Source organism: Arvicola amphibius, chromosome 10 (genome assembly GCF_903992535.2).
Source record: "Arvicola amphibius chromosome 10, mArvAmp1.2, whole genome shotgun sequence".
NCBI classification, from domain to species: domain Eukaryota; kingdom Metazoa; phylum Chordata; class Mammalia; order Rodentia; family Cricetidae; genus Arvicola; species Arvicola amphibius.
Genome location: NC_052056.1, coordinates 87,720,073 through 87,792,161, shown reverse-complemented (window position 1 = coordinate 87,792,161; position 72,089 = coordinate 87,720,073). Strand labels below are relative to the sequence as shown.

The window sequence follows — 72,089 nt, the reverse complement described above, 5'->3', positions numbered from 1 at the left end:
CGGCGGAGTTGTACACACACGTGTGACGGAGGCATTTTCTCCCGCTGAGGTTCTTCTTCCTAGATAACTATAGCCTGGGTTGACAGAAACCCAACCCGGACAGCTCCAGAGCAAGTGAAAAATCGCTTGAGGTGCCTTCTAGAGTCCAGCAAGACCAGGGCTTTAGGAAAAAAAAAAAAAAGCCCTTCTTTGTTTATTGTAGTTTCAGATGCCGGCTGTCAGTCATCTGTACCTCCGCCGTCACACAGCGCCCTCTGCTGATCTCTATGTGTTGGACAGTAGTCGCTGTCTGTGGACAGAGGGTCCCAGTCACCTTTATTCAAGTTTCGATCTTTCATTCTCTCTTGAGACTGGGTTTTGCTACATATCCCAGACTAGCTTTGAATTCACTAAGTATTCTAGGCTGACTACTCAGAGCAATCCTCCTGCCCCAGACTTCTGGTGTTAGGATTATAGGAAAGGTGTTACTATGACATGCTTCAAAATTTTGAAATTACAGCTACAACGCCCCTAAAATAAAGTCACATTCTTTAGGGATTAGGACTTGGATATTATACATTCTACCACTGAGCCACACCTCTACTTTGGAATTATATTTTATGACCAAGGAAATGCATATTTTTTTTGGGGGGGGGAAGGTTCAAGACAGGGTTTCTCTGTGTAGTCCTGTCTTGGAACTCTGTTTAGACCATGCTGACCTCCAACTCACAGAGATTCTCCTGCCTCTGGGATTAAAGGTGTATGCTAACCCTACCAAGCAAAATGCATTGATTTTATCAAGTGACAAACTGTTTATTGCACACACTGTTGATTAAATATAAGACATTAGATTCTGATTTTACTAATCTGTTGTGCTAAACGTTTAAATAATATTTTTTTCAGCTACCAGCCAGTAGTTGACTACTTGGATGCTCAGTTTGAGGCATATCTCCAAGAGGAGCTGAAGATCAAGCGTTCCTTGGTTGACTATAACGATTCCCGTATCCATGTGTGCCTTTACTTCATTGCACCTACAGGACACTCCCTCAAGTCCCTGGACCTGACGACAATGAAGAACATTGACCGAAGGGTGTGTTTCCTAAACCATCAGTCTTTCAAGGTCCAATGGATGTTTGAGATGACAGAAAATTGTGAAGCATTCATATGCAACTGTCTATTATTTTAGAATATGTGCATATATTTAAATATTTTTTCTGTTGCTCTTGAAAGCATTTGACCGAATTTTCCAGGGCATTCCTAAAAACATGTCAAAGAGTGGATGGTTTAAATAATTTAAAAAAAATCATTTTTCACGTAGTCCTGGGATCTAGAAAATCAAGGTGCAAGCATTTATCTTCTTGACCTGCAGGTGGCTACCTCTTTCTTTTTCTCACATGGCTGATCTACTGGTGTCTGTATGTACAACATTATTTTTTTCTTTTTTGAGACAGGGTCTTTTGTAGACCAGGCTGGCCTTGAATTTGATATGTATCTGAGGCTGACCTTAACCTCCTGATTTTCTTGCCTTAGTTTTTACAGAGTTGGGATTGGAGGTATACTAGGCCACGTTTCTCTCTCTTACAAGGTTGGTAACCAAACTGGATTAGATCCCACTATAACAGTCTAACTTTAATTTAAAATTTCCATCTGCAAGTACTGCTATGCTCTGAGATATTGAAGGCTATCAATATATAAAATATAGAGGGAAATTTTAACGTTTGATAGAATTTCATCTTTATAGCTATCATTCCAGGCAAATTTAATAAAAATAACAGCTTGGTGATTGGTGTGGTGATGCATGCCTGTGATCTCAGGACTTAAGGGGATGAGGCAGGAGGAGAGTTGTGAGGTTGAGGAAAACCTGGGCTACAAGTCTTCAGGCAGCCTGCATTGCAGGATGAGACAATCTTAAAAAATCAGCAATAACCAAAAATAACTGAAAAACTAACAACTTCCTAATTTTTTCCCATCTGGAGAGAGAAGAACAGGAAAAACACTAAAAAAAAAAAAACTCAAAAAATCTTTTTGCTTTTGTTTTTTTTTTTTTTGAGACAGCATTTCTCTGTGTAGCCCTGACTGTCCTGGAACTCATCAGGCTGGCCTTTGACTCAGAGATCCACCTGCTGCTACCTCCCGATTGTTGGAATTAAAGGCGTGCACCACCACTGTTGGGCTAAGCTTGAATTTTTTTTTCTGTGATTAAATTCTAATCAGATCAGCTAGGCAGTGATAGCACATGCCTATCTGTGATCCCAGCAGAGGCAGGTGGTCTCTATGAATTCGAGGCCAGCCTGGTTTACAAAGCCAATTCCAGGACAGCTAAGGCTACAGCTACACAGAGAACACAGAGAAACCCTGTCTCAAAAACAAAACAAAACAACAAAAAACAAAACAACAAAAAAAAAGAAAAGAAAAATTCTAATCAGATCACAGCCACTTCTATTAATTAAAAATCAAATTTACTGTATGGTACTATAAACAGGTCTATGAATCTTTGACTGTTATCACTGATACAATGAAGCATGAAACCTTTCTGGTCTTGAATTCTCTCAGAGAAGACTCAGAAAACAGAACAGGAAGGTAGCTGCAGCCCTCTGTATAAAAAGAGACCCCAAAGCAAAACACTGAGGGAGACTAAGAGACATGTGGACCTGCCTTCTTCACAAAGAAGCTTGCTATGTAGCTCGGGTTGCCTTAGAATTCATGATCCTCCTGCCTCAGCTTCCCAGGCGTTGGACTTACAGGTGTTACCATCACAAGTGGGGTTTCCTTTGTCAGAAGTCTTACCCCATGGTTTTAGAAAAATCTTCAAGTTTTGTGATTTCCTGGCATAAGGACGGATAAGAACCTTGCTCTAGATGTGAGAGCTGACAGCACAGTTCTTGCTAGGGGAAAGCAATCCTGTAGCTGAGGCATGGAGGGGCTCTAGGCTCACGCCCACAGCATGTATCTCCAGCCACAGTGATGTGTGTGGCTCTCCCTCTTATCTAGAATGTACCGCAGGAATGGACAGGCTCTTAAAGGTATAGTGACCCTATGCCTCAGCTCCAACATGCTCAGCCTGTTCTCCAGTTTGCACACAGGGACCACTGCTTTTGGAAGAATATGCTGAAGTCTGTCTAGATTCATCGTATTCATAAGGCTTGGACAGTAGATGCTGGCTATTATCTCAAGCTTTCTCAGTCTCTGTAACACTTTGAATTTAAAGTTTTCATCTGCCTCTTTGAGACCATTAAGTTTTTAATCTTAAAAAATAGACCCATTTTAAGCTCTTGTAGTTCCTCAGACAGATTCTCCCCGAGACCAAAACTCATGTTAGAATACTTTCATTTCTGACTGTGTACCTTTCTCCACTGCTTCAATTTATCATGAGCATGTTTTCTCATAGAGGGTCAACTAAATAGGTGTATATATATTATGTACATGTACACACATGTATATATGAATATATATACACATATATGCACATACACATGTGTATATATGTATATGTACATATATATCTTACAAGTTTAGATTAAATTTTGTTCATTTGATTAAATTTTCTAGTCCCTTATTAGATTTTTTCCTCTAGTTTAGCATAAATGTTTGAAAATATGGGATTTGTCCAAGAATTTGCAAAATGAACTTTGAGAATTCGAAATAAAAGCAACTGACACAAAGCTGATATTTATTCATCCATACCTTATTATAGGCTTAAACAGACACAGCTACCAGTCGGGCAGGGCAAGGGTGAATGACAGAGGGACCTTGGTTAGTATGCATTTATGGAGAAGCGGTTACATGAGTGACAGCTAGAAGAAAAACTCTCTCTCCCAACATTTTGATGAGAAGTCTTTTCGTCAGCCAGTTTGATAAGTTATCAGTCTACTGAATCTTACTGCTTAAAATACAGAGGTATCAGGGGAGATGTTTTAACTTTTTTTATTGTTTTCATTGAGCTATATATTTTTGAAATTGATTTATTGAGCTCAACATTTTTCTCTGTTCTCCTCTCTGCCTCTCCCGTCCCCTTCTACCTTCTCCTATGGTCCCCATGCTCCCATTTACTCAGGAGATCGTGTCTTTTTCTACTTCCCATGTAGATTAGATCCATGCATGTCTCTCTCAGGGTCCTCTTTGTTATCTAGGTTTTAGGGGAGATTTTTGAAAGAGAAACAAAGTCAAGGCTCCCAAGCATGAGTTCTGATAAAAGATGAGGGCTCAAGAAGTAGCTCAGAGGTAAAACATTTATCTATAGCATCCAAGGCTTGAGGTTTAAATCCTCAGCACTCCCCCAAACAAGAAATTCTCTGTAGCTGAGAACCCTGGGGCACACCTATGGGTAACCCCAGCCCTCTTCACCGCATGCCAGTCAAGATCCTGTCAAAAACAACAGCAGCAACCACAAACCACACACACAATGTTTTTCAGGAATAGGGTTTAAGCTGGAAAATTGTGACCTTTGACCTGCCTCCCCTCCTTCCCAACAGGTGAACATCATACCACTGATTGCCAAAGCTGACGCACTTTCCAAAAGCGACCTCCAGAGGTTCAAAAGTAACATCATGAGCGAGCTGGACAGCAACGGCATCCAGATATATCAGTTCTCGGAGGACGACGAAGATGCTGCTCAAGCAAACACCTCAGTGAATGTAAGCTTCTTCTGCTGGGTCTGAACTCCCTTCACATGTGAGACTGAAGTACAGTTTGCAATATCATCTGCAATTTATTATCACTTATTATCAGACAGGAGATAATAAACAATATATTTTTTCCTCAAAATACATTGTTAGGGGAAATGTTTCATCCCTCCCTTCCTCCCTCCTTCCCTCCCTCCTTCCCTCCCTCCTCCCCTCCTTTTTCCTCCCTCTCTTCTTCCCTCCCTTCCTTCTTCCCTCTCTACTTCCCTCCCTTCCTCCTTCTCTTTTTTCCATCTTTCCTTGGCAGGGTTTCATGTGGTCCAGGCTGCCTTGAATTTACTGTATATGTAACAATAAACGGGGCCTGTTTGTTGGGGTTTCTGTTCTTCCCGGTTCCCACAACTTTTTAGCTCCAAAGAAAATCACACATAGGTCTCTAAAGTTATAAATCTGATTGGCCCATTAGCTCTAGCCTCTCACTGGCTAACTCTCACATCTTGATTAACCCATTTTTCTGATCTATGTTAGCCATGTAGCTCAGTACCTTTTTTCAGTGAGGCAGATCACATCCTGCTGCTTTGGTGGTCTGGGCAGGAGTGGGAAGAATCAACTTCCTCCTTCCCAGAGTTCTCCTGTTCTCATTGTATCATTTCTATTTCCTGTCTGGTTTTCCCACCTTTACCTCCTACCTGGCCAATCAGTGTTTATTTAAAACATGATTGACAGAATACAGACAATTCTCCCACACCAGTATAGATGAGGCTGACCCAACCTAATTCTATCTCCTGAATAGTGGGATTACAGGTAGGAGCCACCAGGCCTGGTTTATACAGTACTGGGGTTCAAACTCTGGACGTTGTGCATGCCAGGAAAACACTCTCCCAACAGAGCTAAACCCCCAACTATTTAATTTCTTCATTTTTGAAACTTGTTTACTGTTGTGGGTCCAAAGTTCCAGAGCAATCCAAGCAGACACAAGAGGCCAGCCACACAAGCAGGATTTTATTGGCTTGGGCAGCATGGCAGAAACCGACTGGTCAGGGACAATAGTACTCCTGTGCCAGTTATGATTAGGGACTTCCCTAGGAGCCCTGTTCTGTGGTACGCTTATCTTATTCTCATTGGTTGGTTCACTCACGTAGGGCAGGGTGGTTTGCCCATCATTCATGTCTCAGCTTGCCAACCAGGATGCCATCTGCCAAGGGAGGTCTGGGACGGTTTTGGGAACTTAAACGTCACTTGACCCCTATTCAAGATGGAAGTTTATTCAAAATGTCTTCAGTTTGGTTCCTTCTTACATACTAAGGCTCAAATTCTTTTCATTAAATAGCTTTATTAAGATCTAATTTTTTAAAAAAAATTAAACTGGGCATGGTGGCACAGTTTTAATCCCAGCATTTGGGAGGCAGAGACAGGTGGCTCTTTGAGTTGGAGGCCAGCCAGGGCTGCATAGTGAGACTATGTCTCAACAAAACAAAACACACAGAAGCAAATAGGTTTAGATTTTAGTATTAATCTGTTAGACTAAGGTGTAAACAGCACACAATTAATCATTTAAATTCAGCGGTTTAAATGCATTCACAGATGTGTGCAATTACCTTGGGGACAGTTGTACCATGCTGCATCTCTTTGAAAACATATCTTATCCAGATGATGGTGGGACTCACCTGTAATCCCAGTATTTTTCAAGACGGCTCAGGAGGCTCAGGAGTTCAGGTCCATCCTCAGCTTCATAGTGAGATCAAGGACAGACCGTGTCTCAAGGGACAACTTAGTCTCACATCCTTCTTCACCTCTCTCTCTCTCTGCTTACCGCTCGGGTTCCAAAGAATTACTAGCTTATATCTATTTTTTAAAATATCTTTTGAGATTATAATATAGTTACATCATTTCCCCCTTTCCTTTCAAACCTTCCTTGCTCTTTTTCAAATTCATGGCCTCTTTCTCATTAGTTGTTTCTTCATACATACACGTCATATACAGGTACAGATATGTATATATACTTGACTATAGAAATACAACTTGTATATTTGTTTTTGGGCGTGGCCACTTAGTATTGGAGAAACAGTTGGTGTGCTCATCCCTGAGGAAGACTTTCTCCTGCCCTCAGGATGCATTAGTTGCCTGGAGTCCTTTGTGTAGGGTCGAGACCTCCTGGGGTCCCCACCCCACATCAGCCTGTCTACTGTGGTCCTTGATCAGCTACTGTTCAGGCAGTCATGTTGGTTCCTAAGAGACACAGTCTTACAGCAAACTCCTTGATTCTCTGGCTTTTGCAATCATCCTGATCTCTTTTCCTACAACGGTCCCTGAACCTTGGATTTGAGAGTTGTATTGTAGGTGTATCTATTGGGACCAGACTCTACAACTCTGCATTTTTTTGGGTTGTGTTTTCTGTAATATTTTCTGTTGCAAAGAGAATTTTCTTGATGAGGTGTGAGGTGATAAGGACAAATATCCAGACCGTAGTTAGGGATGTTGCTGGTTTAGGAAGCGGTGGTTGTAGGTTCTCCTCCAAGATCCACGACTTCACTATCCCTGGGTACTTGGCTGGGTTTCTGCTACCAGGCATGCTCTCCGTCTTCTTAATCAGATCTTATGCCTGATTAGAGAGCTGTTGGATACTCCCAAGGAATCTGTGCTACTACTGCACTCTTAGTTAGGGTCATTGCTCCATGCTGGCTATCATTGTGGTTCTTAGGCATCAAAGCTGGGCAGGGCTGTTGGTTGCCTCCCTCCTTTGCAAGTTTTCATGGCACTTTCTAGAACCATGAAAGCTAGCCCTCAGGGAGAGGCTTTTAGGTCAGTTCTAGCTCAGGGGATTCTGAACCCAGTTTCTGAAGTGCATGGTGTCTTTAGCAATAAGGACTTTCCTTCTACCTCTTAGGGGCAACCAAGGGCAACGGCAATCACCTGTAATATTTTGGGAGTTGCTTGGATCACCCTGACCAACAGCTCAAAAGAGGGCTTCTTATGCCTGGTGTTGAGTTTTTTTGTTAAATGGTCTTTGTGTCCTGGAGGAAGCATTGTTAGCCCAGATGGGAAAATACCATTTAAGGTGTGTTTGTAAATTTATGCACCAATTTATGTAAATTATAGATATTTTCCTGTGGTTTCCTCGTCTAGATGTTTTATGCAATGAATTACATGTAATCTTTTGTACCTGTTTTCTTCAGTTAGGATAATGTTTTCAAGATTTACAATATCATATGAGTATTTGTACTGTGTGTTTGTGCACGCGCGCATGCCTGGAGACCATTGTGTGAATATAATACATTTGGGCTTATTGCACATTTTGGCTGTTATAAAGAATGTTATTATAAGCATTTATGTACAAGTGTTTGTGATGGCACGTACTTTAATTTCTCCTGGGTATATATCTAGAAGTAGAATTCTTAGGTCCTGTGACAACTACATCTAGTCATTTGAATATCTGTTGTATTGATTGATTCCCTAAGCACCTGCCCTAGGAATTTTGATTTAATTTTTTGTCTTAATTCATACTATATAAATGTTAAGAAACTCTGGCTACATTACTTATTATGGGTGGATCCCATTGCATTTTTGATTTGCATTTTGGAAGACCACAGATGTGGAATGTCTTTTCACAGGTTTATGTGTATTTTTTATGTCTTCCTAGGGAGAAACGTATATTCAGATCCTTTGTTCATTTTACGTTGACATTTTGCCTTGTTTTGTAAGTTACAGGGGTCCCTTGGATTCTCTTTTCCATCTCATTCTGTTTCCCGTTATGCTGTGAAGCAGTCTAGCTGTTTATCCTGCCCATCTGTCTTTATATATTCATTATCCGGTCTCTTGTGATAGCCCCTAATTTATGCACTTCCCAGCCTCCACTCATCATTTATATTGAATTTTTCTTTCAGCAGTGTGGATTGAACCCTGAGCTTCACACATGCTAAGAAAGTAAGCTACTGATGGCTCAGCTTCATTCCCAGCCTGAGATTGATATTTTTTCTTTTTAAAGACAGGGTTTCTCTGGATAGCCCTGGTTGTTCTGAAACTAGCTTTGTGGAAGAGGCTAGCCTGGAACTCAGAGATCCATGTGCCTCTGCCTCCCAAGTGCTGGGATTAAAGGCGTTTGCTACCACCACCTGGTTCATGCCTGTTTTTTTTTTTTTTTTTTTTTTTTTTGTGGGATCAGACTCAGGTTCTCATGCTCACAGAGTGTGTACTTTATCAATGAAACTAGTGCCCTAGTCCCCCTGAGGACACGCATAATATTAATATTGTTCATTAGCAGATTTTATGCTGTTTATCCATTAACTAACCATAATTTAAATTTATTTATTATTATTTTCTGAGATAGGATCTCACATCTAGCCCTGGCATCCCTGGAACTCACTCTGTAGATTAGTCTGGTCTCAAACTCAGAGAGATCCACCTGCCTCTGCATCGTGAATGCTGGGATTAAAGACATGTGCACTACTATGCCCAGCTTATTCTTTATTTCTAATCGGTTTTTCTGTTAACTTATATACTATCAATAAAACAGTTTTCATATCATCTCACCAACATTGTCTACGTGTTCAGTGTAAAGATAATGTGAGAAGATTATGTGTATTAACAATCTTTTTTATCTTTCTACTACATGCACCATGATGCCTTTCTTTAGGAAAGGTAGCACTATTGGGTAGGTAGTTTTTTTTTAAATTATGTCAGCCTGAGATAAATGCTCATAAAAAATTAGCACATATTATCCAAGTATAAAAATCTGACACGATAGATTATTTGTGTGTTAAATGTGTTATACTAGCTTCACCTATCATAGAAAAAGTGCATCATTTGTAAGACATAGTGTTTGAAGGGAGTTTAACTTGTATCCACCCCGACCCCGAGACAGGGTTTCTTTGTGTAACAGTCCTAGCTATCCTGGAACTTGCTTTGTAGACCAGGCTGGCCTGGACCTCACTGCAATCTGCCTGCCTCTGCCTCCCAAGTGCTGGGATTAAAGGCCTCTGCTACCACCGTCTGGAAACTTGTATTATTTCTATTTGCTTAGGGCTGCTACCTTTTGCTGGGTAGGAAGTATGGAGGAGGTGAAAGTTGGAAAAAGGACGGTCAGAGGTCGTCATTACCCTTGGGGAGTTTTGCAAGGTAAATATGAGAGCGTGTTTAAATCTCATGATGATTAAATCCAGTATATACCAGGTCATCCATAGTCTCAAATAGCATTTTGATCTGGGCCAGTGTTGATAACTCTTAACTAGCTTGTAGATTAGTAGTTGCTAATGAGCAACACAGATTTCATTCTTATGGTACAGTTGTTCTCAACTTTCCTAACGCGGCGATCCCGTTAATTCCTCATGTTGTGGTGACCCCCAACAAATAAAATTATTTTGTTGTTATGTTAGAGCTGTAATTTTGCCACTGTTATGAATCATAAATATCTGATATGTAGGAAAATCAGCATGAGACTTCCAGGGGTGGTCGCAATCCACAGGTTGAGATCCATCGCTACAGGGTTTTGCCAGAAGCTGACTTAGACCCACACCTACAAAGTCTCCTCGTTTAACCAATGTGCCACACGCACACGGTCTCTGTCTTCCTGAAAGGTGCCATTCAAAATGCTCGGGCTCACTTTAACAAAACTGAAGAATAGATACTAGTGCCTACAAGAAAAGATTAGCGCCTATTACCTAGATCCACCTGCCCAGGATGGCACCGCCCACATTTGGCCGGACCCTTCTACACCAATTAGCAATAGAGAAAATGCCCTCCCGACACGCCCACAGACCAATCTGATGGGAGGCAATCACTCCATTCAGGTTCTGCCTTTCCCGGTCTGTGAGGTTGAAACCAAGATCAGTTATTACATAAACTAACTAAATGGATAGTAGAAATAATTGGTGAGCTCAAAGTTTTTGTTTTTTTAAATATGCAGATGGGAGAGAGCGCGCGCGCGCGAGAGAGCAAGAGAGAGCGAGAGCGAGAGAGCGAGAGAGGGGGGGAGGAATGGAATTGAATGAGGAAAAGTTAGAGAAGGCACTAAAAAAAAAAAAGCAAATATTTGGACTGAGAACACCCAAAGCGGTAGAAAGCTTATTCAGCACAATACTAACCGAAGTCCTCCATAACGGATTTATACCGATCTCCTTTTGACCAGTGGAGAATGAGAACCACTGCGACTTTGTGAGGCTCCGGGATCTGCTCCTGTGCACGCACATGGAAGATCTGAAGGATCAAACCCACACCCAGCATTATGAGTGTTACAGGAGCAGCAGACTGCAGCAACTGGGCTTCAACGACACGGGCCCCGACAGCCAGCCAGTGAGGTGAGGGAAGCCTGTGTTGGCTAGCGAGCCGGCTCAGCGGTTCCGTTAGTGCTTGCTGCTCTTGCAGAGGACCCGGGTTCAATCCCCAACACCCGCTTGCTGCCTCCCAGTCATCTGTAACTCCAGTTCTAGGGGACCCAGTGTTCTCTTCGTCCCTGTGGGCACCTGGCCTATATAAGCTATATTGACATACATACAGATAAACACACATACACATAAAATTAAGAGTAAACAAATCTTAAAAAAGAAATTGCTTTGCGTATAAACTGATCCTTTAGGATGCCCTGAAAACCACCAGGTATGCTCATCCAAGAAGGATGAGGTGGCTCATGATCTCTTAGGTTTTTAATAGTTCTTGGACTGGGATGGGGAGGCATCAGGAGCAGCATCACGACAGGGCTCGTTTATAGGTTAGAGTGTGTCTAGTATTGCATGTTTTGAGCTGTGAGCTCCAGGGAAGGCACTATGTTTTTTTTAAAAAAATTTGTATCTATGCAAAACAGAGGTTCAAGGAAGAATAATCAAGTATTGGCATTCATTAATAAAAATCGACAAAGGTTTTGGAGAAGAGGTTGCTGGAAAAGCATTAGAAAGTAGTTATACAAACGCTGGAAGTCAGGTGAAAAGCCAATGAACAGAACAGTTACGTCGCAGCGACAACATTTTGGCTACAGAAGTATGGACAGTCCTATCGGATTACGTTCATGTTGTAGTCGGATTACGTTCATGTTGTAGCCGCCATGGTTACATTTAAAATAACTTTAAAATTTTTACATTTATTTATTTATTTGTGTGTGTGTGTGTGTGTGTGTGTTCACGCATGCAGAGGTAGAGAACAACTTGTAAGAGTTCCCTTTCTCCTACCGCATGGGTCCCGGGGATCAACTTGGATCTTTTTGCACGACAGCAAGTACCCTCCCTTATCTGCCGAGCCATCCCACTGGCCCTTTATCAGTGTTTGAAATATAAGGATGATGAACTTTTGCTTTTAGTTTCCAAGAGATATGAAGCCAAAAGACAGGAGTTCCACAATCAGTGTCAGAGGGAGGAGGAAGAGCTGAAGCAGACGTTCATGCAGCGGGTCAAGGAGAAGGAACTGACCTTTAAGGATGCGGAAAAGGAGTACGTATTGCCCGCCCCACGTCCATTCTCTGCGTCCTGTTCTTTGGGGGATGAGCTCCATTGGATCCTTATTTTGGAAGAAACTTTCCATCTCTCTAAAAGTAGCTATTCATACGCAGGATCTTAATATAGCATTTATGAAATGATGTGCTGAAATGATACTTTTTTCCCCCTGAGCATTTTGAGAATTTGTCTTTTAAGTGCCCTGTGTCTCTGAGGACTTCCCTCTCAGCTCACCCAGCGCCTCTTCTGCTTACAGCTCTGCCAGAAAGAACCCTACAGGGAATCTTGGGGCCTGCCCCATCTCCATAGTTCCATCAGGCATCATCCTAAGTGGAGTTCCCTCTATAGCTATGATCTTGTGACAGGGCCGCTAGGCTCTCTATGATGTCTTTTGAAACCTATGAGGAGACTTCTTAGCTTCACAGCTCTTGCCTTGTGCATGCCCATAGAGTCATCATTACATGATAGAACCCAAGATTTATAGTTTGTACCTGCTATACGATGCTGACGATGCAGACATGCCGTTCCCAATTGATTTTGGCTGGAGTTTAAGGAGTACTGTGCGGTACACAGCAATGAATCCTTAAGTCACTGGGACACTTGTCCAGATAGCTTGCCTCAATGACACTCCCAAATGCTTCAGGGCCATTCTCCATTGCTTTCATGACTAAAACTGATCTCTAACTATAAAAGGGCTGCCTGGACATAGCCTCAGTAGTCTTTGGGAAACTTCCTTATATTGTAATTTCAGTTTTCAATAATTTTACTATTTCCATTTAGTTATGAATTCACTCTTTAGTTTTGTTTTTGATCTGCCTGCCTCTGACTCTCAAACGTTGAAAGCAATGGCTTTGTACCATTACCGCCTGGCTTCAATCTTTAGTTTCTGTCCCCCCCTCCCCTCGTCCCTCTTCTCCCTCTGAGACAGGGTTTCTCTGTGCGGTCCTGGCTGTCCTGGAACTACTATTGCTTCACTGTCTCTTTATCCTTCCTGGTCTGTTGTGTAAGTTATGTGACAGTATTCCTGTGGAAACACAAACACACATCTCCTTACCCTAGATAGGACACCGATGACTCTCTAAAGCGAGAAACCAGTCATCCCCTTTAGTGATAACTCATGTCACACACTCAGGAAAAATAAGGGAAAAACCTCATCATCAACATCATCATCATAATCATCATCACCATCATCATCATCATCATCATCATCATCATCATCATAATAATAATAATAATAAACATGTGTGCAGTGTTTGCTAGTGTCCAAAGAGAAACCGGCATCACCTCCCCTCTTCCGTCCCCATCGCCTTATGACCTCAAGTCACATTTTGAGTAATTAAACGTATTTCACAAAGACAGAAATCTCAAGGTTTGGCTGTTTGGACAAATAGGGGGATTTACAGTATAAAATATTGTCACAGTTATCCAGAGACAAGCCTGGATCGCTTTTACCAGGCAGCTGTTAACCAAGGTCATCCCGTCTGCCTGGCAGGCTTGTCCTACCCTGCTAAAAGTCCTGGGAGGGCTACCTAAGCTAAATTCTACTTTGTATTATTTAATATTCCCTAAAAAAACTTCGTAGGTCCTTTATAATATCAATTTGTTATTCTCAGTTTCTCCTATTCCAAGTCCAACTTGGGGAATCCATAAGCCCTATTGGGGGTGACTTCAGGAGGATGGGTGAGATGTTACTTACAGGAGCAGAAATGACGCAGAGACGGCAACACCACCAAAGCCACCCAGCATGGACAGCAGCTCACAAGAGCTGGGAATCTGGAGCCTACTGCGCAGCCTGCAGGTAGCTCAGCGGCTCCCCCTGCTTCTTCCAGGCAGCTTGTTTTGTCTGAGAGTGTCTCTCAGCATTCCCCACAGTTTATATAAGCCCAGGGAGAGGCGTGTCTAGTGAATCTGGTCAGTTTTAGGGACTTCCTGAAGCTATCAAGGATCCCCCACCTCAACTGAACTTGACTTTCCCTGCAGGATAGAATCTTTGACCTCACTAGGACCATCCTGGAGATTTACCTCCTTCTAAACATCCTGTGTTGTTACTAGCTTCCTTCCAAGATGGAAGGTTTGAATCTTGGAGGAAAGTGACACATAGCAGTATATTTTGCAAACATATCTGCTGAACAAATTGGCTTCTTTATATTATTCAGAGAGATTTTTTTCTTACTATAGATTTTGGCTGAAAGTTTCCTTTTTCCTAGATGAATAATTATCATTAATCTCTCTGTGTGTATATGCCCACGTGCATGCGTGTTTGGGTGTGTGTGTGTACAAGAACAACATAGGCAATGCTCTACTGAATACTGTCTTAAAACATTAAATACTTATGTTTTAATTAGATAGTCGAATCCACTTACAGTTAAAGTGATTATTGATTGGTGGGAACTTAATGTTGCCATTTTACTGTTGGCCGACTGTATCGCCAATTCCTTTGCTTCCTTTCTTGCTGTCTTTATCTGTTATTTGTTAATGTTTCTGTAGCCTCATGCTTTGCTTATTTTCTTTTTTTCTTTTGTGTACCTCTCATAAGGTTTAAAATTTTTTCAGTGCTTTAAACCAAAATTACTGGAAGTTGGGCCATTTAGATAGCTCGGCAGATTAAGGCACTTACTGCCAAGCCTCATGACCTGAATTCCATCCCTGAGACGCATGGTGGAAGGAGAGAGAACTCACTCTTGCAAGTGGTTCTCTGACTGACACACTTGCATTGCAGCTTGTGCTTACCCCACCCCACATGAAATAAATTAATAAATGTATTTTTATTTTTATTTTTCACAAATTAGGGGAGGTGAGTTTTTGCACTAACTTCCTGCATTAGATTCTAATGGACAAGACCAAACCAGAATGGAATCATCCATGCTAAATGATGTATCATCAAATTAAGCTTCAGAGTGGACCAGTTTGGGGCCAGCAGAATGGCTCAGGAAGTAAGGGTGCTTGCTGCTGAAGCTGAGTTAGATCTAACCTGAGTTAGATCCTGGAACCTCCATGGTGGAAGGAGAGAACCAACTACAGACAAAATCACAAGAGAATATAGTCAGCTTGAGTTAGCGGAGTAAAACTTTGATTAAAGCCATAACAAAAGCCAAGTGGTTGGTAGTGGTGCATGCCTTTAATCCCAGCACTTAGGAGACAGAGGCAGGATCTATAAATTCAAGGCCAGCCTAGTCTACAAGAGCTACTTCCAGGACAGCTAGAACTGTTACACAGAGAAACCCTGTCTCAAAAAACAAAACAAAAAAACAAAACTAAACAAAAAACCTATAAGAAACCAACTTTCAAATGCCCATTTGGATTTTGCTACCAGTTTCTGCTTTCTTCTTCTGCCTTTCACCCTAACCCCCATCTCCTTGACACCCTCACATTTCCTATAATCTAATAATATAAAATATACATATAATAGGTTTAGAATGGTCCACTGCTCAACTCTAGAAACAGAACTAGAACCCAATTATACTATGGCGTTTAGTTTTTGTAATTTTAGGGAGCACAGTAGTGGTACACTTGATCCTCCCTTTTTCAGAGATAGGGTTTCTATATATAACTGTCCTGGCTGTCCTGGAACTTGCTTTGTAGACTAGGCTGGCCTCGAACTCACAGAGTTCGCCTGCCTCTGCTTCCCAAGTGCTGGAATTAAAGGTGTGTGCCACCATCACCCAGCCCTGGACCCCCTTTAAGGGCTTCCATTTACCCTGTAGAAGTCCAAGGATTTCAAAGAAGTGTTTCTTGGGTCATACACTGCCTTTTGGATTTCACGAATCTTTGTGACTCCTCCTCTTCTTCTCTTCTTCTTCTTCTTCTTCTTCTTCTTCTTCTTCTTCTTCTTCTTCTTCTTCTTCTTCTTCTTCTTCTTCTTCTTCTTCTTCTTCTTCTTCTTCTTCTTCTTCTTCTCTTCTCTTCTTCTTCTTCTCTTCTTTCTTCTCTTCTTCTCCTCCTCTCCTCCTCCTCTCCTCCTTCTTCTCTCTCTCCTCCTCTCCTCCTCCTCCTCCTCCTCCTCCTCCTCCTCCTCCTCCCTCCTCCTCTCCTCTTTCTCCTTCTCTTTCTTCTTCTTTAAATAGCTGCAGGACAAATTTGAACACCTCAAGAGAATTCAACAAGAGGAGACCCTGAAACTGGAAGAAGAGAGAAGAAAATTAGAAGAGCAAATCATAGATTTTTATAAAATGAAGGCCGCCTCTGAGACGTCGCAGGCTCAGGCATACACCAATGTAAAGAAGGACAAAGATCGCAAGAAATGATCTCTTCTTACCATTCCAGCTGCTTGAGAGTTCACCATCTTGTCTTCATGGACCCGTGAACTTGTCTGCATAGAACTTAACTTTGACTAGAGGTCTAATCTTTTCAGCAATTATTTAGCATGTGTGATTTTGTACTGGAGTGCCAAATACTTGGGAGGAAGATGCCATGCGTATCTTGTGAGGTGTTGCAACATGGACCAGCACTCCGTTGTTGTGTTTATTAATCAACATTGCCAAGAAGTATCTAGCATAATATAGACATGTATGATCAGACAGAGGACCTTTCTTTGCCACTGATGTGCCTTTGACTCCAGCAGTGACTCTTCTTTTAATTTCTGTTTCCTTAGACTTTTTACTTTGCGTGTGTGTGTGTGTGTGTGTGTGTGTGTGTGTGTGTTTTGAGGCAGGTTCTCACTATGTAGTACTAGCTGTCCTTGCTAGCACTCTGTGTAGATCGGCCTGTCCTTGAACAGCGATACTCCTGCTTCTGCCGCCCGAGTGCTGGGATTATAAGTGTAAACCAGCATGCCTAGCTCTATTAAATTTTTCTTGAGGATGCATAGGCATAAAGTATTGTTATAAAAGGTGATTATTGGTTATTCCTTTACCAAATTCTGTTGATAGCTAGTCTTGATAACTTTAATTGCAATGGGGCATTATGTTTTGATTAGAACTCCTATGCTTTGGTGCCATAGTGAAAATGAAAGGTTCAAAATCTAGATGGTAGCAGACTGTAGTGATAATATTCATTCTTAAAGATTTTGGCTGTATGCTAAAAAGTTATTACCATGTACAATATGGGGTATGGTTCTTTGTTCTGTTTTTTTAAAATATCCTGATTTTATAACTGAGGTGAGGGCTTTTTAAATTTAAAACATTTTTACCAGTTACTTATTTGATGTTTTGGTGTGAGCCTAGCCTTTAGTGGCTGAGCCATCTCTCAAGCCCCAGTTACTTATCTGAATGTGGTTGACCTTCCCCATGCTGAGCCATTCTATGACAATGCAGCCTGTGAAGGACTTTGCCTCTGTGGACTTCAGCCACATTTGGATCAATTCTTTCTTGATAGTCCCGAGCAAAGTAGATTTCTAATGAAATTTTAATATTGCATCCATTTCAAATGCAGCATTTAAGGCTATCACTATATACATTTAAAACACTTTATAATTTATACTTATAATATCTCTGTGAAAAAGTCTTATGTGAAAAGTGACAAGAAAGAGAAACAAATCCATACACAGTTTCATATTTGTTGGTAAGTCATCTTACAAGTGGGGTGAGAGAGACATAATGCATGGCTATCATAGTGGCAACAATAGAAGAATAAAGATCTCTCTTCTGATCATTTATATCATTTATGTATTCATTCCTAGGCTTAGGACAATTCTCAACGCACAGTGAATACTATTAGTGGAATAAATCATCCCGGTAGTAGTGTGTTACCTGCATTATATACATGGAGAGTTTAATTTAGATAATTGACTTTTTTATTTTTTTGAGAAAGGGTTCCTTTGTGTATCCCTATGTCCCTAGTGGTCCTGAAACTTACTCTGTAGACCAGGCTGGCCTCAAACTCCACATGCCTCTGCCTCCCGAGTGCTGGGGTTAAAGGCACGCCACCACCACTGCCCAGCTAGATAATTGACTTTCAAACATAATATAGTGTATCGCTGTTTTCAACATGGCTGCAAATTATATTGAAAAGCTGAAATGCTTTTCTATTGCCATTCTTTAATTTTAATGCAGTGTTTGTAAAATTGGAACTGACAATGTTATACAATAGATAACATCAATAAAATTCATGTTGTATGTTAGCTATTGGCTCAGTTTACAGCAGGGTGGGTTGTGATAGAGATCAAGACAGATGTGGCTAAGATACATTCCCAGTGACCAACTTCTTCCAGCTGTTCCCCATTTCCCACAGCTTTCTTGCTCTTCACAAATAACATCACTGAGTCTGGAACATTGAAAACATGAACATAGTGGGAAGTTTTCAGATTCAAGCCACACATCTGTTAGTGGACCAAAATGGCATGGCTGTCTCATAATGCAAGATGGATTTACCCCATTTACAAAAGTCCCCATGCTGTATCAGTTCTCACATTTTCCCAAAGTCTAGTTCCAAAGTCTCTTGTGTCTGAAGACAAACTCCTAGGTGTGATCCCTATAAAATAAAGTAAATAAAATACAAGCTTAGTGTCTCAAGATAAAATACCAGAGTTCAAACCTCTTTAAAGAGAGGAGTTGGGAGTATAGAAAGGTAGAAAGGAGGATTGGGTCAAACCAAGACTGAAAACCAGCAGGGCCAGTTCCATGTTCAGCATCTGGGGCACATGTTGCTATCATCTGAGCTCCAATGGGTGTGGGCAGTAACTTTGCTCGGAAAACATTTCTTCTTCTTCTTCTTCTTCTTCTTCTTCTTCTCTTCTTCTTCTTCTTCTTCTTTCTTCTTCTTCTTCTTCTTTTCTCTTCTTCTTCTTCTTCTCTTCTTCTTCTCTCCTCCTTCTCCTCCTCCTCCTCCTCCTCCTCCTCCTCCTCCTCCTCCTCCTCCTCCTTCTTCTTCTTGTTTTTTGAGACATGGTTTCTCTATACAGTCTTGGATGTTCTGGAACCCATTCTGTAGACCTGTAGAGGCTGGCCTCGAACTCACAAAGATCCTCCTGCCTCTGCCTCCCGAGTACTGGGATTAAAGGCATACACGACCACTGCCCAGTACAGAAAACATTTTTTTGGTCCTAGCATCTTCAACAGTGACGTCTTGAAGCTTTAGCTCCCCTGCATTCTTTGTGACAGGGTCCCATGATGTATCCCTAAATGGCCTGAAACTTGTTATGTAGACCAAGTTGGCTTCAAAAGCACAGAGGTCTGTCTGGCTCTGCCTCCCAAGTGCTGGGATTAGTGCGTCCATCACAGGCTCCATTTTTAGCTTCATTCACTGCCCTCTCCTGCAGTCAGTTTGATCCTGATACACATTGCCTGCCGTCTCAGGTCTTCCTTGCAAATCCCAGTGGGACTGGGAGGTGGTGGCACAGGCTTTTAATCCCAGCAATTGGGAGGCAGAGGCAGGTGGATCTCTGTGGGTTCGAGGCCAGCTTGGTCTTCAGTGTGAATTCCAGGACAGGCTCCAAAGCTACAGAGAAACCCTGTCTTGAACAATACAAAACAAAACAAGAACAAAACCCAAAAACCAAACCAAACCAAAACAACAACAGCAACAAAAAAACTCAGTGGGAGCCATAGTATGCATAGTGTAGTGCATACATATCTACAAAGCCAGTACCTCATGTATGACGCCATAGCCAAGTACCAGCTGGAGCAGTAGAGAATGGCTCTTGGAGCAACGCTACAACTTCCAAGTGCTTAGGAACCCGAGCCCAGGAAACATGTCTTTGGGTGGACTTGTGGTAGCACTGTGCCCCACTGACACTCTCTTCTCAAAGAAAAGTCTTTCAGATGAGTTAACAGTTTGTTATCCTGGAACCTAAGGTAGGTGGCATTTGGTTAATTTGTCCCAGGCAAAGTACTTGGCATCTCTTAAACAGACATAAGACTAAATTTTTAACAAGAAAAATTTCAAGTCCAGGACTTTTAATTTGAACCCTTTCTGGCCAGGGACCATGTTTTCCAAATCATTATGCTCTGTATCTTTTTTTCTTCTTCTAAATTCTCACTGTCCACGTGACTAAAAGCAGTCAGCAATAATCATGCCACATTTGAATATCATGCTGTCTTGAAATTTCCTCTGGCAAATTTAATTAGTCCAATACCATTAAACTCAGCCCCTCACAAAGCTTCAGAATGTGAACAAGATATATACAAACTCTTTGCCTATAGTTAAGAAAAATGGCCTTTGGTTTAATTCCCAATAAAATTCTCTTCTCATCTTAAATCTCATGAGCAGTTTTAGTTACTGCAGATATTCTGGTTGTGTTAGTTAGTACTGATACTCTAGTTATATTAGTTAGTACTGATATTCTGGTTGCATTAGCTACCACTGAAATTCTGATTGCATTAGTTACTTTGCTGTTACTGTGCTAAAAATACCACAAGTGAGGCAACTCATAGAAGGAGAGTTTATTTGCGCTTATATCTTCAAAGGAATGAGTCCACCAGGGTAAGAAAGCACGGCTGCAAGAAGGTATGGTGGCCAGATCAGGAAGCTGATGGATCACGTCCTCAGCCTCAGTCCCAAAGCAGAGAGAGTGAACTGGAATCAGGGTGAGGCTATGACATTTAAAGCCCACCCCAGTGACGTACTTCCTCCCGCAAGGCTGCACCACCTCCCCAAGTGATGCCACCAACTGGGAACCCAGTTGTGCAAATGATCCAGTCTCTGGGGGGGATGGTTTGCTCTTCTGAACTCCCCCCAAAGTCATCTATTCAACAGTCTAGGGTTTCTACACAACTCTAAATTCTTCCAAATTCCGTCTACGGACTAGTTGAAGGGGCCTAAGAGCCTCATGGTCAGGCTTAGTCTCAAGAACCACACTTCTCTGGTACCAATCTCCTTTTGTCCCTGTCTTAGTTACTTTCATGTTGCTGTGATCAAATGCCATTGTAAGGGAATGAAGGAAGGGACAGTTTCATTTGGGCTTATGGTTCCAGAGGGAGAAGAGTTCCTCGTCACCAGGCTGGGGAAGTGAGGCAGCAACCAGGCGTGGCAATTGGAGCTGATCAGTAAGGGCTTCCATCTGGAAGCACAAACAGGAATTAGGGAGTGCCAACTCAAAATGGCACTCCACTCTGAACACCCCACATATGTCCTCCAGCAAGGTCACACTTCCTAGGTCATGCTCAGCTTGAGCCATATTTCCTCAAGCAGCACCAACTGGGGACCAGGGATCGAAATGCCAGAGACTATGGGGAAGAGTTTTTATTCAAACCACTGTACTACAGATTGCATACACACAAACCCCTCTTTCCCATTACTGTGGACAACTTACTGGACACAGATAACTTACAAGAATTGCAAGAATAAAGATTTTAGCTAATGGTTTTTAATAATTCAGTCTATTTATATTGAACATAGGTGTAAGCAAGGGCTAAAAATAGAAAGGGAAGCATTTCGGGAAAAGGGAGTACATGCTTGGGTGCAGGTATAGATCCCACCTTGCTTTCTTCAGTAAATGGTATGGTTACTTGGGTGTACTGGGTGGGACAACAGCTGATCTGGTGAAACTGAGAGCCACAAAGATCTCATTAGGGTTCAGTAGGGCATGGTGGCATTGAGTCATCCAGTTTCCTCAAAACAACCCCCCAAACAAACAAACAAAACCCCACAAAATCAACAACAAAAGAATTAAGACTTTGCCTTTTCCCTTTTGTAAATGAAATTCATGATCTTGTTTGTGTAATTCCCCGAAGGTTACATCTGGGAATTAGCAAGGCCCTTATACACAGACCATAATCATGGCTCACTGCATCTTAATACTCTTATTTAAAATGGCTGGAATTTTGTTTGTGTTTTGGTGAAACAGGATCTCGTTATATAGCTCTTACTGGTCTGGAAATCGTTAAACTTGCCTGGACTCCAACTCACAGAGATCCTGCCTCTGCCTCCCCAGTCCTGGGGTTAAAGGTGTGAGTCACCTCTTCAAATGTTTTAGTGTAAAAGGTATATTGTCGTTATTAGGTAACCTTTTAACAATTTTGTTCTTTGTGCTGATTTTTTTTTAATTATGCTGGAATTCTTGGTTTTCAGCTGGCAAGACTTTAATCAGGTTAGGGCCTTCTTTTTCTTTCCACCTCCTTGGATTGCTGATATTCATTGAAAGTGCAAATATGTCACGGGTGTATGTCAGCCAACAATGAGGCTCTGCCTTAAAGAGCTCCAATCAGTCATTTTGTCCAGACTCAGTCACACATTGGTAACATGCACTGTCACTCATGGCTTAAGGGCCTTAATCCTGGTCCAATCAGGGGTATCTGCTTGAGAGGAGGGCAGCTTGGTGGGCTTTGTGTGGGTGTCACCAATGTGGCTGGTGTCTGTCTCCTCCCTGGAGCCCAGGGGCTCAGAGCTGGGAGAGGCACTCTGAGGAAGTTGGGTCACCCGGAACCAAGAGATCCGGGAACCTTGGCACCCGGACAGGCCGGACCGCGACACCGCGGAAACGAGCGGTTCCGGAATCCCGACATGGTGAGTGGGCAAGGCCTCCTAGTGGCAATGGCTGCGCTGCAGCTGCGGCCCCGCTCCCGATCTGTTCCTGTTGTGATGGCTCTCTCAATTCCCCAGCGAGGGGACGGGGCTGGTGGTCCTCTGCCCCTTTGTGTCCTTTGCACCCCGGCTATGTGGCGATGGCGGGGTCTTGGGGACGACCCGACTCCCGATGTGTGGGTCCTGCCTGAGAGGAGCTCTGGGCTGGGGGTCCAACCCCTTCCACCCCCCGGTCCTGAGCTTCCGAATTCGTGGGCATCATCCACGCAGGACCCTGCCCGCGCAGCCTGCGGGGGCGGTAAAATTCTTATTACTTTTTTTTTTTTTTAAATTTATGGTGTGAGGATGTGGTGATGAAAAGCAGGTGCTCTAAGGCCAGAAGAGGAATCAGATCCGCTGGAGCTGGAGTTGGGAGTGTGGTTGTGAGCCTCCCGATGTTTCTGATGGGAACTGAATTGGGGTCCTCTTGGGATAGTAAATTCTTAACATTCCTTCCCACCGCAACTCGCAACTGTCTGGCATCCATTTCAAATAGACCGTGTGTTTTATATTTTCGTAAACTACTGTTGGCATTTTTTTTTTGGGGGGGGGGTGATTGTGTCAAGACAGGGTTTCTCTGTGTAGCCCTTGGCTGTCCTGGAACTCACTCTGTAGACCAGGCTGGCCTCGAACTCATTGATTCACCTGTTTTTTGCCTCTGCTGTGATTAAAGACGTGCACCACCACACCCGGCTCTAGTTGGCATTTTAAAAGATACCGTGTGTTAGGTTGGAACCTCCAGCTCGCTGGTATATGACCCAGAAAGCCCCATTCCTGTTCTCCTCGCCAAACCCTGCATCTCAGAGAATTTCCAAGAAAGAAAAGGTGTCAAAAAGCCCCTATTCCGCATTATTGGGACTATTGCAACTTCCTACCCTGTTGCCTCCCCGAGCCCAAGTTACCACCTAAGTATTTCAACTTGATGTGGGTGGAACCTCCAGCTCACTTCTGCACATCTCCAGTCTGAGAAGCCCCATTCGTGTCTCTCCAAATCCCGACCACTGAGAGAATCCCCCAAACACCTAGGATTGTGATTGCTGGACCATGTGGTCAATCAGATTTTATTTAAGAACTGTCACACACTTTTAAAAAATTGCTATACAAAATTTTATGGACCCCACTACTAACAAAGTACAAACAGTTTCCTCTTACTCCATGTCCATATCCTTTCAGGACGCGACAGAAGACCTCTTTCTGTACACCAATTATCCCTTGAATCATTTTGCAGTTTTTTGACAATAGCTTTTCTAACATCCTGGCAGCAGGGGATCTGTTATTTGCTACATTGAATCCCTGCTCTATATTAATATCTAGGGTTGTAGCCTGGAGAGATGGCTCAGCAGTTAAGAGCATGGGATGCTCTTCCAAAAGTCCCTCAGTTCCATTCCCAGCACCACTTAGTGGTTCGCAACTGTTTATAGCTGTTGTCCGATGGGATACGATGCCCTCTTTGGTATGCAGATGAACATGCAGACAAACATCCATATACATAAAACAGATAATCTTTTAAAAATATATATCCAGAGTGTCCTGTAGCCCCTACCAGAGTGAGCCAGCAAATTACTTCCAAGGATGTATAGGATTCTGTGCATGTTTTCTTTTCTTTCTTTCTTTTTTTTTTTTTTTTTTTTTTTTGGTTTTTCGAGACAGGTTTCTCTGCAGCTTTTTTAGAGCCTGTCCTGAACTAGCTCTTGTAGACCCAGCTGGCCTCGAACTCACAGAGACCCGCCTGCCTCTGCCTCCCGAGTGCTGGGATTAAAGGCGTGCGCCACCACCGCCCGGCAATGATTTTATTTCTTTAAATCCCTTTTCTGGACTACTGGTGGCTATAGGCCTTGCATGGACTTATTCTCCTATTCAAATATCTTTTGGCTTGTGGTCTAAGGAGATTTGTGTGTCCTATCTTCTTTGCTTTCAGAGCTCGAAGATAGAGAATGTAGTCCCTTGAACACAAGATGAATGAAGTCTAGTGTGTGGACAAACTTCTTAAGGGACCTGAGAACCGAAAGCTGGACAGGGGAGATAGGTTAAGAAGTGCCGTGCTCCCAGCCAGCATGGTAGGGATGCGTTCTCTCTCTTCCTCTCCTGATACACACTTGATGGGAACCCAAAGAGAGCAGAGCAGTTGGCAATAGTGGGGAGAATTGTGTGCTGAGAGAACTGGGAAACTTGCGTTTTTAAGGCCTTCTTTACCCCGATCCCATTGGCTGCAGCCGGGGAGTGTGTAAAAGCCACCACTGTTGCTGTCCTTCTGTGTGCTTAGCCTCTCCTTTCCCAGCTCTAGGTGAACTGCTGTAATTCTCTTGAATGGATTTGTAGACGAGTACGGGTGTGTGTGTGTGTGTGTGTGTGGTGTGTGTGTGATTCATGGAGGTTCATCAGCCGCCTGCGTTTATTATATCATCTTGCCCCCTTAACCTATATACCTTTTTTTCATGTTGAGGATTCAGCCTGTGCCCTTGCACATTCTGGGCATGCACTATATAGCTGAGGTATGTCCTTACCTCAATATCTTCCTTTTGATTGGGTTGTCTTATCCATTCACAGTTAACTGTGGATATGATGGACGTGTCCTCACTTAGGGTTACTATTGTGATCAAACACCATGACCAAAACATCTTGGGGAGGAAAGGGTTTATTTGGCTTACACTTCCACATTGTAGTCCACCATTGAAGGAAGTCAGGAACTCAAATAAGGAAGGAACCTGGAGGCAGGAGCTGATGCAGAGGCCATGGAGGGTTCTGCTTACTGGCTTGCTTCCCTTGGCTTACTCAGCCTGTTTTCTTATAAAGCCCAGGACCACCAGCCCAGGGATGGCACTGCCCTGCAGAAGGAGCTGCGGGCAGGCCTGCTTTTCGTCAGTGCCTGCTCCCACACGGCTAGTTTTACACCCGGAATAACACCACACAACTGTATTCATTAAAACACTGCCTGGCCCATTAGTTCAGCCTCTATTAGTTAATTCTCACATCTTGCTTTAACCCATATTTAGTTAATGGTTGTAAGCACCACGAGGTGGTGTCTTACCAGGAAAGATCAGCATGTCTGACCTGGTGGCTGGCTCCATGCGTCTGTCTCACTGAGGAGAGGCATGGCATCTGACTGACTTCCCAGCATTCTGTTCTGTCTACTCCACCTATCTAAATACTGCTGCCCTATCAAAAAGCCAAGGCAGTTTCTTTATTAACCAATGAGAGTCCTCTATCACTGCCCCAATGACTCAGCGCTCTCTCTCAGTGGGCTTTGAAGAGTAAGTGGCCACGAAGCTGTTTTAAGTATGTGTGAAGTTGCCCAAGTCCTATGGTCTGATGGAGGGATGTAGGCTCTTGGATTTAGGCCGAATTGATCCTGTGTCCCAGTTCAACTGATTTACAGCGGTGGGACTTTGTATAGCCATATAAGACCACCTACAACACTGGTTCTCGCCCTTGGGGTCATGACCCCTCTGGGGTTCAATGACCCTTTCACAGGGGGCCGCATATTGGATATCCCTGCATATCAGATATTCATGTTATAATTCATAGCAGAAAACAACATTACAGTTATGACGTGGCAACAAAAATAATTTTATGGTTGGGGGATCACCAGAACACGAGGAACTGTATATAAAAGGCCATAGCATTGGAAGGTTGAGAACCACTGATCTACAAGAAGAAATAGAGTGATATGGGACCACCACAATACCACATCCTCCCCTGCACCCATGACCTCAGTAATGTGTTTGGTTTTCTTCTGTTCTCATGAATGGGCAGAAATCTTCCACCTAACCTTGGCTCTAGAATGCCCTTTTTGCTGGCACTCATAATGCTGTAGCTATGAATGTAATTAGCTTGTTATAGGGCCTTGAAAGGTTTTGATTGCTTTTGCTTTCTCTTTCAGAACTCTGTTTACTCTCTGGGAACAAGTGTAACAGGCTTATTTTGGGGCCACCAACCAGCTTCCAAATCATGATATGGAGACTTCTTATTAGTTATGAATGCTCAGCCTTATTTTTAGCTCTTATTTTAACCTATTTCTCTATATCTATGTTTTGGCTTCAGGGCTTCCTCCCTCCCTCCCTCACTCCCTCCTTCCTTGCCTATTTACTATCCTGCTGTCTTCATGGCTGGCTGGTGACTGCCTGGCTTCTGGTCCCATGAGTATCCCTTTCTGTATCCCTGTTCTCTGTCCTTCTTCTCTCCTTGTTTCTCCTTCTGTTTGTAAGGATGGCCACTTGTTTGTTTTCCCGGCCTCCCAGACTTCTGAAATAATCACACAGAAACCATATTATTTAAATCACTGCTTGGCCAATCACTTAAGTGTTTGCTAGCTAGCTCTTACATCTACTATTAATCCATTTTCAGTATTTTATATTTTATCATGATCCTTGTGGCCTACCGGCAAAGTTTCAGCCATATCTGTCTCTAGCAGCAGCTCCATGGTGCCTCTCTGACTCTGCCTTCTTCCTCCCAGCATTCAGTTTAGTTTTCCCCTCCTAGATAAATTCTGCCCTGCTATAGGTCCAAAGCAGTTTCTTTATTCATTAAGGTAATCACAGTGTACAGAGGGAATACCACATCATTCTTCTATTTATTCTCTCCACCTGCCAGCCTCACCTAGCCCTCTACTGGCTGGCTATTGGCCATTTAGCTTTTTATTAGACCAATCAGGTGTCTTAGGCAAGCAAGGTGAAACAGCAATACATCTTTACATAATTAAACAAACGAAGCACAAACAAATGCAACACATCTTTACATCGTTAAACAAATGCAGGATAAGAGCCGGGCGGTGGTGGCGCACGCCTTTAATCCCAGCACTCGGGAGGCAGAGGCAGGCGGATCTCTGTGAGTTCGAGGCCAGCCTGGTCTACAAGAGCTAGTTCCAGGACAGGCTCTAAAAAAAGAAAAGCTGCAGAGAAACCCTGTCTCGAAAAACCAAAAAAAAAAAAAAAAAAGAAAAAAAAAAACAAAAACAAATGCAGGATAAACAAATAACAGCTCATTTACACAGTTAAAGTAACATTCCACAGTATAAACAAATGTAATACATCTTTTTTGTTTGTCTGTTTGAGACAGGGTTTCTGTGTAGCTTTGGAGCCTGTTCTGAAATGCACTTTGTAGACAAGCTGACCTTGAAATCCAACTGCTTCTGCCTCCTGAGTGCTGGGATTAAAGGCATGTGCCACCACTGCCTGGCCAAATGTAACATCTTTATGTAGTTAAATAATCCACAACAAACAAACCCACATTAGCCTACTGGAGAATGAGACACCATGGAGAGGAGAACCAAAGTGCTCCTGTTCATGCCAGCGCCTCATCACCTAATTACAAACCAGAAGGAACCTGAGTCCCATCTATATTGTTGAGCATTGAAGAATATGAGCTAGTAAGTTTTGGGTGATTTGGGGTCCCGTGTGTCTTAGTACTTTCCAATTGATGGTGACAAAACCATGATGACCAAAGTTACTTATAAAAGAAAGTGTTTAACTTGGGACTCACAGTTCCAGAGGGTGGGAGTCCATTACCATATGGTGGGGAGCATGGCAGCAGGCAGGTGGCTACGGTGCTGGAGCAGTAGCCAAGAGCTCATATCTTGATTCCGCAAGCACAAGTCAGAGAGACAATAGCTCTGAATGGTGTGCACTGTTGAAACCTTAAGGCCTGCCCCCAGTGACACACCCTCTCAACAAGGCCACACCTCTTAATCCTTCCCAAACAGCTTCACCAAGTATTCAAAATTATGAGCCCATGGGGGCCACTATTCAAACCACCACACCATGCTTATGTCCCCATTATTGAAGGCTATTAGAATTCTGTGACATGTTGAAAGCAAGCTATCTGGCAACTGGTACTGCCTTATAGTTTCTGATTCTAATGTCCTCAAATGTAAAGTTCTATTTACAATTTGAGCTATATAAATGCATACATGCTGTTGATGCTTGAACTCGGATACCACAAGAGAAAAGGAACTCCAGTCTGACCATTATACCCACAGCCAAGATGCAAAATAAGTTTTATTTAACCTGGAGTCCAGTGCTATGCACACCACAGAGCACATGGGGTTGCCTCTTCCTGGAGTCCCTTATTTGGTGACTGACCTCTGACTAGGGATTGGCATACACCTGACAGCAGCATCTGGGAAATAGTAGTCTAGCTTTAGATGCTTTGTGGCGGCAGCCTTAGGGCATTGTCTGTCCTGTACCTGACGAGACATGTTGGGGAAAAGCATTTCCTCACCTCTGGCATGAAAAGGATGCATACAGGCCCTTCACTTCCCTGAGTTAGGAGGACCCATGCCTTTAAAGCTGGACCATGATTGTTTCAGAGGGAGATTTGTCCATGCTTAAAGTAGAGTTGGAAGATGTCCAGTTTCCCTGCCCAGCATAACTTCTTACAGGGGAAACGTACACTGTAGATTGTGGGGGCAGAGTGCCTACCGCAGCTCTTTCTGGTGGTGACAACCAAGTGTTGCTGTGGATTATGATCATTGTTAAATAAAAGCTGATTGTCTGATAGCTGGGCAGGAAGTGATTGAGTGTGAGAGCCAGACTAGGAGAAGGCCAGAGAGAGAGAGAGAGAAAGGAGAGAGAGAGAGAGAGAGAGAGAGAGAGAGAGAGAGAGAGAGGCCGGCAAGTGCAGCGAAGCAAGATGAGAATGCTGTACTGAGAAAACTAAACTTTGATAAAAATCGTGGGTTAATTCAAATGTAAGAGTTAGCTAGTAACAAGCCTGAGCTATCAGCCAAGCACTTATAAGTAATAGAGGCCTCTGTGTGGTAATTTGGGAAGTGGCTTCAAGGTATTTGGGAGTTGCTGGTGGGACAGAAAGGTCTGTTTGCAAAGTCTCCTTAATGGCTCATCTGTTCTTATCAGGCCCAACTCTTTTCATCTGTGCTGTTTAATCATTCATGTCTTCCACGAACTGCTCAGGCTTTCAAATCATCTAGAGACCTAGTAGCATGGCATATGACTTGCTGTTCATTTTTCCCCCTAGGAACCCTAGCTTGATACAGAGCATCACATTTGCTCCTGGGTGGCCTGGGTAGTTTTACTTAGTCTGCTGCACCCTCCCCACCCCTCACCTGCCCATGTCCCTTGTGCTTGGCAGGCTGAATTTATCTGCTTGTCAGACTCAGAGCAGTCAGAGCTCTCCTTCTTCATACAGACCACATTCTACTATGGAGCTCAGCAAAACCCCTGAAAACACCATACCACCCGAGGTCCCATGATACTTTTAAAACCCTATCCCCCCTGAAGCCCCATCCTGCCGGGAGCCATCCCCAGCAGGACGGGTCTCAGCAGACGGTTGTAAGGAGTCGGCAGGGGAAGGAGGTGAGCCAGGCTGTGGTGGTGGTGAGAATCTTGCAGCCTGACTGACAGGCAGCCAGAGTGCTTCCTTCTTTATACAGAATTTAGTAAGTAGGATACATTATGTTGTTCTGAGACATAGATCGTATCATTTTGATTTTGGATATGTGTTTCACGTCACTTTTGCTCATCTTTCAGTCATTGTTAATAAACTATGACAGAACAGAGTTATCATTTCCAATTATTTTTCCTCGTTTTTACATCATTGATAATAGTTATCATTCTTATTCATTAACCCTATGGCCCAATTTTTACGAATCTAGAGGCATATGACAGCCTGCTCTCAGGCTGGTAGTTTTTATGGCTACAAGGACACTAGACCAAAACAAAATCTTCAAGCCAGCCTGGGCATATGGCCATGTCCCAAGCAGTGTACTATAACTCTTAATGATCAGAGTGCCCAAGAAAAATCCTCAGACCAAAGATGCTGCAGTTATTATTCAAATTCTGGCATAATACAATGTTTATATTTTATACCTTTTATAGAATTTGTCGTCTATAGGTCTAATCCTGGTATTCCATTGTTCCTTGGTCACATGACCCCACAGTGGCTCTGCATGGGTTAACTTTCCTAAGAAAGGGAGGTCCTGACCCCTCATTCCTTTATCATCGTCCACTCCATCCTTTGCTCACCAGTGTAAGTCCCTGCGTAGGGCAGAGGTAGCTCCAGCTAATCTAACTTTATGCTCGATATGTCATGTGATTGCCTGAGTGTGTGGTGGGAAAGAGGCTTGCAGTCTGAACTGTGGCCACCTCCTCTAGCCCACTGAATCTTGTTGACTTTTAAAGTTTACTTTGTTTTGGTTATCTTGTTCCTGAATAAGTATAGGACAGATGTTTCAAGAAAGTCTCGTTGCCTCATAAAGAGACTTCTGGCTTCTCTATGTGGGTCACAACCTCCAAGGTGTAAGGAAGACTTTCAAGTAGATAAGGATGTCTCCCTAAAAGTGGGGGAGTAATATGTTCAGGGCTTTTTTTTTCTGGTGAATCTTAGAAGCAGTCCTCCTAGAGAAGGCATAAATTGATTCATAAGGACTTTTCCATAATCCAATATCCCTAAATTGTACAATATTAAAGTCCCTCAAGTATGCAACAGGAAATGAAAAACCAAAGGTGGCCAACGTGCGGCTCCGCTTTGCTGGGTCTGTCAGGCAAGCTGTGCTGGCTTTATGACTTTTGCCATGACCTTCAGATATGGCTGTGTCGCCACACCATCCTTGAGATTCTTTACCACCCCTGAAGCCCTGTACTACCCCGGAGATCCCATGCCACCCCTGAAGCCCTGTACTACCCCGGAGATCCCATGCCACCCCTGAAGCCCTGTACTACCCGGAGATCCCATGCCCACCCCTGAAGTCTCACACCCTAAAGCTCCACACCATTCCTGAGGTCCAAGCAGAATCATCATCACTTTAAAAATGAAACAAAAACCCTCTGCTGTGAACATGAACACAGTTATATCAGATAAGGTGAACACTGTCTTGCAACCCAGCTCTAATTGGGGCCTGTCTTTTCTGCTATTGCCTTCTAATCCCTGATGCTCATGGTCCCCTTAGGTAGTGACATCTAAGTGTCTCTAGTGGCTTGTATAAGCCAGTCTACTAAGGACTGATTTCCCTCCCATTACCTAGTCCTAGCCCTAACCCTAACCCCTAACTGAGAGTTGGTAACTTTTGTCTCAAATAGTTTCTTCACTTCAACAGTGTTGTGGAATATTAATTCAATAATACAAAGATGTGTGGCGTTCTTTATGTGTATTTGTTGACTCTGTAAAGCTGTGCTGCTTTGCCTAAAACACCTGATTGATCTAATAAAGAGCTGAATGGCCAATAGCTAAGAAGGAGAGAGAAATGGGTGGGGTTGGCATGCAGAGAGGATAAATAGACGAAATCTAGGAACAGAGGGAGGAGCAAGAAAAGGAGAAGGAGAGGAGAACAGGGGCCAGCCACCCAGCCACCCAGCCACCCAGCCACCCAGCCACCCAGCCACCCAGCCACCCAGCCACCCAGCCACCCAGCCACCCAGCCACCCAGCCACCCAGCTAGCCATGGAAGTTAAGTTAGGAAAGTTGGCTAGAAACCAGTCAAGCTATGCCTGTGCATTCATAAGTAAGAATAAGTTTCTGTGTATTTATTCGGGAGCTGGGTACCATGCCCTCAAAGAGCAAACAACAAACAAAAAACAAAAATACCCCTCCAAACAACTACACAGCAGTACTCAGACTGCCCCCCACCCCGTTCCTATGTCCCACAGTCTCACTAGTGAGGCTGGGAGGGACACATTTATTTCTTTCAAAAAAATTTCCCAGGTGGGCTGGAGAGATGGCTTGACAGTTAGGAGCATTTCTGTTCTTTCTGAGGCCTCAGGTTCAGTCCCTCACACCCTCCTGCAGCTCCAGTTCCAGGACATCCAATGCCCTCTCCTGGCCTCTGTGGGTACTAGCTACACATGTGGTGCATGTACACGTATGGAGGCACACACACACACACACACACACACACACACACACACACACACACACACACTAGAATACGACCTTTTCTTTTTTTAAACAAGGTTTCTCTGTAGTTTTGGAGCCTGTCCTGGAACTAGTTCAAGGTTGGCCTTGAACTCACAGAGATTTGCCTGCTTCTGCCTCCCCAGTGCTAGATTTAAAGGCATGCGCCACCACTGCCCAAAGAATACAATCTTAAAGTCTACCCCAATTTAAGCGGTTCAGGTCCCACGTATTCCTTGTTATTAAGGCTTCTGTTTGCATGCTGACCATAGCCTCCCCCTTCTTAAAGACTGACCTGAGAAACATCTCTATTTCTTTCTTTCCTTTTTTCCTTTTTCACTTTTATTGATTCTTTGTGGATTTCACATTTTGCATCCCAATCCCACTTATCTCCCTGCCCCTCCCATTTTCCCTCTGCCCTTGCTCTCTTCCCCCCCGCCCCTGCAAACTAAACCAAACTTAAAAGAAGAACCAAAAACCAAACCAACCAACCAACCAACCAAATGGACAAATAAAAACCGACAGAAAGAAGAATCTTATCGTGGAGCTGTAGTGCGACTGTTGAGAGTCACAGCTTCCCCTTCAGTCTGTTTGTCTTCGCTTGCTATTTGCTGTTTTTGGTCACAGCCTCCACCGGTTCATGATCTGAGTCTTCCCATGGGCCCCGTGGGTCTGGATCTTAGGAAGGGCCTTTAGCACAGGTCTAACTTCTATTTTCCTTTCCTTGCTCTGTAAGAAACTGCAAGTTAATGCCTCCATCTCTTCATTCCTATTCTCAACTTCCTTTGAGAAATTAGACACCCATGTAGCAGATAGCATTCCCTGGTCGATTTTCTCCCCTTATTGTAACTCCTCTTGTACACTGGCAAATTCTTCTTGAGAAGATGGCTGAGCCTCAGTTGCATTTATTCTTGGCCACAACAAAGGCCACAGAGCTGAAAGACTACAGGCTGCCTCCCATCCCGTGCACACCTCTTTCAGAGACCGCAGTATATTCTTCTTTCTTCTTTCTTTCTTTTCTTTTCCCCTTTCTTTCTTTCTTTCTTTCTTTCTTTCTTTCTTTCTTTCTTTCTTTCTTTCTTTCTTTTCTTCTTTTCTCCTTCCCTTCCTCTCTTCCCCCCCTCTTTCTTTCTTTCCTTTTCAGAGACAGGGCTTCTCTATGTATGTAGCCTTGGCTACCTGGAACTCAATCTGTAGACCAGACTGGCCTCAAAATCACAGAGATCCATCTGCCTCTGTCTCCTGAGTGCTGGGATTAACGGTGTTTGCCACCATGCCTGGGTGCAATGTATTCCTTATCTACCATTTTGAAGCATCCTTATACTCATATGGCAGACCTAATGCATCATGGCAGCATGCCACCCCTTGCCACATACAGTTAGATGGCCACTCTGGGATTCCCAATCAAGAACACTACACTCCTCAAGGAGATGATTGGCCTGTGGTTGGATACCTATTCCTCACCACAGGGAACATGCAACCATTATGACAGGAAGGAGGTACACCATCCCCTACCACACGGGGAAAGGCGGTCACACTGAGGTGGCTTCCATGGATGACCCACTCACAGATCTGCTCCAGTTGCATGTCTCATCATCCATTGCAGGGATGCTCAACAACTCTTCCCAAACGCGCCTGTGGTTCTGTGTGTTGTTCGACTTTTCCTGTGGCAATGTAAATAAATGCTTATTCATTACATCAAGGTACCGATCACAGACCAAGAAAAAGATTCCCTGATTCCTTAACGTTTAGTTTAGCGAGACAATGAGATTGTTGAGGTTGCCCATCGGACTGTGGGTGAGCATCACATCAGGAGGAAGGATAACCAAATGTGGCTGTATCTCTGAAAGCTCCCCACAGCCTAATGAGCGATGACACCAAACGCTGTATCCCTGGAGCCCGGGACTACACGGTCATGGTTCTGTCCATTTGTCTTATTCCAGGAGCTGCTGTCATTCGAGGACGTGTCCATTGACTTCTCCCCAGAGGAGCGGGAATGCCTAGACCCTGCTCGGTGGAGTTTGTATAGGGATGTGATGTTGGAGAATTACAGGAACCTTGTCTCCCTGGGTGAGGCTCTCTTCCCTACAGAAGTCTCAAATCCCTTCCTTTGTAGAATATCTCTCAGGAACTTACTTACCCTTCACACAAGTCATGGACGAGATCCTTTTAGATTGTATTTCCTTTAATAGCTCCTTTTTTCATGGAATATGTTTCTTTACCCTAGATTGGTGGTAATTTTAACAGTTTGATGGCCTGTAGTTATCATGAACTGCATCTTAAAGTCCAAATGTTCCCTTTGATTTACTCATACGTGCAAGTGAAATTCTCCGTGTGTATTCTACTGTGTCTGGTAGGAGACAACTGGGGACATAATTTCCTGTTATGTTGTCCCCCGCCACGCCCCCAGCACAGTGTGAGCTGGGGAAATTCCAAGCATCATTTCTGTTTTCTGGACAGGTCTTGCTGCGTGTAAACCTTACCTGGTCACGTTTCTGGAGCAGAGCAAGGAGCCTTTGAATGTGAAGAGACAAGAGTCAGGAACCATATGTCCAGGTAGGTAGGCGTGAAAGAATTCGAGGATGCAGGTGAGCGGTCCAAAGCTCCAGAAGGAAGAGCGGCTTGGAGCTAGAGACTGGGAAGCCTGAGTCAGTGGAGATGATTTCCCAAGAGACTACACTTGTTTGTTTTACTAACGGAGAAAGCCAGCTGCCCTGTGTTTATCACACTGCTCAGTCTTCTGCGTCTCCTTCTCTAGGGACCTCCCAGCCCATTGCCAGTGACAGCAGAGTCCTTCTTTTGAAGGTCTGCATTCCCCCCCCCCCCCAATTTTTCTTTTCTTTCTTTGTGGGCCTCAGAAAATTATGCACATGTCTGAAGACCTCTGTGTTAAACCATACAAATGAAATATTAACACCAAAAAGAAGTTTTTCGGGGCCGGAGAGATGGCTCAGAAAGAAGTTGACAGCGCTTGCTGTCCTTCCATATGACCTGAGTTTGATTTCCAGCACCCTTGTCAGGCAGCTCAGAACCACCCACCAAAGGGTGGTTCTCCCTCTTCTGGCCCCTATGAATGCACTCACAAATGTGGCGTACCTTCACACAGACACGCACATAATGTAAATTAAAAAGTCTGCTTAATGTGGTTCATGTAGCTATTCATTGCAGTTGCTGTACAGAGCTTTTTACGTGTGATTTTAGTGCTTTCTTTTTTTGGTTTGCTTTGTGGGTGTGAGTTTTCTTTTAAACTGTGAATGTCAGTCATTTAAAATGCACATTCTTCATGGGTATATTGTCAAAATTGAAAATCGTGCTTATCTGGGAGGCATTTTTCATGGTACATTGTTGCTTATTAAGAATTTTATGAAGTAGTTCTTTGTCTTGTTTTTCAATTCCATGGTCTGTGTTCTATTTTATTTTAGAGTAGGTTCTTTCACACCAGCTGATATATAATTTTAGTTTAACCTGTATATTGCTGTTGGCTGGCAGTTTCTAATAATGTGTACAGCGGGATAACATAAGTTAATAATAAGTGAAATTAAAAAGTCTATTATTACTACAGTTTCAATAAGGTAGTATATACCTGTGTGTGGAGAGAGAGAGAAAAGAAGAGAGAGAAGAGATGGTTCAGTGGGCAAGAGCACTTGCTGCTCAAGTCTGAGCACTGGGCTCTAGATCTCAGCTGTCATATAGTTGAGCACCTTTCTATATGCCTCAGTTAATTGCAACATTAAGAGCGGTAGAGGATGGGAGAATCACTGGGGCTTGCTGGATGCTGGATGCCATCCTTAGACACAAGTCATAACCTCGTTTGGAAGAGACTCTGTCTCAAAACAAAAAGGCAGAGAGTGCTAGGGAAGGACTCCCATGCCTTTCTCTGGCCTTTCAGCACACAATCTAACACACACACACACACACACACACACACACACACACACTGAGACAGTTCTATCTGGTTGATTTTATTCTTTTGAAAGAGTCATTATTCTGTCATTAGCAAACAAATTTTCCTTATGCCAAAAGTACAAATTTAATAAATACAGCAAGTTACCCCCCCTTTAAAAGTGGGGTAGACTAGGCTGCTCTGGAATTTTCTACATACTTTAGGCTAGCCTTGAACTCATGACAATCCTCTTGCCTCAGATTTTCAAGTACCAATTTTATTGGTGTGAGCCACACACTCAGTTCAAACCTCCATTTTCCCTAACCCAAATGCGGATAAGGACACTGTGAAAACACAGTGCATGCACAATGAAAATAGGCCAGCCATCAAGGAGTGTCCTATCCTGGGTAATTATAAAGGTATTCACATCGGAGAGAAAAACTTGTTAGTACAAGAATACTATAGCTGGAATCATGGTTCAAATCCCAGTAAAGACCACTGTGCTCTTTTTCCCAGAAGGACCTCATGCAGATATAACCAGTCTGGGGAAGACTTTGCTCAGCACTCAGAACTCGCTACCCAGCCACGTCCACCTGTTCAAGAGAAGCCTCGGAATTGTAAAGAAGGTGGCAGAGCTTTCACTTATAATGCAGCTTCTATTCGACAACGGAGGCCTCCAAGAAGAGAGAAGCTTTACCAATGCGAAGAATGCGGCAAAACCTTTAATAATAGTTCAAACCTCACTAGACAACCGGATAATCCACACAGGAGAGAAACCCTAACCCCTTGCCAAGAGTGTGGCAAAGCCTTCAATACGTTTCAACCCTTACGCGGCAACCAGATAATCCACGCTGCGAGAAAAACCCTACAAGTGTACGGTGTGTGACAAGGCCTTTCACTTCTCCTCATACCTTAAACAACACCAGAGGATTCACTCGGGAGAAAAACCCTATAGATGTCAAGAGTGTGGCAAAGGGTTTTATTATCATTCAACCCTGACTCGACACCAGATAATTCATACAGGCAAGAAACCGTATAAATGCCAGAAGTGTGACAAAGCCTTCAACAATAGCTCAACCCTGACTCGACACCAGACGACTCAAGCGGGAGGGAAGCCTTACACGTGTAAAGTGTGCGAGAAAGCCTTTCACAGCTCTGCCCACTTTAAACGACACCAGAAACCACTCGGGGGAGACGGGCATATCGATGTGAAGAGTGTGGCAAATCCTTTAGTTATTCATTCACGCCTTACCGGCATCTGAGAATTCACGCGGGAGAGAAGCTCTATGTGTGTAAAGAATGTGGCAAGGCCTTTAGCCGCTCTTCGCACCTTAACCAACACCAGAATATTCATTTTGGAGAGAAACCGTACAGATGCAAGAAATGTGGCAGAGCCTTCGCCTGTTCTTCACAGCTTCATCAGCACCGGGTAAGCCACAGCGGGGAGAAGCCCTACACCTGCAAGGAATGTGGCAAAGGCTATCACCGTCCCTCGTCCTTTGATCTGCACCAGAGAATGCATACCGGAGCTAGCCTCTACAGATGTGCAGAGTGTGGCCAGGTCTGTCGCTGCGTTCACACCTTACTCAACACCAGAGGTGTTCACACCGGAGAGAAACCCTACAGCTGCAAAGAATGCGGCAAAGCTTTTAACTGTTCCTCACACCTTCGCCGGCACCAGGTAACTCACACAGTGAGAAACCCTTCCAGTGTAGAGAGTGCAACAGGGCTTTTAAGGACAGCGCGACACTTTGTCGACACGAGAGGAATTCACACCGGAGAAAAACCCTATAAATGCACAGAATGCGGGAAAGCCTTTAACAATTTTTCGAATTTCATGCGCCATCAAAGGACTCATAAGTGAGGGAAGCAAGACAGAGTAAAGAATGTGATAATGGGAACTGGAGAGATGGCTCCTTGCTTTAGAGCCTGCACTGCTTTTGTGGAGGCTGAGTTTGGTTGCCAGCACCCATATTGGGTGTCTTAGAACCTCCTAAAACTCCAAGTCCTGGGATCCAAGCCCAGCTTTGGCCTTCAAGGGCACCTGCACTCATATGCATACGCTTCCGCACAGGCAAACACACATCTACAGGTAATTTAAGGAAGAGTGAGACAAAAATGTTTAAGTAATCAAACACCAATTTACAGTGGAATGAAACCAATAGATTGTCCTGACCAAATTCCATAATTTTATTTAAAAAATTCTTACTAGATAGAACCTTTATACACGAATTATTAATTTATTTTGATTTGTTTGGATGCTTTGCTTGCACGTCCACCACATGCATGCAGTGCCTTTGGAAGGCAGAAAAGGGCATTGGATCCTGGAGTTACAGACAGCTGTGAGCTGCCGTGTGGGGACTGGGAGCTGAACCCAGATCCTCTGCAAGAGCAGCTACTAACTGCCGAGCCATCTGTCCAGTCCCAGAAAGTGTATATATGTAGTGACTCAGAAAAGACCATTGTCCAGTATTCAATACCTCACAAGGGCCAACTGTTCATTTTGGAAATCCTTTTTTCAAGATAAACAGATTATGAGAGCTTTCACCCATATTTCAACTTTTAATTTACTTACAGGAATTAGTATAAGATAGAAATCCTACAAATACGTGAAATTTGGCAGAAATTTACTGACATCTTTCTTGTGCTTAGAAGAAGCAGCTCACAGATACCAGAGTCATCAGGCAACTCGTCTGTGCTTGGATGTATCTGCTACCGTTCTCATTTAGTAAACAGCCCCATACTGCTCAAAACTGCACAAGGCCCAACTCTCAGGTCCTTTCAACAGAAACGCCAAACCGCTTCCTGGGAATTATTGATGTATTCTCTGTAGATCACTTAGTGGACTTTGGAATGTTGTATACAGTGTATCGTGAAATTCGTTTTAGTAAATAGATAAAGGTCATTAATGTTTTATCATTGGAATATATTGAATGACTTCTTTTTCTGTCACAGCCATTGAACCACTGTGCTCAAGAATACAGGTGGCAGATCCTACTTAACAGGGTATTAAGAAACCTATTGAATATTTTGAAGTATATTGAATGACTCATAGACCAAATGGAACTCCCAGTTCCATCATGTATTAAAGAATTTGGAGGAGACTATTCTTATATGAATAACTTTTATTCATTCCTTTTAATAATTATCCAGAAATTATGTGGGTTGTAAGAGTATAATAATATATCATAATATTCTGAATCTTGAATTGTAAGTTATAAAATTTTATCAGGCCCTCTCCACTCCACCTCTCCTTTTTGGTCTCAAAGCACACATAAATATTTGCTATCATTTTTACAGACCCAAGTATCCAACTCTTATGATCTAATGGTAAATTTTAGGAGAATTGTAGATGGGTCTGTTTGAATAATGATTGGGAAGAGAATTATAGAATTCTATGTAGAATTTCTGTGAATTTTAAAGGCACTGATAAATTATAGCTACCTAGAATCCTCACACATTCTGAGGGGAGATTTTTACTTTGTTTTTACAGACTATATTTCTTCAAAATGTCATAGTTCTTGGCTTAGAATTTCCTGGTGTTAATTCATCTTGATTTACCTGTTACTCATGGAAGACATAATGTATGATTTGCCTCATGAAGTTTATGATTCTGTTCATATAACCCTTACCATATTTTAAGAAGGCGTAATTAAATTTTATATTAGAAACTAATTCTAAGATGCTCTACCATAGTGTGAACATACATAGAGATGTTGTGGCAAAACATTTTAACTAGGCAAAGATGTGTTATGTTTGTTTATGCTGTGAAATATTAATTTAATTGTGTAAAGGTGTGTTACTTTTGTCTATGCTGTATTTGTTTAATTATGTAAAGATGTGTTGCTCTTGCACTTTGCCTATGTAGGGCACCTGACGTCTAATAAAAGGCTGAATGGCCAATAACTAGGCAGCTACCAGACAGACAGACTAGGACATACAGAAAGGAAGGTTAAAAAGCCCCAATGTAAATGTAGATGAAGAGAAACAGATTAATTTAAGTTTAAGAAAAAAAGCTAGCCAGCAATGGGCATAAAGAAGCTAGTCTCCTTGTCATGATTTGGGGGCTGGATGGTAGCTCAAAAGAAAGCTTGATACATAGAGAAATTTTAAATTAACGTATTATATGCCCTTTTTCTGCCTTTTTTCTATTTATTTATTCATTTATTTTGGAGGCAGGGTCTTACTATGTAGTTCTTGCTGACCTGGAACTTGGTCTGTAGACCAAGTTGGCCCCAAGCTCACAGACACCCACCTGTCTCCGCCTTCCTTGTGCTGGGATTGATGGCATGCATTCTCACAGCAGGCGACATTTTGCCCTACATAATAAGATAATAATTCTTCCTTTCAGTTGTATAAGTGACATGAAATTCAGCAAATTCACTGGTCCAGTTTCCTCAGACGACAGCTAGTGAGGCATCGTACTATACAGGGTTCTGACGTTTGTGGGACACAATCAAGCACACAGAGCAGATAGAATGTAATAGATGCTCCATCAGCAGGACACAGCAGTCTCTACCAGAAGGAGTTTGTTGCTGGGTGTAATGCTTTAATACCTGAATGATAGGGGAGCTAACCTATCCCCTTGTTTGAGGGGCATGCCCCCTCGGGGCCCCCAAATACCTTTAAAACATCCCTGTGCATTTGTTTTCGCTCTCTTTGTTTCCTGCGCTTTGCTGGAACTGTGGCTCTGTAAGTTTCTCCCATTTCCTCCTTTTATTAAAGCTGAGTATTTTATAATAAAGCTAGTCTGGTTAATTCCAATTGCCGACCACGCCCCTTCACCTGAATCCCATATTTGGGAAGCTGAGGCGGGACAATCATTGCACGGCCAGCTTGGGCAGGCGCAAGTATGCCCTGCACTGTGGAGTAAGACTACCTTAGAACAAAGCAGGCTGTATGTTCACTTTCATGGAACTGCTGAAAGCGAAGGTATGTTCATGTGGAGTGAGCGTGCCTGGAGAAGGTTTCAGTGTGGACACGCCAAAGGTTTTATCGCAGGTGGGGGGGGGGGGGAGGAAGCGAGCTGGAGAGATGGCACAGAAGAGCATGAATGCTTTTCCAGAGGACCAGGGTTCAATTCTCAGCACCCACATGGCAGCTCGCAACTGTCTGTAACTCCAGTTCTTGGGTGATCTAGCACCCTCATACAGACATACATGAAGGCAAAAACCAATGGGTGTAAAAAAATAAATAAATCTTTTTTATAAAAAAAAAGTTTGTGGAGAGTTATTTTGTAGTTATTCACCTTCGTGTCTCCTAGACGCTTAGTTTCATCTCGAGCTACATCTGCACAGTGTAATTCTCTGTCGTGGTTTGTGTGATGGCTTTCACTTTTCCTTCAGTCTTCTGTTTCCATATCGTATAGGAGCTTTCTTTCAGTCCTGATACATAGCTATGAATTTTTATGGTTCAGTTGTATTTCGGGGTTCTGGGTGTTCTGCGTTTAAGATATTTGTAATAGACCCATAATAATAGTTATATATGAAATATGGTTTGAAGTTTTAAAGTATTTATAAACCTTGTAATCAAATGTATAATTACCACACTTTTTTTTTTTTTTACCGAAACCTTTCTGTAAATGGAGACTGTTCCTTCATTTTCCAGCCACCCAGACCTGAATAATCACACAGAAACTATATTAATTATAACACTGCTTGGCCAATGACTCGGGCATATTTCTGCTAGCTCTCACATCTTGAATTAACCCATTTCTATTATTTTTCTATTTTAATATGAGGCTGGGGTTTGTTACCTCTTGCTTCTTGGGCAGCTTCAAGGCATCTGCTTCCTTCAGCAGCTCCAAGGCATCTCCCTGACTCTATCTTCTTTCTCTCCACATCTCTTCCAGCCTGGCTATATTCTGCCCTGCAATAGGCTAAAGCAACGTTATTCATTAACCAAGAAAAGCAACAAATACACACACACACACACACACACACACACACATCACACACATGATATCTCATATTGCCTTTCTCATACTAAGACTATTCAGAATTTATTTTAGTTGCGTTGTGAAGGTAGCACACTAGTCTGTGTCATGCTAGCATTTAAGACAGAGGTTCTCAGCCTGTGGGTCGTGACCCTTTGGGGGGGCTGCGTATCCGATATTTACATTATGATTTAACAGTAGCAAAATAGCATTTATGAAGCAGCAGTGAAAATTATTTGTAGTTGAGTGTCACCACAATATGAGGAACTGTATTAAAGGGTTGCAGCATTAGGAATGTTGAGAACCACTTATTTAAGCGAACAGGAAAAGGTATTTTTCCTATCTAAGTGTAACTTTCAAGCCCTCCAACATCCTTCTCTTCCACTCTTCCCTGAGGACACAGCTGTTCTACTTTCTATTTCTTGAAGAATAATTCTTTTAAATGTGATGGGTAAGTTGACACATATATTTAACCCCAACACCCAGGAGGCAAAGACAGGAAGATCTCTATGAGATGGAGGCTGCTCTGGTTCACATAGTGTTCCAAGCCAGGAAGGGTTTCTCCGTGTGTGTGTGTGTGTGTGTGTGTGTGTGTGTGTGTATAAATACAGAGTTTATTATTTTATAACATATGGTGCTTTATCTATGTGTTATTCTTTGAGGTCATTCCTGTTGCAAATCAAGGAATTTAAGTTTTAGTGAATAGTATTTGATTTTGTTCATCTATTGTGCATCCTTTATTGTAGGTGGAGACTACTTGTTTGTTTTCCCGGATGCCCAGACCCAAAATAACCACATAGAAACTGTATTAATTAAAACGCTGCTTGGCCAATCACTTAAGCGTATTGCTAGATAGCTCTTAAATTAACCCATTTCTATTAATCTGTGTTTTGCCATGTGTTTGTGGCCTACCGGTAAGATCCCATCTGGCGTCTGGCATCTCTCTCCTGTGGCAGCTACATGGCTTCTCCCTGACTCTGCCTTCTTTTCTCCTTTATCTGCTTGGAATTCCCGCCTTGCTCTAGTTTGCTAAGCCAATTGCTGAAACAGCTTTATTCATTAACCAATAAAAGAAACACATAAACAGAAGGACTTCCCACACCACTTTATGGTTCATTGTTGATGGATACTTTGTTTCCATTTCTTAACTATTGTAAATAGCACTGCAGTGACTGCGGGAGTGCACACATCTGTATTCAACATGATCTTTCACTCCCTTTCAGTCTGTACCAGTAATGTGCTTACTGGATGACAGTGGCATTCTTTCGTTTGTTGAAGACCATTTGTCTATTCTCTGCAATGACTGTCCTAATTTACATCTCCATCAACATTGTATAAATGACTCTTTTTCTTCACTTCTTTATTAATACATGTTTGCTTTTTTTTTTTTGAGACAGGGTTTCTTTGTGTAGCCCTCGCTATCCTGGAACTCTTTTTAAACCAGATTGGCCTGGAACTCAGAGGTCTGCCTCCCGAGTGCTGGAATTAAAGACATATGCCACCACTGCCTGGCTGTATATTTGCATTTTATATTAGCCATTCCTTTAACAGTCGGGTAATACTTTATTGTGATTTCCTCATAATTGTTGATGTTGATCATTTTTCATGTTTATTTTTTGATATTAGGTCTTTACAAATTTGTGTTTATGTATTGTGTGTATGTATGAAGTATGGGTATATACAGTGTATTTGTGTGTATCTATGGTGTGTGTGTGTGTGTGTGTGTATACTCCTGTATGTGTATGTGGAAGCCAAAGGTTGATTTTCTCTTCCTCTATTGGTCTCCATCTGATGCTTACCAATTGGTTAGATTAGTTGTACATTGAGTCCCCAACAGCCTTCTTTGCCACCTCTCAGCACTAGGTACAGAAGAATGTGTCAGAGACACTACGTTGCCTAGCCCCATGCAATCCGCAATCCGCAGTCATTACAGAAGCCATTCAGCTTCCTCTCAGTGATGCTACTGCTGCAGGGCTACTATGTATCTTCCCACCTGCCAGGCTCCCCACAGGCAGCTTTTGCTGCTTGGCCTCGCTCAAGCAGAGAGGGGAACAGAGTTGTGCTCTGTCCTGTCATGGATGCTGCTAGAGCTGGCTCTCTTGTTCTGACAGATGCTCAGATAACACCATAGTTCTTTTGTTATTGACCACATCTGGAAAGGGCCCTGGGTTGAGTGAATATCCTCCACACCTAGTATACTTTTTCCCCAGATAAACGATGTGCACGACACACTAAGGGAATAATGCTACCTCCAAAACAACAGCAGCAACAACAACAACCCTTAAGTTTTTTCTCCAGTGAGGTCATAGAATTTATGCTTTTGTGACCTGTGGCTCAGGCAATGAAATCTTTTAGGAGTGCACTTGTCCTCTGTAATTTCTTCCTTAGGAACTCTGAGAAATAGCCCTTTGAACTGAAATACTCCAGACATGTACACCAGGGCTTCTTGGCCACTGGACTGCAATTGTATACACTGGTTGCATAGGAGAGTGTGGGGGTTGGGGACAATCTGGCCATGGTAAAGGATGTGAGGACCAAGAATAAGCTCAGGGAACAGCACGATTGATCTGGAGGTAGAGGTGTAAACTGAGTTTGATTCCCAGAACCTCTGCAAAAGTGTAAGGACGGAATCATCTGGAAGATTGTCATCTAACCCCCACACACATATCTTGGCATGGACAGCCATGCGCACACACTGTACACCTTCAATATACTAATAAAAACTATAAATTAAAAGTCAAACTCATAATGCACGTGAGGCATTTCTTGCAGTGCTAACCCACATTTCCTCGTGCAGCCTGACTTTAGCTTTAGTCCTGAAATCCAGCATGGCCATCTTCACTGTACCTGCCGTTGTGCCGGCATCACCAGCGAAACGACCGGAAGCCCCTTGGCTCTGATTCAGGACTGAGATGTGGGGCTATGATGATGACTAAGTGGTTAAAGTGCTTGGGTTTGCATGGATGAGGACCCGAGCTCAGACTTTCCAGATCCCAGGTACAAAGATGTCTGGTTAGGTTACTATTGATATCATAAAATCCCATGACCAAAAGCAATTTAGGGAAGAAAGGGTTTATTTCATCTAAAAATTCCCACCTCCTATTTCTCAGTATAGACCTTCATACGAGTGACCACCAATAACCATGTAACAGTCAGCATTAGACTGTCTTGAAATCTCCACCAAAGAAACCAATCCAGCAAATTCTCAGGACCAGGGCAGAAAAAAGCTACATCCTTTGCAAAAATATCACAAGAATGTAAACCCAGTTGCTTTATTCCCCTGCCCACACAGCTCTCGTCACAATTTTCTCCCACTAAGATGGTCCATGAAGCTCTGCTTCCAGTGTTCATCCACTTTTCTAGTCCAAAATCTCAAAGTCCCCCACATTTCTCCAAAACCCAACACTGTCAGTTTTTCCATGGCAGCACCCCACTCCTGGTATCAACTTCTGTCTCTTACTTTTCTCTTGTGGTAAAACACCATGACTGTGGTGGTTTGAAGGAAATGTATTCCGGAAGTCTCTGGCTTTTGAATACTCGGGTCTCTGGTTGGTGGCTGTCTGGGAAAGATTAAGAAATGTGGCTTCGTTTGAAGAAGGTGTTGCTGGGGTGACAGGTTTTGAGCTTTCAAAAGACTTGGGTCATTCACAGTGTGCTTCTGCTCCTTGTTTGTATACTCCTGTATGAGTTCTCAGCGGCTGCTCCAGCACTAAGCCTGCCTGACTGCTGGCATGATCCCCGCCGTGATTGTGATGGATGATATCCTTTTGAAACTGTAAGCCCCAAATCAACTCTGCTTCTGTAAGCTGCCTTGGTATTGGCGTTTTATCACAGCAACAGAAAAGTAACTAAGACAATTAGTGTCATAGTTAGCTTAACCTGTCAGTTTGACACAATTCAGAGTCATTTTGGGAGTGGGAACCTCAATTGGAAAATAGCCGCTATCAGTTTGGCCTAATTGCTAATTGATCTAGGAGGACCCAGCCCACTTCTGGTGGTGCCATTTGTAGGCAGGTAGTGCCATTCCTAGGTAGGTGGGCCTAAGAATAGTAGTTGAGCAAACCTTGGAAAGCAAGCCAGTAAGTAGTGATCCTTTTGTAACAGGCTCCCAGAACTTTTTTTTTTTTTTTTTTTTTTTTTTTTTTTTTTTTTTTGGTTTTTCGAGACAGGGTTTCTCTGCAGCTTTAGAGCCTGTCCTGGAGCTAGCTCTTGTAGACCAGGCTGGTCTCGAACTCACAGAGATCCGCCTGCCTCTGCCTCCCGAGTGCTGGGATTAAAGGCGTGCGCCACCACCGCCCGGCTCCCAGAACTTTATTTAAACATTTATTTATTTATTTTTATTATGTTCTGCCTGTATATACTCCTACATGTCAGAAGAGGGCACCCGATCTCATTATGGATGGTTATAAGCCATCAGTGTGGGTGCTGGGAATTGAACTTAGAACCTTTGGAAGAGCATTCAGTGCTCTTATCCTCTGAGCCATCTCTCCAGCCCCAGGCTCCCAGAACTTAACACAACTGACTCCATGATGGAAGTACCATGCAAGCCCCAAAACTGAACACACAGACAGCACCACTGGCCAAAACAAAAACAAAGGCCTAATGCACAAAAATCCATAGTTCGGGAAAGTCTTTAAATGTACTAACCTTGGTTTTTGTTTTCTGTGGTTCTGCTTTTGGCTAAGTGTTCCTGCATCTGAAGTATGTCAACCCAGGCAATGGTTTTTGTGCTTGAAAGCTCACCCTGAGAAAGGCTCAGGGCAACGCTTGGATCTTGAACAGCCAGTGTGATCATTGACTGGCTAACAAAAACTTTCTATTGACTCAAACCCACATTCAAATAGTCTTCTCTGTTGGAATCCCCACAACATTTCGGGAGGTTGTGCAAATGGGCTTAGTGATCTGTAATATAAATTTTTGGCACCCTACCGTACTTTACTCCTTGAGAGCCATTACTTATGTGACTCCACTTACATCTCTGTACATCATCTCTTAGCAATTAAGCCTTAATCTGCATCTCATCAAGAGGCTTTAATTTCCAGTCAGCTTGTCTTTCTCTGTGAAAGCTGATCTGTTTGACTTAGGATTTGAAATTCCCCAAAGCCCACTGTGTTGGTGCCACCGTCTTCCTCCTTTCTTCTTCTTTTTTTATATGTATTTATTTATTATGTATACAATATTCTGTCTGTGTGTATGCCTGCAGGCCAGAAGAGGGCACCAGACCTCATTACAGATGGTTGTGAGCCACCATGTGGTTGCTGGGAATTGAACTCAGGACCTTTGGAAGAGCAGGCAATGCTCTTAACCACTGAGCCATCTCTCCAGCCCCTTCTCTTTTCTTCTTTGTTGGTCAGTTTCACACAATGTGGAGCTATCTGAGAAGAGGGAACCATAATTAAGAAAATACTCCATATGACTCGGGTACAGGCAATGCTGTGGGGGGCATTTTCTTTAGTGATTGCTGGGGAAGGGCTCAGCCCATTGTGGGTGGTGGTCCTGGATTCTATAGGAAAGCAGGCTGAGCAAGTCAGTAGGCAGCATCTTCCACGGTCTCTGCATCAGCTCCTGTCTCCAGGTTCCTGCCCTGCTTGAGTTCCTGTCCTGACTTCCTTCAGTGATGAACAGGGATGTGGAAGCATAAGCTAATTTCCTCCTTTCCTGCTCAGGTTGCTCTGGTCACGGTGTTTTTCAGAGCAATTGTAACCCAAAAACACACACCATAGCTAAACTGGTACGAGCCAAAGAATACCTGAAAATTAAGAAAGATGCAAAATGAATACTTATATAGAAAAGCATGATCTTGTTAGAGCAATGTGTAATCAAAAGTAGAAATTTAAAATGAAGGTGGGTGTGGTGGCGTATGCCTTTAATCCCAGCACTGTTATGAGGCAGAGACCAGACTGATCCACAGAGGGAGTTCCGGAACATCTACGGATACACGGAGAAATCCCGTCTTGAAAAACACACAAGAAAAAAAGAAAAAGAAAAACCAAACAAACAAAAAAGAAGTTACATCTTTTAATTCAGTCACAGAAAAAGAATGTCAGTATAAGATTCTGTATTAAAAAAAGATTCTGTATTCATCAGAGTATTCTTTCCAGAAAAAAGTGGACATCATGTCAACATGCCCGTTGCTTATCACAAGGCCAGAAGTGAACATTACAATCTGCAAGTGCCAGATATTTAATAGGGATTTGAAGCAACTACAAGGGAATGCAAAATACACACAAGTTAGTCAAAATACATTGTACAAAACTCTCAGGATTGCCAAAAATATTTAAAAGTAAAATAAAACTTTAAAATAAAAACCTGTGTAGCAAAGACCTGCCGTTTTGTCCTTACTCAGCCTACAAGTGGTATTCACACTGTTCACACTGTCGGTCAAGGCTCTGGGGAGCCCGGAAGCGCTCTCCATTCAATGCCACTAGACTGAGATGGGCTTCAGCCTCTCTAGCTTTGTGTGTGTGTGGTGGGGGGAATCTGCCAAGGTGGAGTTCATTTCCAGTCTGCACTTCCGGGCCTCGCTCTTGCCGACCAGCCCGTGACCTCATCACTCGACCTCACAGGACGACTCCTGAACCCCGCGGAACCCGGACACCCCGGACCAGGTCTCCAGAACGGGAACCCGGAGATCCCGGAACGGTACGCTGCGGAACCCGCGAGCCCGGACACGCCGGAATGGGACACCGCGGACACAACTGGTTCCGGAATCCGGACATGGTGAGTCGGGGCCGGGCCTCCTGGTAGCCAGGACTGTGCGGCTGCTGCAGCTGTTCGGGGTCAGCGAGAGTCGCGGGTCGAATCATTCTGGGGCAGCCCTGTCGGCTCTCAGCGAGGGCAGACAGCCGGATGGCAGGATCGTGGGAACAACCCGACTCCGTGTGTGCAGGTCCTGCCTGACAGGAGCGCTGGGCTGAGCCCCCCTTCTGAGCATCCTAATCTATGAGCCGCATCCATTCAGGACAGTAAATTCCTAAGTATTTCCCACGCCAGCTTCCTGTCTCCCACTAAACTGTCCCCGCGTAGATTTCAAAGAGACCCTGTGCTTTGTATCCGCCCCCTGCCACATCCAGTGGCAAATTTGAAAGGACTTGGTTTGTGTTCGTGATCGATGCGCTAGAGCAGAAAGCACAGGATAGTCAGTAGACCACCTGATAAAACTTTCATGTGTCGCACTTCCCTCATCTCTAAGCACAGACACTTTATCGTGGTATCTTTGGGTTGAGCTTTCCCCTGGCTGACTTTCAGAGGTGGTGTGTCTTCATTTCCTCCAATTTTTTTGGGAGGGATACTGGATTTCAATATTTCCTGACAGCAAGTGCTGGTACTAGGTGCTTCCAGCTGCCCTGTCTCAGGGATTGTATAGTAAAGGGGAGTCCCCGGATTCTGTCCTAGGGTGGATTTGTGGGCATGGAGCCTTTAAGGGGAGCGGCTGGATCTCAAGAGGGTGAGGGGGACCTTTGGTATATTTTATATTGAGGCACTGCATTTCTCTGCACACACTGGCTACTGTAATACAACTATGTCCTCATCCTGGTATTCTTACTCTGTGTTGTGACTTTTGTTTAGATCATACAGTAAGTCCTTTTTTCTGCACTTATGACTACCCCATGGGTGTGCTTATACATATATTTATAGTTACCCGCTGCATGAGGTCTAGGGAGATTTTCACTTTCTTTGCTCCCAAAGCTTGGGAGTTCATTTATAGTCCCTTCAATAAAGGATGGAAAATCGGAGTCATTCAGGGTTGTATTTTTTTTTGTTTTTTTTTTTTTTATGTCTGACATCAGGGTAATAGGTACCCATTGTAGATACATCACCAGACTGTGAGTTTCAGCATTCTTTTCTTGGCAAAAATATATCCTGCATCTCTGGGCCCACTAGGTCTCTATTGTGTTCTGTGACTATGTCAGCAAATCTCCAATGCACTTTTGTACAGGCTGAACATCCTCTCCTTTGAGGATGAGACTAGTACCCATTCTAGTGCCTGCTTGAGTAAACTCCATGAAGTTTAAGAATGCCCCGTTCCAACAAAAACCGAAAAGATCCAAAATCTCCTCATTTTGTAGTATTTAACTTCCTTGATTTACTGATCCCCTGGTCATTTCTATCGCCACACGCTCTTTGAAATAATTGGTCATATTTGTGTGTAGTTGTACATGCCTGTATTTCTAGTAGTTGGGATGCTGCATGAGGGATTGAGTTCAGGGCCAGCTTGGGCTACACAGGGGGTACCAGGCCCCCTCAGATCCTGCACTTGTTTGATTAGAGTTACCCCAAGATATGTTATTTGTGGCTATTGTGAAGGGTGATGTTTCTCTGATTTCTTTCTCAGCACGCTTATCATCTATATATAAGAGGGCTACTGATTTTTAAAAATTAATCTTGTATCCTGCTATAAGAATTTTCTTCAATGAGGAGAGAGCTACACTTATCCATGAATATAGGGGTGAGTATTTAGACCCATGGTCTCACTAGCTCTGGGTAGTTGGCTAGGTGTCCAGTAGCAGGCATGATTTCCTTCTTGGTTAGCAAGCATCGAATACAGTTAGGAGAGTTGTTAGTTACCTTCAAGCTATTCTTACATGTGTTATGCTATTCTGGTTGTTGGTATCGTTCATAGGTGTCATAGCTGGGTAGCACTGTTGGTTGCTTCTCTCCTTTAGAAACTTGCATGGCACCTTCTGGTACCATGAAAGTAGTCCTCAGGGAGGGGGTCTTCAGGATCTGATCCTCTGGGTCCTGTTTCTGAAGTACACAGCGTCTTCCTCAGTAAGGATAACAGCAGTAGCCTACCATGTTGTGGAAGGCTCCTGCACTCTCCTGTGATGATATATCCCCTTTCTAATATCCATTCTATCGGGTCTGTTCTTCTAGGGAACCCTAACTAATACAATGTGTTAAAGCTCCCTTAAGTTGACAGTTTGACCTTGGTCCTTTCTGTGTTTCTGGTATTCTGGTTTATTTTCTAAAAGTATAGTCTCATGTACAGTGAGGAGTTAGGAAACCCACTAAACTAATGTAATTTTCATTGGTTAGCAAATTGACAGTTGAAGTAGAGATGATAGAGACTCATCTCACTTTTTGGTACCCACAATTTGTAACTACTCCAATAGTCTGTGTATGATGATAGCATTTGTGAGTAATTTACAGGAATCTTCTAATAAACTTTATTTTAGATTTCTCATAATACTTGCTGTTATAGAAATACTACATAACTACTAGATTTGTTTTGCACTGTTATAGAATAATAACAAGAAAAGTATGTGCTCAGCTAGATTTTCCCACTTTTGTAATGGGTGAATCTGCAGATGCGAAACACACAGAAAGCCTCTATGTTTTGATTGTGGGGACACTAGGGTGGTTATGATTTCCCATTTCTTCTTAAACTATCATCTTGTAAAGTTAGGGCTTAAAAATCTTTTTTTGTAGTAATGGGGGTTGAACCTTGGGCATCATGCTTATGAGGCGGGTGCTGCATCCCCGGCCCCAAAGTTGTTCCGTGAAGTGAAAACAACCGTGAAGTGCAGATCTGACAGTTCAGAGCTAGGGTAGTATCCTGGAGAGAACATGTGGCGTTTGTCTTTCTGGGCCTCAGTATAAGGTTTCTCAATTCCATCCACCTCTCTGCAAATTTCATTTTCTTTACAGCTGAGTAAAATACCCCTGTGTATACGCATCCCCTTGTCATTGTATACTCTTCAGCTGGGGGGGCATCTAGGCGGATCCATTGCCTGGTTCTTAGGATACAGCATCCATGGCCAGAGATGAGCAAGTGTCTCTGTAGTGGTTACACTGGGACATGTGGTGGTCTATCTGTAGCTGTCTGAGAAGCCCCCACACTGAGTGCCACAGTGGCTATGTAGTTGGCACTCCCAGCAGCAGTGACCGGGTGATCTCCTTGCCCACACCCTCACTGGCCCTTGTTCTCTTGGTTGTACCCATTCTGACTGTGGTGAGACAGACTCTCGAAGGACTAAACTTGTAGATTCTTGATGGCTAGAGACATTGAACCATTTTAAAAGCATCCATTGACCATGTGTTCATCTTCTTTGGAGAGCGTTCTCTCTGTTGGGTTCCTTAGCACAGTTTTTTTTTAAAAACAGAATTATTTATTTATTTATTTATTTAGTATACAATGTTCTGTCTGTGTGTATGTCTGCAGGCCAGAAGAGGGCACCAGACCTCATTACAGATGGTTGTGAGCCACCATGTGGTTGCTGGGAATTGAACTCAGAACCTTTGGAAGAGCAGGCAATGCTCTTAACCACTGAGCCATCTCTCCAGACCCCCCAGTTTTTGATTGGGTTGTTTGTTTTCTTTTTGTTTAGTTCATTGTGCTACTGACTTATTTCAGGAGCTGCTGTCATTCGAGGACGTGTCCATTGACTTCTCCCCAGAGGAGCGGGAATGCCTAGACCCTGCTCGGTGGAATTTGTATAGGGATGTGATGTTGGAGAATTACAGGAACCTTGTCTCCCTGGGTGAGGCTCTCTCATCTACAGAATTCTTAACCTCTCAACATCTGATTTCCCTTCTCTGTAGCCTGTGTCTCAAGGGCTTCCGTTTTGTATGAAGGCAGTTGGCATTCCTACGCATAAGACAAATATTTAGAGGTTTGATGGTCTGGAGAAGATCATTTTAATTGAGTTTATTTTGAAATCTCCTTTCTTGAGGAAGTGTTTCTTCTTCATGCCAGATCAGTGATTCTCAACCTGGGGATCCCCCCCCCCCCCCCGCCACCTCCGTCACTCGTCACATTTCCTGCATAGCAAACGTTTACATCACAGTCATCACAGCAACAGAATTACAGTTACAAAGGAGCAACAAAAATGACGTTCTTGTTGGGGGTCAGCACAGCCTGAGGAACTGTGTTAAAGGGTTGCAGCACTAGGAAGGTTGAGACCCAGCGCTGTAGACCAGTGATAACTCCAGAAAGTTGCCGGCACAAAGCATTGTGGCTGTGTCTTCAAACCCATTTGCTCTGAGCTGGTCACGTGTGCCGGTGAAGCTCAGCATCTCCAGGTTGAAAATCCCTCACACGTACGTTTATTTTTTCTCTGAGTAGCCTTGGTTGGCCTGGAACTCACTCTGTAGACCAATCTGGCCTTGAACCCGGAGATTTGCCTGTCTTTGCCTCCCAAGTGCTGGGATAAAAGGTGTGCACCTCCACCACCCAGCAGACATATTCTAATATATATGACAGGGAATAATCAGAAATCATTTCCTGAAGTCTCCTTTTATGTTCCTTCTTTTCGCCTAGCAAAGTATGGTCAGAGAAATGTTGTTACTTATTAGGAGACTCGTAACTGAACATTGTTCTCTATTTTGTAATAAACAGGTCTAGCTGTGTGTAAGCCTTACCTGGTCTCATTGCTGGAGCAGAGACAGGCGCCTTGGAGTGTGAAGACACAAGAGTCAGGAACCATGTGCCCAGGTCGGTAGGAATGGCGCAGGAAGAAGTCACGCTTTCAGGTGGGAGTTGGGAAGGCCTGTTTTAGTGGAGATGACTTCTCAGGAGCCTCTGGAGCTGGACTTACAGATTGTTGTGAGCTGCCTGCCATGTGGGTACTGGGAACTGAACCTGGGTCCTCTGGAAGAGCTACGCATGCTTGAAACTGTCGGGCCATCTCTCCACCCCAGGTTCATAACCTTTACATATACAAATAACAAATTCAAACAATGGCCATGGAAAGACTATCAGCTGTTTCCATTTCTGTGGACTGGGACTATCCAGATGTTACAGCATTGAACTATGTAGAATTCACTAGTCATTCAAGTAGATTTTTGTTTTATGTTTTCTGTAGGTTTTATTTCTGTCTGTTAGAAACACTTACTCATATTTCTGCTTAGGACCTGTTAGGCTTGGGCTAGAGGGAAGTCTGTGATTGAGAGAGAGTCCTACTTTTGCAGAGGACCCCAGTTTGGTTCCCAGTGTTCAGGTTGGGTGGCTCCGTTGCCCCCTTCTGGCCTCTGCAAGCACCACACTCAACACACGCATACCTGTACACAAACACATGCATACATTACAAAGATTCTACGGTCTCCTCTTCTCTGGTGGACCATCTGAAGTAAGACCATCTTGTTTATATTGTAGTGATCATTTAGGTTTAGGTTCAGTGTTTCTGTTCTGAACTGCTGTCCAAAGTAGACCTGCTATCTCCTGCACTGAGGAGCGGAAGATACTGGAATTCCCTATCCAGGAACTGTCAGACACTTCACAGGTGTATTAGTTTGGTCTCCTTTTCTCTCCTAACAGAGCAGATGATGCAGGTAGCTGCTTTTGTTTTGGGTATTGGTAGAATGCTGTTTTCAGAGGTGCAGAGCTGGGACTGACGAGGAAAGTAACAGGCTTTTCAGCAGATGCCTGTGGGGAAATGGAGAGGTTCTTCTATTTGCTGTCCTGCTGTCTGGAGCACAAGTCTGCTTGCCATGGTATTAAGGTCAGATTCAAAAACAATCCACCTTAGCATAGTAACTGAGGTGATTTGCTATTTTGATTTCTTGCATGTGTTTCTTCTCATTATACCCTAGGCTCTTCATAAGAGCAGGGCAAAAAAAAAAATTTCTTCCCAAATATGACAGGGAGAAGATGCAGAAATAATGACCTTGACAATTTGCATTAAAGAAAGAAAGAAATGTAGCAAGCCTTCAGATTCCAACCAGCCCTTACTTGACTCCAAATTGGCAAAAGCTATGAATTTCATTACACCAGCATTTTCTCTCCAACACATCATTTCCCAGCCTCAATAATGATCTTCCTAAGTTCATTACACACGTGCTGGATTCTTAAGTATCTATGTCTGGATTTGGATGTAGAAAAGAATTGATGGGTGGTTAACTGAGTGCAGGAGCCCACACCTGTAAGATCAACATGTCGGAGGATGAAGCAGAAAGATCATGGTACGTTCAAGGTGAGCAATGGCTCCATACCAAGTGCCAGGATAGCCTGGGCTATCCAGTGAAACCTTGTCTCAAAACAAACAACAACCACAACCAACCAAACAACAACCAATTACTGCATTTATTAAAGGTGTGTATTTTGATACAGAGAAAACAAATTTGCTAGTGACAGAGTAATGAGCCCTTCCTAAAAGACAATCCCACTTTACAGCCTGTTCTTCATTCCTAAAATCTCTTTTCTAAAGAAATATTTGGTCCAGAGTTCGGTCCAGCTACATTTCAGTTGTTCAGGTTCTTAATAAAAGCACGGAACAGTTGTGTCTTAAGAATTACCCAAATTTTATTTAAGAGGAAAGTTATGTTTCCAGATGCGATGTGGACATTTACTCAAACATACAGTTTCTTAGCCGATGCTCTGAGATGCCGTAGCTCTTGGTCTCAGCTGGCAGTGGGTTCTCTGTTGTGCACAGTTGCCGCATTCCGGCTGTAAAGTGCTTCCTAGCCTTCACATTCATTGGTGCCTGTGGAGCCTCTCTCCTAGGTGAACTCTGGTGTCAATTCAGAATCAAACTGGTACTGAAGCCTTTGCCACATTTTTGATATTTGAAGGGTTTTGCTCTGGTGTAAAAAACTTTGGAGTCAAGTAAGGATTGGTTGGTATCTGAAGGCTTGCTACATTTCTTTCTTTCTTTAATGCAAATTGTCGAGTCCATAATTTCTGCATCTTCTCCCTGTCATATTTTAAAAGAAATGTTTTTTTTTTTTTTTTTGTCATGCTCTTGTGAAGAGCCTAGGGTATAATGAGAAGAAACACATGCAAGAAATCAAAATAGCAAATCACCTCAGTTACTATGCTAAGGTGGATTGTTTATGATTCTGACCTCAATACCACGGCAAGCAGACATGTCCTCCAGACAGCAGGACAGCAAACAGAACCTCTCCCCATTCCCCACAGTTAAAATTGTATGTCTCCTTTTCTCCCCAGAAAATCTGAGCGACTGTAATGACTCCGCAAAAGCCTTTGATCAACATGCAGAATGTGCCATCCGTCAGTGTGCGCATGGCGGAGAGGAGCCATTCAGACATGAAGAACATGGCCAAGCTTTCCTTGATGATTCAGCTTCTGATCGGCATTTGCCCTACAAATGTAAAGACTGCGGCAAAGCCTTTAAATACCGCTCCATCCTCTCCCAACACCGCATCATTCATACTGCTGCAAGGCCCTACCAATGTCAGGAGTGTGGCAAAGCCTTCAAGAGAAGTAGGAACCTCACACAACACCAGATGACTCATAAGAGGGAGAAACCCTACAAATGTGAAGACTGTGGCAAAGCCTTCACTACACATTCCGTACTTACTCAACACCAAATCAGTCACACGGGAGAGAAACCCTACAAATGTAAAGACTGTGGCAGATCCTTTAAATATAATTCAACCCTCACTCAGCATGAAGTCATTCATACTGAAGCCAAACCCTACAGATGTCAGGAATGTGGCAAAGCCTTCAAGAGAAGCCACACCCTTAGTCAACATCAGATAATTCATAAAGGAGAGAAGCCGTACCAGTGTAAGGAATGTGGCAAGACCTTTAGTAAACATTCATCTCTTACCCAACACCAGGTCATTCACACTGGTGAGAAACCCTATAAATGTAAAGAATGTGGGAAAGCCTTCAGATATCAGTCAACCCTGACTCGACACCAAATTGTTCATACCGGGGCAAAGCCCTACAAATGTCAGGAATGTGGCAAAGCCTTCAATAATAGCTCGACTCTCAGTCGACACCAGATAATCCACACGGGAGAGAAACCCTACAAATGTCAAGAGTGTGGCAAAGCCTTTTACTGTTCCTCATTTTTGATCCAGCATATGAAAATTCATTTTGAAGAGATGCCTTATAGATGCAAAGAGTGTGGTAAACCCTTTAGGCTTTCCTCGCAGCTGATTCGACACCAGAGAATCCATACTGGAGAGGAACCTTATCTATGTAAAGAGTGTGGCAAAACCTTCAAATACCACTCAAACCTGACTCGACACCAAATCCTTCACACTGGAGCAAAACCCTACAAATGCCAGGAATGTGGCAAAGCCTTCAATAATAGCTCCACACTTAATCGACACCAGATAATCCACACAGGAGAGAAGTCCTACAAATGTCAAGAGTGTGGCAAAGCCTTTTACTGTTCCTCATACTTGATCCAGCATATGAAAATCCATTTCGAAGAGATTCCCTATAGATGCAAAGAGTGTGGTAAACCCTTCAAATGTTCTTCGCAGCTGATTCGACACCAGAGGATTCATAGTGGAGAGAAACCCTACATATGTAAGGAGTGTGGCAAAGCCTTCAACTGTACTTCGTACCTTACTAAGCATCAGAGAATCCATACTGGAGAGAAACCCTACGTGTGTAAGGAGTGCGGCAAAGCCTTCAATTGCTCGTCCTATCTTTCTAAACACCAGAGAATTCATGTTGGCGACAGACTGTATAAATGTAGGGAATGTGGCAAAGCCTATTACTTTTCTTCACAGCTTAACCGACATCAGAGAATCCATACGGGAGAGAAACCCTACATATGTAAGGAGTGTGGCAAAGCCTTCAACTGTTCCTCCTATCTCAATAAGCATCAGAGAGTTCATGTTGTAGAAAAGCCCTATGTGTGTAAGGAGTGTGGCAAAGCTTTTAACTGTTCTGCATACCTTACTAAGCACCAGAGGATTCATTCTGGAGATAGGTTTTACAAATGTAAAGAGTGTGGCAAAGCCTATGACTTTTCCTTCCAGCTTAATCGGCACCAGAGGATTCATACCCAAGAGAAATCCTATCGCTGTAAGGAGTGCAGCAAAGCCTTTATTACTTCTTCCAGCCTGGACCGGCACCAGGAAACTCATATGTTAGCGAAACCCAGCAGTGTATAGAATTTGGCGAAGCCTCAATAGTAAGAATTTGTCACTAGATGTTTCATAAAGGGGAAAGATGATATATATGCATATATGTATATGCAGTTCAGGACTTGAATAACTGCTGGGTCTCCAGCTCACACCGAAAGTCTCATACGTAAGGGAGACACTCCAAGCGTGAGGAGTGCCGAAACCTGTAGCATGTGTGTAGCGGTTACTCCATGCTAAACAGTCCACAGTGGAGAGCAGCTTACAGATGCGATAATATGGCCTGGCCTTGGGTCTCAGCAGAACACTCATATCGGAAAGAGCGCTGTCCTGTGTGTAGCCCTCAGAGGAGTCTAGTGCTGTCCCAGAAATCCCTTCATTAAATAAAAATATTAACAACGCTTTCTCTAATACCTCAGATCGATTTTTTAAAGACAGCCCATACCTCAAAAAATCTTGATGTACATAAAGAGTTAGCACAGGACAGAAATCTTATGAGTATGTAGAATGTGGCAAAAGTTTGGACTTCTGCTTATTATTAATCAATGGGGTGGAAAGAAATACACCACAGGTGTCACAGTTATTTGACCTCATTTCTGGAAAGATGGAGTTGTTATACATCCAAATCTACTGAATAACTTCACTGTTAAAAACTACAAAATTGGGCCATGGGCCATTTTAGCAGAAGAATAAGCCTGCTTTCTGAGACGTTTTTTAACTTTTCTCCAGAGAGCATAAAAGAGATTTTGAAAAACTGTGTATTATGTACAAACTTTATTTTAGTGCACACATGGAGTGCATGGGTCTTGTCATCTCTAATACGTATTGCTTAACATTTTGTTTGTCACTGAGATTAGACTGGCTTATTGGAGTATTACGTAACAAATCTTAGAGATATTTTGTTGAGGAATAGTGGATGGCTGGTAATCCCTGTTCTCAGTGTCCTTATCCTTTGAACCTATGTATAGATTTGAAGATTATCCTTTAATCCATCCTTTTTGCACTTACCCAGAAATTATGAGGGATGTGAAGGTATAATACAGTGTTATAGCTTTCTGAATTGTAAGTTATTTATATTGTTTTTATCATATGGGTTTTGTCCACACATCACCCCTTAGTTGTACAAAGGACACAGAAGTGTTGGTATTCATTGGTGTTGACGGCAACATACAAATCACAATCTAATGATAAGCTTTAGGAGTAGCACTGCAGAAATACCATAATTAAGAATAAAAGGAAATTATAAAGAAGTTATAAAGTGTTGAATGGCCAGTGGTGAGGCAGGAGCAAGGATAGGCAGGGCTGGCAGGCAGAGAGAATAAATAGAAGGAGAACCAAGGGACAATGGGGATAAAAGCCACAGGCAAAAGGTAGTCAGGATAATATAAGAAAAGCTGTCAAGAAACAAAATAAACTAAGGCTGGGCGATTTAAGTAAGAATAAGCCTCTGTGTATGATTTATTTGGGAGCTGGATGGTGGGCCCCCCAAAAGCCAAAACAGTAAAACATCACACAACAAAGCTGGCAGACTATAACAAAACCAAGGGTGCTTTGGGGAGGAGTAATGTGTTCTGCCTGATAGGGAGAATGAGACAACCGAAGTGTGCATGCGTGCATGTATGTGTGCGTGAAGCTTGAAGGTGCCAAATGACGTGCAAATAATAACAACTCAGAGAAATTGGGGTTCAACATGAAGACCTGCAAAGCAAAGCAGCCAGTCACTGCCTCTTACCTCCACCTCAGTCTGGAATGGTGATCCCTCCCTCCAGGAATCTTCGGAATGAGACTGTCTGAGAGCTGTCTCCTCCCATCTTATATTCCTTTCTAGGGCTAGGATTAAAGGCGTGCACCCTTACCGCCTGGTTTTTATGGCAAACTAGTGTGACTACTGGGATTAAAGGTGCGTGTCATTGCTGCCTACTGTTTTACCCTCCAATCTTCAGGCAAGCTTTATTTATTAAAATACAAATGAAATACCACTACGTGTGTGTGTGTGTGTGTGTGTGTTTGTGTGTGTATAGTTTGTGTGCATGTGTGTGTATAGTTTGTGGGCATGTGTGTGTATAGTGTGTGTGTGTGTATAGTTTGTGGGCATGTATGTATAGTGTATGTGTGTGCGTGTGTGTGTGCGTGCGTGCAGAGACATTTGGACATGGTGGCTTGCTTCTCCAGGGCCTGTGTGGTAGTGGCAGAGATGGACTATGCAGAGGGTAGTGAGATGTGTAACCAAGGCGAGGACCGGGGCCAGAGCTGTCAGTGGGGGAAGATCCAGGATGGCAGTCTTCTTGTAAGGGGTATGGAATGGCACTTGCCTGGTGTGTGGGGTCCTCCCTGAGGGTGTGCTAAGGTTATGGAGAAGCTTTAATAACAGTTGAAAGACTAGAGTTGTGTTGGCTAGTCTTTGTCAACTTGCCACAAGCTACCGTCACCAGGGAAGAAGGAGCCTAGTTCAGAGAATGTCCCCACCGGATTGGCCTGTGTATGATGTTTTCTTGATTGGTGACTGATGTGGGAGGGGCTAGCACACTGGACAGTGCCACCTCTAGAATGGTGGTCCTGGGTGTTATTAGAAAGCAGGCTGAGTTCAAGGCCAGCCTAGTCTACAGAGTAAGTTCCAGGACAGCCAGTGCTACGCAGAGAACCCTGTCAAATAAAAAGTAAAAGAAAAAAAGGAGAGAAAAAGAGAAAGCAGGCCAAGCAAGCTGTGGGCAGCAAGCCAGTAAGTGGCATCTTCTGTGGCCTCTGCATCAGTTCCTGTGTTGAGTTCCACCCATGTACATAACTGATCACTCTCAACCTCTCTGGTAGCTTTTAGGAAGTTGCTTTCTACTTCTGTTTGCTGCTTTCGGCAAATGATACACATGTGTTATCTGTGTCAGTAGCTTTGCAGAGTACATTAACTTAAAATTACAGCTATGCATTTAGCTGCTATTGTAAACGTTGATTGTACAGGAAATCCCAGGCAAGTAAGGGTGATTGTTAAATTTTTCCCTTTAAGGCAGGTTAAACAAACAGTTTGAGTGCACATTAGGCTCTCAGTCTTAAGTGACTTCAAGGTATATTATTAACTCTGGCTGTGAGGTCCAGAAAAAGTACCAGTCTCTAAGAATGTAAGAGATATTTTCAGAATATTGTATTGCCAGTCTTTAAGAGCAGTACCACATGGATGACATGGCCAAGTTCAGCTACCAGCTTAGGATGGACTCTTTGCCACTTCGACTACAATTACACCAGCTTTTCTATGCTTTCTGGGGGCCAGAAAACTCCACAGATTGGAGTGGTGGTCTCCCCAAGGGTCCTCTTCCTCTCTGTCTGATGCAGAGCTGGTCATTTTTCTAAAATATTCCTAATATCCCATCTTAGGGTTTTATTGTTGTGAAGAGACACATGACCCCAGCAACTCTTATAAAGGAAAACAGTTAATTGGGGTGGCTTACAGTTCAGCGGTTTAGTCCATTATCATTATGGTGGGAAGCATGGTGGAATGCAGGCAGATGTGGTTCGGTAATGGTCACACTTAGACTCAAGGCCATGTTGTCTTGTAACTTCCTCTGCAAAAGGAATTAGGCCATTCCTCTCTAACGTGGCCTCACACAGATTATCAGGGCATGGACAGAGTGGTCAGATTTTTTGCCAAGATATCATACGAATAGCTGCCAGTCCAATTCCCAATAGAGTTCTTGTTACCCCCTGCAATGTCACAAGCTGAGTCTCTACTGTCTCCGTTTTTCTCAACACTTCAGCCTTCTAGGCTCCACTAAAACTGTTGGGTTCTTCATACAGTATTCAACCACTTTTCTAGTTCAAAGTTCCGAAGTCTTCCACATTCGTGCAAACAAAACAAAACAAAACAAAATCCCAAACAACAAAAACCAAGCAGCTGTGATCAGGTTCTTCATAGCAATAAGACGATGCCAACTGAGCTCGGTAACCTGACATCCGTGCATTGTGATGATGCAATGGAGCTTTATCATGCACAATAGACTATTTCAGTTCCTCAGTTCAATTCTATGTTGTCACAGAGAATTGTCACGTACAAGAGAAGCACTGTGATATTAAAATTTGGCATTATGTCACACCACCAATGGAGCATTGTGATGCCAGAGCTCAGAATATTACAGTAGGACATTGTAACCATGGAAAATTTGACAACACAATGGAAAATTGTCCTGTCACAATACAACACTGTGATGTTATAATTCAACACTGTGATGTCACAATGAGTCTTTGTGATGTCATAATACATCATGGTGGTGTCACAATTCAGAATAGTGTTATAGGTCAGCATTGCCATGACAAAGGCAGAGCATTGAGATTGCACAATCCAGCTTTATTCGGGAACCATAAATTGTGGTAATGGCACATGGGATATTGTAATGTCACAATCCAGCAACACTATGATATCAGATTCCGATGTTTCTTCCCGGCGAAGCGGAGCAGCGTGAAGCCACAGTCCAGAACGCTGCTGCTGCAGCTCAGCATTGCTGTGTCTGTCATAAGGCGACTGGCATGTCACAGTGGAGACCTTCATCATCATCACATCACAGAACAGCCCTGTGATAGCCCAAGGTGGAGGAGGAACAGAAAGGCAAAGAGGCGGCTTGGCTGTGAACACAGATTCACGCTGGAAACCTGAGACGGGTTTTCATCAGGTGTGAGAGCACACATTTCTTTTTCAGGCTGGGGTTTTTATCAGGGTTGGGGGATGAACTGGTCAGAAGGAGTGGAGGCTAGTTCAACCAGGCAGTGTTAATAATTAAATAGGATGCACAGGAATGGTATTAGCGGTGTTGACTTAAGGAAGTTGGCTTTGGGAAGCTGAAACTGTTAGCCACAGTAAGGGGTACAATGGAGTTTATAGGAGACAGGGTGCTATTCTGGCTGGAGTTGGAGTGCCCCTAAGTTGTGTTCCTGTTCTCTCACAAGTGAACTATATGATGGCACAGAGGGCATTTTCATGGCTCAGTGAGGCGTCGTGATCAAATACAGCATTGTGAGGTTTACAGTTTGGCATTGTGTCATCAAGATCCGGCATTGTCCTGGCACCCCAGAGTTCATGATGGCACAATATAGCATTGCCAAGCCACAGTTCGGCACTATGTCAGCACAATTGGTCATTGCAGGGTCAAAGTTCAGCATTGTGAATTCATCATGGAGTGCTGGACAGTTCAACATTACCCTGGAGGACCATGACATCTCGTGGGGTGTTGTCACATCCCAGGTGAGAACTGAGGTGACCCAGTTCAGCATGTAAACCATCTTGACGCTGCAGTTTAGTACCCTGATGTCAGCGTAGCGCTGCGGTGGCCCTAGAGCGTGTAGTGATGGGAGGGTGAAACATCTGGAAGTCACACGTCATCACTGTGATAGCAAGACGGAGCCCTGTGATGGGACCGCGTGACCTACGGGTGGTGCAGTGGAGCATGGTGACGACACTGTCGCGGCCCGTGTGGGCCCCAACATAGATAACTATTTTCCCTAACTAGAGTGGAACAGAGTCGCGAGGAGTAATCCGACACAGCTTACACGGTCATCCTTGAAGGGCAAGATCTCATGTTTATTCTCCAAACAGTTTTTATATCATCCCCTCAATTGAGCGGGAAGACACATTAGGCTGTATCCTAGGTAACCAGGTGAGTGGCCTTTTGTCACGTCCGCATCCACCTGTTTGCCAGTGTGCTAGCTGTCACGTAGTCCATGAATTAGCATCTCTATAAGACATCCTCCAAATTACGAAAGGAAGGAGCACCAAACATCCTGATCAGCTTCAGCCAACACCTCTCCTCAGGTGATCTACACTAATAACAAAAGAAAATAGGAGCAGCACATCCAGGTTGTTGGTAGGCTGAGACAGCTTGTCTGCAAAGCTACGTGACCACCTCAGATCGGGCCTATGGCTTTTGTGCCATACCGAAATATGGGCCTACACGACACAGATTACAGCACGAATGCCACAATTTGGGTTTGTGAAGACATCATAATAATTATATTATAGTGTAGGACTATAATATCAAATTTCAGCACTGGGACAGAACAATGTCCCGGTATTATGTCACTGTTAAGTGTTAGCACAAAGGATCATCAATATGGAATAATTTAGCACAAAGATGACGTAACGAAACATTATGATGTCACAATCCTGCATTATTACGGCATAAGGGAGCACTGTGATGACCAAAGAACACTGTTAGGGCATAATAGGACTTTATTAAGGACACTGCAGCTAAGTGATGTCAAAATCCATCACTGTGACATCATAAACAACATTGTGGTGGCAAAATAGAGCAGTGCAGTAACACACTCGGTCACCCAGAGGGTCACAGTGTGCCTATTACCCTTGCTGTGATGAAACACCTTGACCAAAGCAAGTGAGGGAGCAAAGAGTTCATTTCGCTCATGCACCCACAACACCGTCCATCATCAGAAGAAGACAGGGCAGCAATTAAAACGGGGCAGGAAACAGGAGGCCGGAGCTGATGCAGGGGCAGTTTCTCAATTGAAGCCCCCTCCTCTCTGACGATGATAGCTTATGTCAGTTGACATAAGACTACCAGTGCCCTGCAATAGTGTATTATCACAATGGTGTATTGTGGTTTCACCATGGAGCATTGATAGACAGCAGCATAGCGACGGCCTGATGGAGCTTTGTGGAATAAAGTAGCATTGGATGTATGACCATGGCGCTGGTTAGCTTTCTATCAACTTGATACAGACTAGGGTCACTGGAAAGGCGGGAGCCTAAGTTGAGACAATGCCTCCATAAGATTGGACTATAGGCAGGACTGTAGGGCATTTTCTTAATTAGTGATTGAGAGGGGAGGGGCCATCCCATTGTGGGTGGGCCCATCCTGGGCTGGTGATCCTGGGTTCTATAAGAAAGCAAGCTGAGCAAGCTGTGAGGAGCAAACCAGAAAGCAGTACCCCCTCCATCATCTCTGCATCAGCTCCTGCCTCCAGCTTCCTGCCACGTTTGAGTCCCTGTCTTGACTTCCTTCAGTGATGAACAGTGATTTGAATTTGTAAGCCTTTCCTCCTCAACTTGCTTCTGGTCGTGGTATTTCATCACAGCAGTAGAAACCCTAACCTAAGACAAGTTGGTACTGGGATAGTGGGATATTGCTGTGACAGACCTGACCATGTTGTTTTGGGGATGACTTTGCAAGATTTGGAACTTTGGGCTAGAAAAGTCCAGTGTTCAGTGGTGAGCTGTTCTGTAGGATCTTGGAAGATGAGAATGTTGAGAGCAGCACAGAGGATGGAGACCTGGCTTGTGAAGTTTCAGAGGGGAGCTAAGTGTAATGATTGTTGTGTCTCTTTAAGAGACAAGCCACGCCCACTCCCTCCCCATCCACTGAGGCAAACTGATCTTCAGCTTCCAGTCTGAGCTTGCTCTCTCTTTTTCTGTCTTCCTCTCAGGCAGCTTTGTTTCTGCCTCTCTCCCCACTTCTCTGCTTCCCCCTTCTCTGTCTCTCTATCCTCTTCTCCCCTCCTCTCCCCCCTTTCTCCCTTCCCCCTCCATAACCCCTGAATAAATATTCAACCTCACTCTGCATGTCGTGCCTATCCATGTCTCTGTCTCTTGCCTGCCCACCACGTGTCTCCCTGCCTGGGGCCAGCCACCACTCGGGGGTGGGCAGCCATCTCTGCCTGGGACTGGCTGCTCTCAGAGCCCACTGCCTGCCACCACATGGCCTGCTACCACCGCTTGGGGACCTACAGAATTTCTGCTGCCTGCTGCCGCCGGGGATCCTGCAGCATTTTTAATTTTTCCATTATGCTAAGTCCTACTGGGCTGTTTATGTGCAGGACCTGTGGTTCTGGTCAGCTGGAGCTGAAGAATCAGCTGTGATAGACAAAGGACCAGAACCACTAAAGGAAAATGTTTGTTTTACTGGGGTAATTGATGCTGGCTACTGGAGCTGAGAAATTAGCTGTGGTTAAGAAGAGACCAGCATCACCGAGGTGACATCTTCTAGGAAGTGTTTCCTGAGAGTCAACACACGGAAGCTGTGTTCCAGAGGCGACCAAGTTTGTATCTCACGCTGGCAGCTGAATTTGGTAGTGTAAGAGTCACCCAGGTGGTACTGGTTTTAAAGGCATGAAGGGGCCCTAGAGAGCAATTGAGGCTTGGCACTATGAGGACCAGAGGAGGCCATTGGTGAAGATGCAGCTTCATTGGTAGTTGGAGGCCCAGGACTGAGGGATTATGCAGAGAGTTTGGAAGAGAGCCTGGGAGAGGCTATTGGTCAAAGTGCAGCCCAGTTTCATCAACAGACTCCAGTATTTTGGAGACGCCAGAACCATGGGGCAACCAGGAACAGCAGCAGGCGTGGATGGAGCCTGCCGGAGCCTAGAAGACAAGCTGCGTGTGCAGAGGACTCTCATTGGTTAATAAAGAAACTGCCTGGCTCATTTGATAGGCCGGCCTTTAGGTGGGTGGAGTAGACAGAACAGAATGCTGGGATGTTAGTCAGACTGCTGTGCCTCTCCTCAGGGAGACAGCCGCAATGAAGCTGCAGCCCAATGTACACTAGAACCTTCCAGGTAAGGTGTTGCGGAAGCTCCTTCCGCTCCTTCAGCCAATAGCCGCTGAGATACCAGCCCATTGGGGTGTGGTCTCTCTCTTTAAAAAAACGCGGCCACTTCCCTCCACTCGTGCTCTGGCTTCCAGCTCTGCTTCCAGCGACTAGGTTCCCTTCCTGATTGCGCAGAAGGCTGTTGGCTGGGACGGTGATCTGTAAGTTTTTCACTTTTAAATAAATAACCATTCTATTAATCATAATTCCAAACTGGTGTGGGATTGTTTGTGATTTACGCCTTCATCTGGCACCCAATGTGGATGGCTGAATCCACCAAAGGCTTGGGAAAGCTTGGGAAAGAATAGAGTAAAGCATGTTTTCTCAGTAGCAGTAATTTCTTGGGTCTGGCTCTGCTTGCTAGAGGCAAGGAAGCACTCTCATCTAAGAGAGGCTTCCTGACTCAGCTTTAGCTGCAAAACCCTGCAGCTCTTTTAAGAGGTCCTGCCACAAAACACTTAAATGGTGTTGATGAAAATTAACTGCATGCTTTTTGGTTTTCAGCTATAGCAGGAAAAAAGCTGTGCCGGTTTAAAATTCCGTTGTTCTGGTCCGTCCTGCCAGGGCAAACGCTGACTCTTTCAAGCAGGTGGTCCTGATTATAGAGCTTTTGATTGTTATTTAACACTGTTGCAGCTTGCTTGCTGGCAGGGACCTCGAAACACTGTAGAGCTTTATAATTGCTACTGAACTAATCCAACATAGATATTTTGAAAATACCTTGACTTCAGAATTTGGATCTAAGGATATGATACTTTGGAAAGGAGATTCTTTTGTTTTTACAGAAAATGAGACCCTGTGGATTGCTTCTATCCCAATATGGTATGATAGACCACACCCTCCTGAAAGGTTGCTGTGAACACCTTCAGAAAATTACTTCACCCAAGTGATGACTGAAATAAACCTGGCACACAGGTTACACCATGAAAGATCTGATTAACAGTGCCCCATACAGCAGGAAGCAGTTTGGAGAGAAATAACTATGTCCATATTCCCAGATATTGTTTATAAATGTTCTTTTACATTTAAAGGGGGAAATGATATAGATATGAATAATTTACATTGGTATAAATTTTACTCTATTGATATAAATTTAAGGTCAATTTTGTAATATGTATATGTATTTCTGATACTGATTAAGGTATTGTGATTGTGTAGTTCATTTTAAAAATGTAATGTATAATTAAATATAGTTTGTTAATGGATAATCATCAATAATGGTAAAGCTTATAGTCATGTTAGTTAGATTTTCTAGATATATAGAGATATATTTCAGTTATACAGGCATTCTTTTTTTTTTCTTTTTTCTTTTTTTGGTTTTTCGAGACAGGGTTTCTCTGCAGCTTTTTTTTTTTTTTTTTTTTTTTTTTTTTTTTTTTTTTTTTTTTTTTTTAAGAGCCTGTCCTGGAACTAGCTCTTGTAGACCAGGCTGGCCTCGAACTCACAGAGATCCTCCTGCCTCTGCCTCCTGAGTGCTGGGATTAAAGGCGTGCGCCACCACCGCCCGGCTTATACAGGTATTCTTATCTTTCAAAGACTACAGAATATGGCATTTAATATGGTTTTAATAACTTAGATTTTTCATGACAATGAGACACATCTGCTCCTGACAATACCAATCTACTTCAAGAGGAAGATGGGCATCAAAGAGACTCCTTATGGAGTTTGATAGCCATTTGGGCAAGAAACTGCTCTTGCCTGGACTGTTGCATAAACTAGACACAGAGAACCCGCAGAGAGAGGACTGCTGAACTTGCCTAAAGGTGAGATGATCCTTCGGGGTTCCTGACTCATGAAAGAGTCTGTGAGACATTCTGAAGGACAGAGCAGGTAGTGAATGAACTGCCTTCAAAATTTCTGGCTTCATGGAAATGTCTCTGGATACTATGGGCCTGAAGGCCGAAGATGGATGCCCCAATGGTACAGAGGAACTTTGGGTGACTGTCCAGGCAGCGAGATGCCTCTGTGATTTCTAGAGTTTTAGAAGTAGCTTACTTCTTGTTCACCCAGGTAATATTATATCCTTCTGGAGTCTTTGATGGAGTTGAAGAATAGATAGATATAGTTGTTTTCCTTTGTTATGATAAAAGATAAAAATATATAAATATTGTAACTAATTCTTACTTGATAAGTGTTTTGTTATATGTAATTTTGCTATGTTAACATTAAAGCCTTCTTTTTGTTTAAACAGAAAAAGGGGAAATGATGTGGGAGGGTCTTCTGTTTGAGTTGATTTCATTTGTTAATAAAGAAACTGCCTGGCCTATTTGATTGGCCAGTCCTTAGGTGGACGGAGTAGACAGAACAGAATGCTGGGAAGGGAAGTTAATAAATCGCCATGCCTCTGCTCTCTGGATGAGATGCGATGAAGCCCCGGCCCAAGAATGACATATGCTAGAATCTTCCCAGTAAGGCACCACTTCGTGGTGCTACACAGATTATTAGATATGGGTTAATCAAGATGTGAGTAAGAGACTGAAACTAATGGGCCAGGCAGTGTTTAAATGAATACAGTTTGTGTGTTGTTATTTTGGGTGTAAAGCTAGCCATGTGGGAGCTGGGTGGGAATGCAGCCCGCTGCTCCCCTCACAACAGTAAGGCACCACTTCGTGGTGCTACACAGATTATTAGATATGGGTTAATCAACATGTGAGTAATAGGCTGAAACTAATGGGCCAGGCAGTGTTTATATGAATATAGTTTGTGTGTTGTTATTTCGGGGCATAAGCTAGCCAGGTGGCTGGGAGCCAGGCGGGATGAAAAGCAGGCCTGCCTGCAGCTTGTCACTACAGCAGAGGGCAGAGACAGAGAAGTGACCCATGCCCCTTGGAGGAACCCAGAAGATGGGGAGTGAACCCCAGACAATTGGATATTAAGCTATTTAAAGTTTTAGAATTTGATTTTGCTTTGTTCGTATTGTGACTGTGCCCTGGATCTTCCCTCTTGAAGTAAGAAAGTATTTTTGATTTGACAGGAGCCTACAGTTGAGGGACTTTGAATTTTAAAAGGCTTTGGATTTTAAAGAATGGCTTTAATTTTTTTTCCCAGACAGGTTTTCTGTGTAGTGTCGACTGTCCTGAAACTCAGACCTGAAAGATAAATGGGAGGAAGCTAGGCCCAGGAAGAAGAGAGCTTGGATCAGTGATTGGGGAAGAGGTGGGGAGTCTGAGAAGATTTAGTTCTGAAAAGAGGTGGGAGGGGTTGGTGAAAGATATGAGTAGGGAGATGATTAGAGAAATTGTCTGAGATGCAGGGCGAAAGGACAGGAAGAAGCCCATGCCTTTGATGACAGAAATAGCATTGAGAAATAGAAATAAAAATAATTCCCCTGTTCAGAATGATATTCAGGCTGCCTTGTAATCATCATGCTTTTTGTTGTTGTTGTTTTTAAGATAAGGTCTCACTGAGCAGTGGTGGCCTTTAGCCCCAGTACTGGGAAGGCAGAAACAGGCAGATCACTGAGTCTGAGGCCAGCCTGGTCTAAGAAAACCATTCATCTTCTCTGTCATGAGAACTGGTCATTAGGATGTTATAGCAGGCACTGGGATGACAAAATAGAGAACTGTGATATCACAATGAAAATTGGGATGTCAGAATTGAGCATCATGCTATCTCGGAAGCAATGTGAGAACTTAATTGGGTTTGTGATGTCACACTGATATTCTGGTGACATCACAGAGAATGGTAATGTCAAAGTGGGATTATGTAACAAAACAACATCTGGTTATACTACATTGTGTTGGCATAATGAAGTGTTATGATGTTACAGTAGTGTATTGTGATATCATAGTGGTACATGGTTATGTCATAAATTGTACATTGTGATATAACTGGATTACTGTGATGACACAATGGAGCACTGTGGAATAACAATGAATCACTGTGATATAACAATGGAGCACTGTATATAACAATGGAGCATTGTATTATAAAAATAGATCACTGTAATATAAAAATGGAACACTGTAATGTAACAATGGATCACTGTGTTGTAACAATAGAACATGTGGTATAATAATGGATCACTGTGATATAACAATGAAGCATGGTGATGTAACAATGGAACATTGTGATATAACAATGGAGCACTGTAATGTAACAATAGAGTATTGTGATATAAGAATGGATCACTGTGATGTAAAAATGGATCACGGTGATGTAACAATGGAACATGGTGATGTAAAAATGGAGCATTGTGATATAATGAAGTACTGTGTTAGAACAATGGGGCATTGTGGTATAACAATGGATCACTGTGTTGTATCAATGAAGCATTGTGGTATAACAATGGATCACTATGATGTAACAATGTAGAATAGTATGATGTAACAATGGATGAATATGATGTAACAATGTAGAATAATGTGAAGTAACAATGGATAAATATGATGTAACAATGTAGAATAGTGTGATGTAACAATGGATGAATATGATGTAACAATATAGAATGGAGCACTGTGATGTAACAATGGATAGCTGTTATGTAACAATAATGCATTGTAGCATAACAATGGAGCACTGATGTAACAATTGAGCAGTTGGTTATAACAATGGATCACTAGGGTGTAAGAATGGAGCACTGTAAGGTAACAATGGAGAACTTTGAGGAACAATGGAGCATTGTGGTATAACAATGGAGGGCTGTGATGTAACAATGGAGCACTGTTGGGTAACAATGAACAGTCATGTAACAATGGAGCATTGTATGGAACAATGGAGAACTGTGATGTAAGAGTGGTCCACTGTGATGTAACAATGATTATTGTGTTATACGAATGGAACACTGTGATGTAACAATTGTGCATTTTGTTATAAGAATGGATCATTGTGATGGAACAATGGAGCACTTTGATGGAATAGTGGGTAACAGTCATGTATCAAGGGAGCACTCAGATGGAACAAAGAGAACTGTAAGGTAACAAAGGGGCACTGTGAGGTAACAATGGAGCATGGTGGTATAGCAAAGGGTCGCTGTGATATAACAATGGATCACTGTGATATAACAATAGATCACTATGATGTGACAATGTGATGTTACAGTGGCCCTTGTGTTATAACAGTGAAGACATGTGATGTAAGAATGGATCACTGTGATATAAAAATGTATCAGTGTGACGCAACAATGGATCACAGTGTTGCAACAGAGGAGCTTTGTAGTAAATGATGCAGCTCTGTGATATAACAATGGAGCACTGTATGTAACAGTGGTGCATTGTGGTATTAAACAGAGCATTGTTATGTAAGAGTGGATCATTGTTACATAACAATGTATCACTGTGATGTACCAATGGAGCAATGTGGTATAAAAATGCAGCAATGTGTTATAAAAGTGGAACATTGTGATGTAAGAAAGGAGCACTGTGATGTATAATGGATCACTCTGATGTAATAATGGAACTTTGTGATATAACAATGGAGCACTGTGATATAACAAGGAACACTATGTTAACATAATGGAAAACTGTTATATAAAATGGATCACTGTGATGTAAAAATGGCACATTGTGATGAAACAATGGCGCTCTCTGATGTAACAGTTCTGCGTATGATGTAACAATGGTGCATTGTGGTGTAACAATTGAGCACTCTGATGTAACAATAGAGTAT

At 43.2% G+C, this 72,089-nt stretch overlaps 2 protein-coding genes across 8 annotated transcripts; both read left to right on the top strand.

Moving 5' to 3' along the window:
- The first annotated feature begins 22,135 nt into the window (after positions 1 to 22,135).
- LOC119824333 (zinc finger protein 829-like) lies at positions 22,136 to 38,074 on the top strand. The gene is given in 6 exon segments (XM_042055837.1): positions 22,136 to 22,715; positions 33,792 to 33,973; positions 34,243 to 34,369; positions 34,760 to 34,859; positions 37,138 to 37,358; positions 37,361 to 38,074. Coding segments are annotated over 6 exon segments (1,896 nt in total). The 3' UTR covers positions 38,047 to 38,074.
- Positions 38,075 to 48,722: 10,648 nt separating this feature from the next.
- Positions 48,723 to 58,319, top strand: LOC119825544 (zinc finger protein 11). 7 transcript variants are annotated; one of them, XM_038346464.1, is made up of 5 exons: positions 48,819 to 48,837; positions 50,453 to 50,566; positions 52,475 to 52,601; positions 53,459 to 53,554; positions 56,006 to 58,319. In XM_038346464.1, the coding sequence occupies exons 2-5, from the start codon at positions 50,531 to 50,533 to the stop codon at positions 57,934 to 57,936; spliced, it is 2,190 nt and encodes a 729-aa protein (XP_038202392.1). In that variant the 5' UTR covers positions 48,819 to 48,837; positions 50,453 to 50,530; the 3' UTR covers positions 57,937 to 58,319. The 7 variants fall into 7 exon arrangements, with proteins under 7 accessions (XP_038202398.1, XP_038202396.1, XP_038202397.1 ...); XM_038346469.1 differs by lacking the exon at positions 52,475 to 52,601 and having other exon boundaries at positions 48,806 to 48,837; XM_038346466.1 differs by lacking the exon at positions 52,475 to 52,601 and having other exon boundaries at positions 48,806 to 48,837; positions 53,459 to 53,592.
- Positions 58,320 to 72,089: the final 13,770 nt, after the last annotated feature.

Coding starts and splice junctions, on each gene's coding strand:
- LOC119825544 (XM_038346464.1), top strand. CDS start 50,531: ATGAGGAGAGAGCTACACTTATCCATGAATATAGGG. Junction 50,567..52,474: donor ACTTATCCATGAATATAGGG/GTGAGTATTTAG, acceptor GACTTATTTCAG/GAGCTGCTGTCATTCGAGGA. Junction 53,555..56,005: donor GTCAGGAACCATGTGCCCAG/GTCGGTAGGAAT, acceptor TTTTCTCCCCAG/AAAATCTGAGCGACTGTAAT.